The 72,089-nt window shown below is 39.8% G+C and overlaps 4 protein-coding genes across 6 annotated transcripts; all 4 read left to right on the top strand.

Annotated features, from left to right (window-relative positions):
* The first annotated feature begins 10,525 nt into the window (after positions 1 to 10,525).
* LOC118583702 (olfactory receptor 2W3-like) lies at positions 10,526 to 11,462 on the top strand. Its single transcript, XM_036187304.1, has one exon. The coding sequence runs from the start codon at positions 10,542 to 10,544 to the stop codon at positions 11,460 to 11,462; it is 921 nt and encodes a 306-aa protein (XP_036043197.1). The 5' UTR covers positions 10,526 to 10,541.
* A 14,414-nt stretch (positions 11,463 to 25,876) lies between these two features.
* On the top strand, positions 25,877 to 26,821 carry LOC118583693 (putative olfactory receptor 2B8). Its single transcript, XM_036187293.1, has one exon. It carries the CDS (start codon positions 25,877 to 25,879, stop codon positions 26,819 to 26,821), a length of 945 nt encoding a protein of 314 aa, XP_036043186.1.
* Positions 26,822 to 42,546: 15,725 nt separating this feature from the next.
* Positions 42,547 to 43,580, top strand: LOC118583697 (olfactory receptor 1F12). The gene has a single exon (XM_036187298.1). It carries the CDS (start codon positions 42,606 to 42,608, stop codon positions 43,545 to 43,547), a length of 942 nt encoding a protein of 313 aa, XP_036043191.1. The 5' UTR covers positions 42,547 to 42,605; the 3' UTR covers positions 43,548 to 43,580.
* Positions 43,581 to 49,654: 6,074 nt separating this feature from the next.
* Positions 49,655 to 63,791, top strand: Zkscan8 (zinc finger with KRAB and SCAN domains 8). Of its 3 annotated transcripts, none has more exons than XM_036187269.1 (6): positions 49,655 to 49,807; positions 54,546 to 55,043; positions 56,242 to 56,410; positions 59,288 to 59,379; positions 59,663 to 59,786; positions 60,659 to 63,791. In XM_036187269.1, exons 2-6 carry the CDS (start codon positions 54,624 to 54,626, stop codon positions 61,618 to 61,620), a joined length of 1,767 nt encoding a protein of 588 aa, XP_036043162.1. In that variant the 5' UTR covers positions 49,655 to 49,807; positions 54,546 to 54,623; the 3' UTR covers positions 61,621 to 63,791. The 3 variants fall into 3 exon arrangements, with proteins under 3 accessions (XP_036043162.1, XP_036043161.1, XP_036043163.1); XM_036187268.1 differs by having other exon boundaries at positions 54,543 to 55,043; XM_036187270.1 differs by lacking the exons at positions 59,288 to 59,379; positions 59,663 to 59,786 and having other exon boundaries at positions 54,543 to 55,043.
* Positions 63,792 to 72,089: the final 8,298 nt, after the last annotated feature.

Here is a 72,089-nt window from a genome sequence, read left to right as displayed (position 1 = left end):
AAAGCATAAAAGACAAATGTAATTCAAGAACAAAGTTATGATCTCTGGATGTTGGAAGACACATCAGGAATGCAAACTTTGAGTTCTGTGTTGACAGTATTGATCCCTCATCTGTTAATTGTGCCATTCAAACTTGTAACTTGCCTGTGTTTTTCTGACTCTGAGACACTATACTCATAAGTTAGTGTCAGACTTAACTTTTCAGGGTGCAGGGAAGTTTGAGTCCCCGGAACCTATGTTTAAAAAAAAAAAAAAAACTTCATAACAGGCAATGCCCAAGGGAGGCAGAGACTGGATGATCTCTGGGGCTTGCTGGACAGCCAATTGAATTAGGGAGTTCCAGGTTCAGTGAGAGACCTTGTCTCATAAAGTAAGGTGAAGAGCAACTGAAGAAGACACTCAACCTTGACCTCCAGTCCTTACACACAAATGAGCATGAGCATACACATACACAAGAAAGAATTTTTGTGTCTTTAAATTATATACCAAATTTTATATATATATATATAAAGTATGTATTATATATACAAAATTGTATACACACACACACACACAAAGAAAGTAAAGATAGAAGGTAAATATTTATATGGAGACTAGTTTTTATTAAGAAATATATGTCCTACAATTTTTCTTACTTTTAAGCTGTGAACACATTAAATTTTATTTTTAGATCTACTTTTTATTTATTTTTTTTTGAAGTCTCATGTGGTCCAGGCTGTCCTCAAACTCACTACACATAGTAAAGGATGACCTTGAACTTCTGATCTTCCTGTCTCTACCTCCTGAGTATTGGGGTTACAGGAGCACATCACCACATGCAGTATTACATAGTGCTGGGAATCAAATCCAGGGCTTTGTCAGTATTGGCAAGTATTCCACCAATTGAGCCACGTCCCCAATCCTGTACCTGTAGCTCTCTTTGCTTTGGGAATAAACTCATTCATAAAACTTGTACTTTTTTGCCCTATATGATCTTAGCCTGACAACGCTGTCAGGATGATTCATAGGAAACAGGATGTCTTGTTTCTTGTATGCTTTTCTTGTGTTCTTTTATAAAGCAATATATCATATCAACATGTCTGTCCAGTAAATAATACTCAACAACATAAGCATGCATATTTTAGATGCATATATTTTCTTCCTTCCTTCCTTCCTTCCTTCCTTCCTTCCTTCCTTTCTTTCTTTCTTTCTTTCTTTCTTTCTTTCTTTCTTTCTTTCTTTCTTGTATTTTGATGATTTGAAATTATCATGGAAATTAGTTGTTCTTTGAATATTTGATAAAATTATTCATAAAACTGTGTACATGCCCCCTAAGAGACAGACTTGAATATCCAATTGCTTTTGTATAATTACCTACTGAATTTTCATATAGGAATCCAACTTCGCTGTTTTTCGTAAAACAAAAAAGTTAACACAGATTTAAATCAAACTATGAATATGTACTGCTGTTTCCATCAAGTAAAAGTTTCCACTTGTCATGGTTATTGACTCTTGATAAGAATTCATTTTTGTCAATAAGATCAATAAAATACATATCATAATTTGAAATCATTACAAAAATTTGAAATGTAAAAGTACTTCTGGACTCTAAAGGAGCACAGAGTTTTCAGTCAGCCCCAGGCCTGGCTAGGTCTCTTCAACCTCATAAAGCTAAAACAGGCACATATCTTATTTCGAAGTAAGTTACCCACCAGGTATGCTCACAGTCTAAAGGAAACATGATGTTAAAAGTTTTCTTAGCTATGTCCCACTGGTCTTTCTTTCTGGACAGAACAGCAAACTTTTCTAATTGCCACAATGGAGCCGCATATTCCCAAAGGTCTCAGTGAAGAGAATAAGACATTTTTAGCTCTCCAATCTGTGTTTTATAAAAATTTTAGCTATAAATTGTCTTTCCTACTTCAGTGTCTTTCTTTAGGAGTCTTTAGGTCTCCTCGCAGACTCCTGGTATGGAGTGTGCTGAAGCCCACAAAGGCTTCAGGGCTACGTCACCCATGAAAAGGGGGCACTGATTTAGTGAGAATCCTGCCTCTCTGCCTGAGTTCAGCATCACTGAGAATCGAAGTATTCTGACGTCAGGATGTAGATGGAAACCATGCATTTCTTTGGTGAGTGGGTGCTCACTCATAATGACCATCTTGTAAGATCTGCTCATGCAAGTTGTAAAGTGAAGAAAGCACAGAAGGGAAAATATCCCCTAAGAACAGAGACCACTGGCAAGCTTCCTAAGACTAGAACTAATTATCAGGAGAAAAGGACCCAGAGCAGAGTAAAAAAAAAAAGAGGAAGAAGAAGAAGAAAGAAATGCTGACATATTGATTAGAGGAGGCAAATGGTATGCTAATCCCTTATTGCTTTATTTTTTTTTTAAAGTAACTAACAGTTTTTCTTCATCTGGTTTATTTATCTATCAACCATAAAAACAGAACAGCTGTTCTTAAGTGCACTGTTACAGAGGTCTGTTCCTCTGAAGTGGCTAGGGAAGAAAGTGAGTAGGTAGGGATCTACCAAGAACAACAATGCTAGAGTGGAGCATAATCTTAAACATAGCTAGTAATAGAGACAGGATAGATCAGTGGTTCGCAACCTGCCTAACGCTGCGACCCTTTAATACAGTTCTTCATGTTGTGGTGATCCAAACCATAAAATTATTTTATTGCTACTTCATAACTGTAATTTTACTATTATGAATCGTAATATAAATATCTGATATGCAGGATATCAAATAAATTGCCCAAAGGGTTGTGGACCACTTGGTTAGCTCATCATGAAAGTAGAATTTAGATAGACACATGAAGTAATTGACAAAATCATGTTTAGGAATTTCCAATCATTAGAGTTCAGATCCCAGGATACCTTACAGAAGGTCTTACAGCACACTTCATGAGTCTAATCCTTCGATGCATCTTTGTGAGTTCAAAGTCTGTCTGTCTACATTTTTAATTTTAAAAGACATAATTTTGCATATCAACCGGATATGGATGATGATACCATACTAAAATTCTCTAACGTTCATCTTTAAATATCATAAAAAATATATTAAATAATATCAATGATTTGAAAAGTTGGAAATGAACTGGGCATGGTAATCTTAGCATTTGGGAGGCTAAGGGAAAAGTTCTGTCATGAGTTCAAAGCCAACCGGGCTAAGTAGTTGAGTTCTAGGCTCGCCTGAGTTACAGTGTGAGACCCTGTCTCAAAGAAACAAAGGCTTGTCGAGATGGCTCAGTGGTTAAGCACTTTTGCTCCCCTTCCACAGGACCTGAGTTGTGTTCCCAGCACCCACATAGAGTAGTTCATAACTGCTTGTAAGTCCAGATCCACCCACGTAGAGTAGTTCATAACTGCTTGTAAGTCCAGATCCAGGAGATCGCGCGCGCGCGCGCACACACACACACACACACACACACACACACACACACACACATTTAAAAGTGGAAATAAATTTTAAAAAGAAAAGTCAGAAATGTTAGAGAAATCTAGAATCTTTAAGAAATTTTGTACTCTCTTGGCTCCCAAATTAACGCCATTGTTACCCAATCTGTGCGATGACCAGACAAATCTGCCGGCCCCACCAGCCCTTTCCTTCCTGCCTGAGAGGTGTTCCTGGCTGTGGGTTCTTTTTCTAGTATGACTTAGCCACCTGTTCCCCAGCCTTTCTGAGCTCTTTTTCCGCAGCAGATCGCCACAGTTTTGCTTAGGTTTCAGCAGGCATCTTGTATTTCCAGATCAATGAGGCACAGGCACAGGAAGTCCTAAATTCCAACTCTAACCGTATGCTGACCTTAAGTCACTCTGTGCCTGTCATTATTTTTCTTTAAAGACAAAACTTACAACGGGCTGCCAATGCACACACTTTCTTCTAGCGCCTTGTCAGCTTGGCTGGACCATCACTGGTCATCACACTCCACATTACAGAGCCTTCTCAACATCTCCCCATGATGTGCTTGCCTTTGCTCCTCTCTCGGTAAAGTTCTTTTCTGAGCCAGCTCGTCCTCCAAGAATGTATCCCCCATCCCCGGCCTTTCAATAATTTGTCTCCGTCTGTATACCTTGCACGTACTCCACGTGCACACTTTCCACCATACTTGTCTTGTCCTTCTTTCGATCCCACTCTGAGGAGGCTCAGAACCACACCCGTCCTGTTTGTCCTGTTTCCCCCCGGCGTGGCATCACGCCAGTTATCCGTTGTGGACACTCGTGTGCTGCTTTCTTCAGACGCTTCTGTCTCTCATACTGTACAAATAGGATACCTACAGTTGTTTAAACTGTTAGAAGCTGTTGAAAATGACGGCGATAGAAAAAACAAACAAATTATTTTGTTTAAATCAGAAGTTACTGGCAAAAAAAAAAAAGTAAAACTTGAGAAAGGAAAGCATTCTCACTTGTTGCTATGGGGCAGGAAAAGAGAAGAGATGGGATTGTAGGAGAGGATTAATGCTCAGGTGAAAGGAAGCTTGAAATACATTTTTCTCCACTTCTCTACTGTTAGTAATTATAGGCCAAAAACTTACTCGAGTTAGAAGCCCTGGGGACCTCACAGTCTGGTTTCAGTGAACTGCTTTGGTAACACAGATGTTTGGAGAGGACCACCACAAACATTACATGCAAAATGCTAGGGTAAGTCTCATTAAATCCCAGCAGATGGTCAAGAATAATACCAGAAATAGATCTACAGTAATTAAAATGACTCTGAGTAGTTGGTCTTACTAGGCAGATAATAAAGGCCAAAACTTTTTTAAATATATAATTTGCCTAGGATTATCTTTCAATACAGCTAGACTGAGTTAAAGTCGGTGGTTCTCAATCTGTGGGTCATGACCCCTATGAGGTTCACAGGGGCTGCACATCAGATATTCACATTACAACTCATAACAGTATCAAAATTACAGTTATAAAGAAGCAACGAAAATCATCTTATAGTGGGTGGGGGGTACCACAACTTGAGGAACTGTGTTAAAGGGTCACAGCATTAGGAAGGTTGAGAGCCACTGGCTCAAGTAGACTGGTCTGCTACTCTTTATTGTCTTCCCAGATTGGTAGGTGACATTTGCCAAGTCAATACATCCATAACACATCCCATCCCATGATCTTAGATATCAGGACAGATTTCATGCCCAAATTCTCATACTTCTTTTAAAATTGTTCAGTCTCCTGAACCTAGCAATTTCCTTTCACTTTAGTGATGAACCCTGGGTTAGTATAAAGGTGGGCACATCTAGATTCAAATTTGCCTAGAGCGTGGCAAAGTCCTAATAAATGAGTCAACAAATTGAGAGAATACATTTATTTTATTTGATGCGTGCCTTCTTAACCTAAATATTAGCATGACAAATATTAAATTGCTTAGTTCTCCAAAAGGTTCTCAAAATAAGAACTGTCAGTATGCCCATTTTACAGATAATACATTTGAGGCACAGAATATTTCAGTAACTTTTTCACAGTCTCTCGGCTATTCAGTATCATTTCTGGGATCCAAAATGATACCCCCTCAAGCTGGGGCAATTACCACTGACCCTTTCTTGACCATCTGTTTGTCTCTCAATAAAGGGGTGAATATCCATGTCTGCACTTCAGCATAAAACTTTAATTGTTGATTTGGTAATCAACAGCCTTGAAAGGTTCTTGAGTCTAGTGGAAAGGATGATATCACTTAAAATAATGTATGTTTTGTGTCCAAGTATGAAACCATGAAGATATGTGTCAGTCATGTGTTTTTTATTTGACTTATTGGAAGCAATTAATACTTTTCTATAGTTCAACCTTGAAATGTTTTATTTTATTTTGTTTTATTATATAATGGACTAGAATAGATTGGTAAATACAATAAAAATGGCAGAGAACAATTTAATGTGAGTAAAAGAAAAAATAATCCTTATTGTATGATTACTATATAGCTTACTGTTCCGAGCAACATGCTTTCCTATAAAATATCATCCTTACAATAATCCTGCAAGATATGCACTTCACCTTTCCTATTTCACAGGTAAGAAAATTGAGAATGTTGCAGTTAAGTAACTTCAGGGTCATTCAATTAGTGAGGAAAAAAACATGGTTAAAACCTGTCTGGATCTGAAAAACATTCACTTGCATTTTGTAAAGCTTGTCATATTATACTGCTCTGGACTATACATTTTATAGACATATATGCTTATCTAAGTTACTACATTAATTTTAAAATACATGTTTTGTCAAAGCAATACAGGTAAGAGTTAATGTAATAATAAGAATAGAAAATCTATCATTGAAAGGAAAAGTTTTATGTAGCACCTTCTGACACCAAAATGTAAACCCTGAGAACAAAAATTTTGTCATCATGTCTTGTTGGTGTTAATAGCTCTAAGTATGTATCTTGATTCCTTTAGTCTACCAACCTTAGTATCTGCTGCTGAGTCATAATTAGTAATAGGGGAAGTTTTACTATTAACACACTTTCTTTGATTGCATGACTTACATGATACGCTTAAATAGCTATACTTTGTTCAACACATCTGCAGCTGTTTCCTGCCTCTCTCACTTCCATTTTTGCTTCGCCTCCTATCATATCATACACTTGCTGGTAATTAACTCCTGCCTTGTCAAAAGTGATCTCAGTTCTTCAACATTTCCAAACCTATCACTGATAAAGACTCTGATTAGTAAATATTTTTAGAGAAAATTCTGAGCACATACTACTCACCTACTATCTAAAGATAACTAGTACTCAGTAAGTAAAGGGAAAGACCAATAGTGTGCACAACACCCACCATGCACCATCCTCTACTGCCTGTGATATGTATTTGACCTGGAAATATTGCTTGGAGTGTTTGCAGATTTCATCTACAAGGCTGGGAGGCTGGTCTACTGAACATGAAGCTCTGAACTCAATAACCAGAACCACACAAAAAAATTATACGTGAATTTTTTTTTAATTTTTTCTACATTCATTTATTGCATTGGTGTGAATGAATAGGTACATAAATGCCAAAGTGTGCATGCAGAGGTCAGATGTATAGTTACACACATGCCATGGTGTGCATTTGGAGGTCAGAGGACAACTTATGGCAGTCAGTTCTCTCATTCCAGCATGGGATTTTTTCCTTTAAATACGGCAATTTCAGAATTAATATTTATGTATCCTTTATTTGCCTTAGAAAACAAGTTTTAGAGACAATTCAAAGAAACCATCAAGTGAAGTACTCAGAGTGCTCTGCTCGCCTTAATGGAACCCATTAAGGGTTGAAGGACTAATTAATAATTAACCAATTGTAAATTAATTAAATAATCATTGATTAATGCTTCAGTTGTACTACTATTTAATACATTTTTTTCTGGTTTATCAAAATGTGGCTTTCAAGTCAAACAGGCCTGTGTTCAAATGTCACATCTATAACTTCCAGCTGTGCACACATTGGTGTAGCTTGAGAGCTTCTCTCCAGGTGCCACCAAGCCCCGGAGGTCCCACAACCCACGTATAAAATAATCACTCAGACACTTATACTACTTATAAACTGTATGGCCGTGGCAGGCTTCTTGTTATCTACTTCTTCTATCTTAAATTAACCCATTTCTATTAATCTATAGCTTGCCACATGGCTCGTGGCTTGCCTGTACCTTACATCTGGCTTGTCATGGCGGCAGCTGGCCAGTCTCTCTCCCCACCTTCCTGTTCCCAGAATTCTCTTCTCTGCTTGTCCCACCTATACTTCCTGCCTGGCTACTGGCCAATCAGCATTTTATTTACACAGAACGATATCCACAGCACAATGGTAAATCACTTAATACCTGTGTCCTAAAAATTCATGAATGAGGCTAAATACTGCAGTTCCAGAAAGATCACCACTCAGCACTTAATAAAGGCACAATGAAAATGACAGTCACCATACATTCTTTTTTGCAAGTTTTGATTAATTTCTTTCTCCCAGTAGTCTATAAATCAATGAGGTAAGTTACTATCTATTTTAATAATTATTGTATCTCTAACATGGATATATAACAGGAAACTGACAAATATTTGCTGAATATTTATATTTGTCAATATAAATCTGCTCCAAAGTTTGAACTGTATATTTTGAAGGATAATCTGGATTTCTCTGACCTAAAGCTGCATTAACACTTAACCAGCAGGGACCTTTTGAGATCATTTAGAATGTAACTTCCACACAAAATTTTCTTCTCTAACCACTTACAGTAGTTAATAATAACTATTATTATTATTATCATCATCATCATCATCATCATCATCATCATCATTATTGAGACAGGGTTTCTCTATGTAGCAGCTCCTGGAACTCACTCTGGAAACCAGGCTGGACTCTAACTCACTGAGATCCCCCTGCCTCTGTCTCCCAAATGCTGGAATCAAAGGCATGTGCCACCACCCCTAGCCAGTTGTAACTAATTTAAGCTGACCAAGATCAGCCAGTCTTTGCTGCTACCACTGTCCAGATTATGTCCTATACCGTGGGACAGGGCCTCCTATTGATGGATAATAAACAACACAGACCTGTCTTTCCTGTCTATCATAGTCACCACTGCTATCTGTAGCATGGTTTATTGTGTGCAAGACACTTTATAAATGTAAATGACTGTGTGGGAACAGCAGGATATGTGAGATTTTTTTTTTACTTACATGACTAGAAATTATGATTTATGTAGAAAGAACTAGTCATGGCTACTAGTTAGAGTAGTTATTAGTGGAACCATAAAGTTCTCTAACTGGAAGAGACCACACTGAACACTCTAACATCATGTAAACCTCACAAAGCAATGAACTTGTCATTTAATTTAATAGACTATTGAAAAAAATTTCTCTGGCTTCTGCACCACTTTCTCTGGTTAGGAGCTGGAAAGAACTTTCCTAATGCAAGGTGTTGAGTAATAACTCACTATATAGCAAGTCGTTGAATTGTCTTCCTGTGTCTTAATTTGGGTCATTTCTTTGATACTTCAGAGGAAGCTAAATGGATTTAAAGATTTATAAAATCTAGATCTGTGGCTTTGAATTTAATCAGTAGTTTGAAATACAAAAGAATGATTTCCCTGGATTTTTTATTTGACAAATAGCTCTCTCTTATTGGAAAAGGTCTGTTATTTTTCAAGATAACATGGTAGCAGTCTCTGGGAATGTATTAAAATCTCTAAGTCAAGCTTATTTGGAAACATCTGTCATTTTAAAATTCTAAGCATTGGCAGATTGTGGTGGCACATGCCTCCAAGCCTGGCTCTCCGGTGGCAGAGGCAGGTTGATATCTGTGAGTTAAAAGCCAGCCTGGTCTATAAGCTGAGTTCCAATCTAGCCAGGGCTACACAGTGAATTCCTGTCTCAAAAAAAGTGTCCATTAAAATTCAACCTATAAGAACTGTATGTTCATTCATAAAGCGAAGAAATGATTAACATATAATAGTGACTGAAAACTTTGCATCATTATGTTTCTATAAATTTGTAGGTTTATAATAATATAGGTGAATGTGTATTTATAAGAAGAGAGAATAAGAATGGCATAAAAAAGGTAAAGTAGAATCCATTTTCAGAAGAATTTGTATATTGCCGTGTATTTAACTAGTAAATCGAAAGGCTATTCCTTCAGTTCTAGCAAATAAAATGAAATCAGACACTATTCCTGGTTTCATTATGCCAAAAACAGCTTTTGAGCTCTGTTGATAAATTTGTATAGAACCTCTGGCATGCGAGTTCAGTGACAAAATAATGTTTTCTCAAATCCAGAAAGCTTGTAAGTATGAAGAATTTACCCACCTCTCCACAAATGATGTCACACTTGAACAATATATCTTTTTTGAATCAAGCATTTATCATATATTTAGGAGAAAGAGCACAATAAAATAGGCATATCCATAAACTATTTAGATCTTAAATATATATATGAAACATTCTTGGTGAACAACTACCAAGAAAAAGTAATGCAGTGATAGAATTACCAAATACTGGTTTTTTGTGGAATTTTAAAACTAAGGCAAATTCTCTGATACAGTATTAAATGAAGGAAAATTCAGACATGAGTCTGAAGAGATGATTCAGAAGTTTGGAGCCAGGTTTGGTTCCTACTATGCACATGGCAGATCACCTTCTTACCTGTGTGTAGGAAACTACACACAGGTAAGCACTTACATACATGTAGGCAAACATAAACACACACACAATAAATCTTTTCAAAAAGAAAATTAGACAATGAAATTTTAAACACACTATGAGTTTATGTATGTTATATGTGCACCTAAGAAAAGACTAAAAGGAAATGCATCAATAATGCAGCAGCAGTCTATTCAGGAGAATCAGTCATCTTTTCCTGTTCCTTCTATACATCTGTGTTGTTCAAATATTCTATAATGTGCCATATTTCTTTGGTATCCAAAAAAAAAAAGGAAAAAAAAAAGCCAATAAGAATATTATCTCTAGGAGATATTGTTTAGGTCTTCTCGGAATAGTGAAATGATGTGTGATTCTTTGGGATCCTGTCCCTCCACAGATGACTTTGCTTGTCTCTCATGACTTGATGTGTTTCCCATGGCTTTCCTGCAGGCATGTGCTAACCACTGATAACATGATCAACCAGAGCTGCCAGGAACAGTTCATCTTGCTGGGCTTCTCAGACAGACCCAGGCTAGAGTCCATTCTCTTCGTGTTTGTCCTCGTCTTCTACCTCGTGACTTTAGTGGGCAACATTGTCATTATCTTAGTTTCCCATCTGGACCCCTGCCTCCACACTCCCATGTACTTCTTCCTCACCAACTTATCCTTCCTGGATCTCTGCTTCACTACCAGTTCCATCCCTCAGCTGCTCTTCAACTTGGGAGGCCAGGACAAGACCATCAGTTACACTGGCTGTGCAGTCCAGCTGTTCATGTTTCTAGGCCTCGGAGGCACTGAGTGTGTTTTGCTGGCTGTCATGGCTTACGACCGATTCACGGCAATCTGCAAGCCTCTTCACTACTCAGTCATCATGCATTCTCAGCTCTGCTGGAAGTTGGTGTCTGTGGCCTGGAGTGTTGGACTCCTCAACTCCCTGGTCATGTCTCCTGTCACCATGAAGCTGCCACGATGTGGCAGATGTCAGGTGAGGCACTTCCTGTGTGAGATGCCAGCTCTGATAAAAATTGCCTGTGTGGATACTGTGGCTGTGGAAAGCACTGTTTTCTTTTTATCGGTGGTAATCGTGCTGGCGCCCCTGACTCTCATCCTGGTTTCCTATGGCTACATTGCTCTGGCAGTGATGAGGATCAAGTCTGCCTCAGGAAGGAGGAAGGCTTTCAATACGTGTGGGTCCCACCTCACTGTAGTCTCCTTGTTTTATGGGAATATCGTCTATATGTATATGCAGCCGGGACACAAAGCTTCTCAGGACCAAGGGAAATTTCTGACCCTCTTTTACAACTTGGTAACGCCCATGTTGAACCCCGTCATCTATACACTCAGAAACAAGGATGTAAAGGGAGCACTGAAAAGACTTGTGACTAGGAAATAAGGTGAAAGACCTTCCCCTAAAGTTGTTTCTTCCACTTAACACAAAGATGTAACAAGTAGAAAGCTTAAAATTCACCCAAATACCTTTGCTTGTCCAATAAACCCGCCATTGGTGAGACTTGGGAGTATGCATTGTACAACCTCAATTAGATGCTAATTATTCACTACATGATGGGTGAGACTTGGACCATAAAACATCTTGTGTTCTTTTCCCTTCTAAGTTGGTCTGGTCTGCTTAAAAGTCAGCCAAAATCATGAATCTATATATAGATTCTGTGTATATATATATATATACATTTCTTTTTTTGATACTTATTATATTTGTGTTTTAATTTTACACATCAGCCATGGGTTCCCCTGTCCTCCCCACTCCCATCCCCGCCCCCACCTTCCCTCCAGCCCCTCCCCTCCATTCCCATCTCCTCCAGGGCCAAGACTCCCCTGGGAATTCATTTAAACCTGGTGAATTCAGTACAGGCAGGTTCAGTACCCTCCTTCCAGGCTGAGCAAAGTGTCCCTGTGTAAGCCCCAGGTTCCAAACAGCCAGCTCATGCACTAAGGACAGGTCCCGGTCCCATAGCCTGGATGCCTCCCAAACAGTTCAAGCTATTCAATTGTCTCACTTATCCAGAGGGCCTGATCCAGCTGGGGGCTTCACAGCCTTTGGTTCATAATTCATGTGCTTCCATTTGTTTGGCTATTTGTCCCTGAGCTTTTCCAATCTTGGTCTCAACAATTCATGCTCTTGAAGTCCCTCCTCCTTCTCGACACTTGGACTCCTGGAGCTCCACCTGGGGCCTGGCTGAGGATCTCTGCATCCACTTCCATCAGTTATTGGATGAGAGTTCTAACACGACCGTCAGGGTGTTTGGCCATCTGATCACCAGATTAGGTCAGATCAGGCTTTCTTTCGACCATTGCCAGTAGTCTACAGAGGATGTATCATTGTGGATTTCTGGGGACCTCTCCAGCACTCTGCCTATTCCTGTTCTCATGTGGTCTTCATTTATCATGGCCTGTTATTCCTTGTTCTCCCTTTCTGTTCTTGATCCAGCTGGGATCTCCTGCTCCCCTAAGCTTTCTTTCCCTCAAACCTTGCCCTTCATTACTCCCACTGTCATCCAGGTTGTTCATGTAGATCTCATCCATTTCTCTGTCATTGGGTGATCCCTGTGTCTTTCTTAACTTAAAATTTTTAACTAAGCAGTGTGTGGTGGCATGTGACTATAATCCTAACAATTGTGAGGTAGATGAAAGAATCAGGAGTTCAGGGTAATCCTCAGCTGCATGGGGAGTTCAGAGTAAGCCTGAGCTACATAAGACCCTGCTTTATAAAAACAAAACAAAAAGTTAAATAGTGTGTCTTTGATCTGATGCATTAAGTTACCTATATATTTTTCCAACTTTGAAACACAGAAATTCTGAAGTTTAATGAGTATAGGAATTATTGTGTTATAAAAGCTCCATGTTTGATTTTGATATGGTCTTGTTTTAAAAAACCAATCATCCATTTTGCATCCTTTGGTTTTACAGATTAGGAAATGGCACCCCAAACACCACAAGTCACAAGACTAATTATTTATCACAAGTGACTTGATGTATCAGGAGTTCTCATTCTTTGAAAACCAGTTTTCATTAAGGAACTTTTGTTGGGGACTATTTCTTTACACTGTGTGAAGATGTGTTACTTTGATTGTTTATAAAGGAACTGAATGAACAATAGCTAGGCAGGAGAGAACAGGTGGGACTTGTAGGCAGAGAGAGGAACTTGGGATGAATCTAGGTGTATAAGAGATGCCAGTGGGGTGACACCGAAGAAGTTGGACATACAGAGCAGAGCAGAAGTAACCAAGCCACATGGCAAAATGTAGATTAATAGAAAGAGGTTAATTTAAGCTATAAAAGCTAGTTGGGGGAAAGCCTAAGCTAAGGCCAAGCTTTCATAATAAATAAGTCTCTGTGTCATTATCTGTGAGATGGAGGCTCAAAGAAAAGTCTGACAACTGCACCAGGCTTTTTCTTTTTGGGCCACCAACCAGCTCCCAAATCATGACACAGAGACTTCTCATTAATTATGAATGCTTGGCCTAGCTTTTATAAATTAACCTCTTTCTCTTTATCTGCCTTTTGCCTTGAGGCTTTTCACCTTTTCTTTCTTTCTGTTTGTCTTACTTTCACTGTTTCTCATGTCTGTCTGTCTGTCTGGCCGCTGCCTGGGTTCTTGCCCCAGGTGTGCCCCTCTCTGTTCTCCCTTGTTCTCCTTCTTCTCTTGTTCTTCCTCTCCTCTCGAGCACAGATTCTCCTCCTATTTATTCTCTCTGCTCATCAGCCCTGCCTATCCTTTCTCTGCCTGACTATTGGTCATTCAGTTTTTATTAGACCAATCGGGTGCCTTAAGCAGGCAAGGTGAAACAAACGCAACGCATCTTTACACAACTAAACAAATGCAACATAAACAAAAGTAACTCACCTTTACACAGTTAAGTAATATTCTGCAGCATAAAGAAGTGTAACACATCTTTGCCTAGTTAAAATAATACTCCACAACAGATTATACTTTTTTTATATGAAAGCCATGAAGTGAGTGTGAAAGTGCATGTGGGGTGTGTGCACTCCCTTATTCACACAGACCTTAAACTGCTTTGCAAAGAAACAAGTGATTAATTTCTGTAATACGGGGAAAAATCTTAAGCTCCTGTACTTCCCTAGGTATGGAACTATGTCTTGTCTGCATCTATCATCTCACTATTATATTCTTTCAGACAAGGGTTCTGGGGACAAATAAGCGGCTCTGCAGTTAAGAGCATCACTGCTCTCGCAGAGGACATCATTTGGTTCCCAGCACACACTGGACAGCTCACAACCGCCTATAATCAACTTTCAAATGATGTGGTGCTGCCTTCTGGCTTCCATGGGCACCTACATGCAAATTGTGCACATACAGTCATACTAGCACACACAAAGACACATAAAGATTAAATATTTTAAAGACATCTGCCCTACTGAGTCTTTAAAACAGATACTTTTCCATTAAAATTTTCAGTAGGTCAGTGAGTCCAAGGCTAGTCTGGTCTACAAAGCAAGTTCCAGGATAGCCAGGGCTACACAGATTAACCCTGTCTTGAAAAACCAAAATAAACAAATAAGTAAATAAATGAGTTTTCAGTAGATATTACTGAATATAGCTTCAACACAACTTAAAAATCAAATTGCTTTCTTTTTATTAGAGGTGTTGTTCTTCTTTAAAGTTTATTAGATTAATTATTATAAATTTGCATCCCAAGTAGAAAATAGCAAATTCCCCTTAAACTAGCAGGAAAAAAGTTTTTCTTGAGTAAAACTCAATAAACAAAGTTAATTTTTCAGTTCAAAGGGTATTTCTGGTTTTAAAGTGATTTAATTTCCTCTCCACAATCACTCACCCCTAAACACCAGTTCTTGTGGCTTCAAATTTTCCTCTTATGCAGAAAACCTCCAAATACAAGATGAACTCTAAAAACTCATTCCAAATACCATGAATTGCATCCCAGACATTTTCTGGTCTAGATTATGTTCATGATGGGAAATTTGACTTTTATAAATCAAACTAATTACTGAGTTCTGCATCTCATGCTCATCTCTCCTCACCTGTACCTAAAGCTCTACTTTGTTTGGTGGTCTTTGTAATTTCCCGCCTCTGTGGGCACAAGAAGAACTTAATGAGAAGAGATCATTTTCATAAGAAGAACTAGTAGCAGGGAGTCTTTTTGTGTCCACCAGTGGTCAGACTGACTCATCTGGAAGAGGCAGGAGCCAAAGTTTCTCTCTAAAAAAATAAATAATTAAACTTTTTTTGTTGTTGTGTTTTTGTTTTTGTTTTTCGAGACAGAGTTTCTCTGTGTAGCTTTGCGCCTTTCCTGGAACTCACTTGGTAGCCCAGGCTGGCCTCAAACTCACAGAGATCCACCTGGCTCTGCCTCCCGAGTGCTGGGACTAAAGGCGTGTGCACCACCAATGCCCAGCCTTAATTAAACATTTTATCTGAAGAAACATGGAACAGTTCATGAATTTATTTGTCATTTTTGTACTGGACTATGTTAATTGTTTTAATTTTTGTATATTTGCTGCTGAAGAGATACCAAAAGTATTTCTAATGTGAATTTTTCTAAATATCCCTTCTATTGGGGGACAAAGATAAATCAAGAAAAATATGTTGCTCTTTGTAAAATGAGAGAGAGAGAGAGATTTACTAGTTACTTAATCCTAGACCTTAGTTGAGACTGACAAACACTACCGCTAGATTGTATCCTTAGTTCTTTTTTAGCTTTTTATTTTGAAATATGTCTTTACTAAGTTTTCTAGGCTATCCTTGAACTTGCAGTTTCCTTGAGTAATGGAAATTATGGACCTGCTTCATCAGGCCAGACTGAGTTTGATTTATAAAAGTCAAATTTTTGCATAATGTACATAATTTAGACCAAAAATGTCTGGGATGCAATCCATGGTATTTGGAGTGAGTTTTTAGAATTCAGCTTGGAGTTGGTTGTTTCCTCATGAAGGGAAAATTTGCCTCTTGTGTGCTGTGTCCTGTACCACCATGCCAAGCTTGTCCAGGGAATTCTAACTTCAATACTGACAATGTTGGTGTTTGTGGTAAGATTCACACTATGAGGTTTGAAGAGTCTAAACAAAGTAAGTTCTAGGCCAGTATGGGCTGAAGTGTGAGACTCTGTCTCAAAGACAGACAGACAGACAGATGATAGACAGATGATGGAGAGAATGATAGATGGAAGGAAATTACAAGCATAACTAAAACTAAGGAAAGAATGGTAAGATTTATAGTCTATTTTTAACAACATGTACTAGATATCAAGAAGCTACAAAAAGCTAACGTAATTTTCTGTGTATGTATTTTGTTGTTGTTTTAACTAAAAATTTTTAATCACAATAGGCTTTCTAATAGATTATGCTTTATATGCATCAAAATTATTGAGTTTTGATTTCAGTCAACAATGACCCTGCTGAACATTATATTTTGGGAAATAAACTAAAACTTTGATTTTTAAGTGTATAATCATATTTTGAAAACATTATGTATTTTATTCCCTCGTTTTCACTACTTAGTCTTTTTATTCTTGTCTAATTATGTTGCCTAACACAAGCACAACAAGGTTCATTAATAGCAGTGTTTCCAGGTCTCTAAAATTTATGAGTTCATATCTGGTAAAACCAATGTGCTTATGTTTAAGTTGATTTTATAAGCAAGGAAAAGTTTCTATGTTTGGGAACACTAAGAACTTGCTTTAAGAATGTATCATGTAGGCTGCAGATATGGCTCAGTGGTAGAGACCATTCCTAGGATATTCAAAGTTCTGGTTTTGGTTCCCAATGTTAAAAGAAAATTACAGGGTTGGGGATTTAGCTCAGTGATAGAGCTCTTGCCTAGCAAGCGCAAGGCCCTTGGGTTCGATCCTCAGCTCAAAAAAAAAAAGAAAAAAGAAAAGAAAGAAAAGAAAATTACAGATGCACTTTTCCCCCACCTAAGTTTAATTAGGTCAACTAGCCAATAGTAATTAGTTGTGATTCCAAAAACAGTAAGTGATCACTGATCACCTGCAATGGAGAAACGAAGACAGGAGGTCCCACCACCGTTTGAACCCTGCAGTAATACGAAGTGACCTCTAGAAACGAGCTCTAATGAGTCCACGGTGGTAAAACAACAAAAAAGCGTTGTTTTCTTAGCTTTGATTTCTCAGCTTGAGGGAAGAACTCTTGGTTAGTGTCACCCATAGGCACACATTAATGAGCTGTAAGCTATCATAATGGGTTGATGGTTATATGGCACTGACCATAGAATGAGATTACATAGCAATTCAGTGAAAAGTTGTAGGTTTCAACATCTGTAAATTGAAGGGAAAGAAGTAGATTTTGAAGTTTTATTTACAGGGTTGATGGCTCAGTGGGTTAAGGTACTTGTGGAAATCACAACAACCTGAGTTTGGTCCCTGGAACACACATGAAGTTGGAAAGAGAGAATCCAATCTTACAGATTGTCCTCTGACTGCTACACTTGCTCCATAGTACACACACACACACACACACACACACAGGCACACACACACACACACACACACACACACACACACACACACACACAATAGATACAAAATCATATGTAAATATCTCTTTATTTATATAGGAAAACTTTATCTTTAGAAAGCCTTCAGAGCCTTATCAGTAACTTAGTTTAAAAGCCAGACTAGAGGACTGGCAAGATGGGTCAGTGGGAAAGGATATTTGCCTCCAAATCTGGCAACCTGAGTTTGAGCCCCATGATCAACATAATGGAGAAAGAGAGCTGACTTCTATAATTTGTCTTCTGGTCTCCACATGTGCCATGGCATGCACACAAACACAAATAAATAAATCTATTTTTTTTTAATGTTTAAAGCCAAAAACAGAATAATAGCCTGAACAAGAATTAATCCCAAAGTCCTTTTCACCAATTTGTCCTGCCATTTCTCTTTATTAATTCATTTTCTCTCTTTGGGTATTTTGTTCTGTCTGTTACAATGCTGGGAACTGAACCCAGAGCCTGTGCGCACTAGGCAAGCACAGTAACACGAGCCTCATCTGCTCAGTTTGTAGTTCGGCTTGTGTTGTTTTCAGGCAGCATCTCATTGAGTACCCCCAGGCTGCCATGGAATGCCAGGCAGGAGTTGGGTGTTTATATGACCTATTTTAGTTCTTGCTTAGCAATTGCTGGGTCCACTCCTTTGAGGGCCATGTTGGGGCACCGTTGACCCAACTTAGATGAAAAGATGCTTTGTGGAGTAGGCAGGGCTTTAACTGAATTCTAAAAGTTGAGAGCACCGTAGGTGAGGAAGGTTTAAAAGTGTGTGTGCTTCTTCACAAGGCCACTCAAAGAGAAACAACAGTCATTAGAGACAGAGAGAGCCCTCTGTATTCATTGTGATTGAATGGATCCAGCTAAGTGGGCAGGGTCCTCCAAGCCTCAGGCTTCAATATAGATAGCAGCTTGGCAGACCTGTCCATTGCCTGTCTCCTTCCAGTCTTCCTGTTCTGAGGTTCTCAAGTCAGGACACCACCATGGTTAAGAGTCTCCATTCTGAAATTAGTAATCATCTTTTTAAAAAATAATTTATTTAAGCCGGGCGGTGGTAGCGCATGCCTTTAATCCCAACACTCAGTAGGCAGAGCCAGGCGGATCTCTGTGAGTTCGAGGCCAGCCTGGTCTACAGAGCTAGTTCCAGGAAAGGTGCAAAGCTACACAGAGAAACCCTGTCTCGAAAAACCAAAATAATAATAATAATAAAATATTATTATTATTATTATTATTGTTGTTGTTATTATTATTATTTATTTTTATTTTCATTGATGTTTTGCCTACATATATGTCTGTAAGGGTTTCAGATTTTGGAATTACAGACAGTTAGTTGTTAGATGCCATGTGGGTGCTGAGAATTGAACCCAGGTCCTCTAGGAAGAGTGCTCTTAACCACTGAGACATCAGTGCGGCCCCTCAATTACAATCTTGAGATTCAGTTTAAGCAGGAATGGGAATTACTATTTTTATACAGTAAGAAGATTCTTCAACCTAAGGTGTCATCAATAGATAAATGGGTAAAGTGTTCAGTGTACACAATTAAATTATTTTCTGTGGTTTGAAGTTCTTGCTTGTTTGCATGTTTGTTTGTGAATCCTGGTCTTATCCAACTTACCCTCTACTGGAACTCTTGATCCCCCTTCCTCCACCTGCAAAATGGTGGGATCAGAGACCTGTGCCACCATGGTCAGTATATGGTTATTTTCCAGGCATTAAAAAAATGAAATTTTGTCATTTGAAATAACATGGATGGAACTGGAAATCATGAAGTGAAATGAGTCAGAAACAGAAAGTTGAGTACTCTAAGAGCTCAAGTGCAGAGTATGGAAATGCTGTCTTTATAGAAACAGAGGCAGGGTTCTGGGGAGGCTCTCAGGAATCCACAAGGATGACCCCCACCTTGATCTGCTGGCAGTGGTCCAGAGGGTGCCTGGACTGGTCTACTCTGGTGACCAGTCTAGCAAATAACCTAGCTGTCATCATAGAGCTTTTGTCCAGTGACTGATGGAGGCAGATGCAGAGATCTCTGGCCAGGCACCAGGCTGAGCTCCAGGAATCCAACTGATGAGGTTGCAGGTGAGGGACGTCAAGATCATGATGGGAGGATGTGCAGAGATGACTGGCCACACTAGTGGAAGCCCATGAACTGTGGACCTGGTGGCTGTGGAGCCTCTGGTTACAGAAGACAGTTGTTTGGCTCGAACTGTTTGGGGGGCAGGGGGATCAGGATCTGTCTCCCTGGTCTATGGGCAGACTTCTGGAATCCAGTCCCAGTGGTGTGACACCTTGCACAGTCTTGGTGCAGTGGGAAGGGGCTTGGACCTGCCTAGGTTCAGTATGCTGGGCTCTGCTGACTCCCCATGGGAGACCTCGATTTGGGGGATGTGGGGATGTGGGGTGGCTTGGAAAAGAGGTCTGGGGGTGGGGAGGGAGGAGGGGGATCTGTGGATGGTATGTGGAGTGAGTAGAAAATTTCTTAATAAAGAAAAAAATTCAAAATGAAAAAATTAAATACAATTAAAATTTTTTAAAAAAAGCAACAGAGAATAGAATGGAGTCCTTGCCAAAGACTTACCCAAAGCAGGTAGAGCAGAAATGGAGTGAGAGGATATTAGTCAGTGAATTCAAAGTTTTAATTAGAGGGAAAAGGTCCTGATTGATGCTCTGTTACAGAGAGGGGGTGATGATAGTTAAGTAATATTAGTTCATTGTATTAATAATGTAGTATGTATTTCAAGAAAGCTAGAGGAAGAGAATTCAGTTGATCCCATCACTATGACTAATCAAGATTTAAGGTGATACATAAGCTAATTATTATTGTTTGATCACTATATAATATGAATACATTGTAGCAATAAATAAATATGTATAATTATCTTGTCAATTAAATTTAGGGGCTGAGAAGATGGCTCAGTCAATAAATTGCTTGCTATGCAGGCATAAGGACCTGAGTTTAGATCTCCAGCATCTATACAAAAGTGCCAGCAATTCCAGAACCAAAGAGAGAGAGGAGAGAGAGAGAGAGAGAGAGAGAGAGAGAGAGAGAGAGCGAGCCTGGAGGATACCTGGGGCCTATTAGCCAGCCAGCTTAGCCAAATTATTGAGCTCCAGGTTCAATGTCTCAGAAAACTAGTGGGGGCGGGGCGGGGGGCGGACAAGTGAAGAAGACACTGGATGCAAACTTGTGTCCCACCCTGCAAACACATAATTCAGTCAGGCACTGTGGTGTCAGTCTCTAATCTCAGCTAGTCAGGAGACTGAGGCAGGTGAATCAAGAGTTCAAGGTCATCCTGGGCAACTAGTGAGACCATTTCCAAGCAGGAAAAAAAAAAATTAAAGTGCTCCAGTATTGCTTCATAGGAGAGCATTTCGCCAACATGCACAAAGCCTGGCCTCAACCCCCAGCACCAGAAAGAAAAAAAGAGAGACAGAGACAGAGAAGGAAGGAAGGAAGGAAGGGAGGGAGGAAGGGAGGGAGGGAGGGAGGGAGGGAGGGAGGGAGGAAGGAAGGAAGGGAGGAAGGAAGGAAGAAAAAAGCAGGCAGGCAAGCAGGTAATTCTGAGCCGAAGGAATAACAGAAATTGTTATTAAATGATGTGATTTCTTGAAGGGTGGGAAAGCACTGACATCAGAGTACACCAGGCTTCTGGTCCACATGACAGGAAGGGTGTTAGAAATGTCACTGAACATGCTATCGCCAGAATAATAAGCAAAGAAATCATGACACATAGAATTTTTGCTGGGAGGAGAAGAGTATGAATATATTGTTCCAAGTTAATAGATAAAAATAACTAAGACAGATTGAAATGAGCTGGATACAGTGGCTCAGACCTTTAATCTCAGTGCTCTGAGAGGGTGATGCAGGAGAATTTCCATAAGTTCAAAATTAGCCAATCACTATATAGTGAGAAACTGTCATAAAAAAGAAAAAAGAAAAGATGTCAGTGGCTTTGATTCTATTTTTCTTCTTGTCTGTTTTTTAATCCTGGGGCTTGAACTCAAGGCCTCAAACACATGTACTATCACAGAGCTACACATCCAAGCCCCTCTTTATATTTTTCTGATGGGAAACAATTGAACATATTTTAGACTATGGATATAGGGTTGATAACAATAGAGTAGACCAGGTCTGATTGACTAACAAGGTCTCAAAAACCCTGGAAGATAATACAGTTGATAGCACCATCAAAAAAACTTACTGGATCAATAGCACAAGCACAAAGTAATATGAGGGAAAGGCCCAGAATTTTGGAGGACCTCTTTCCTTGTAGATAGAAAAATAAAGTATTTCTGAAAGATGAAGAATTTAAAGATTGACCCCTGAAATGCCAACAATTCTACTAGGTATGTCAGATGGAAATGAAATAGAGACAATAGGACCTTGGCAGGAAAAGATGGAGTCTCTGTTGATATCACCTCTCCAGAGCCTTCCACTTCAGCTGCTCCCTGGAGGCAGTCAAACTCTGGATACCTGAACAAGGCCTAATGAGTTACATGGGGCAAGACACTCTTGGGGCCACTGAAAATAAGCATATCCTCAAGCATCTTGGTCCCCAAAGCAGATCCTGGATCTTGGTAGCTCATAAAAAGATTCCTCTGATTTAACATTAGCCCTTTCATTCATGGGCAGATTCAACAGAATTCAGTTTCAACATCTGTTTAGCTGTAAGACTCTAAAATGCATGGACAGGCTTCCTGGGAAAACCCTAGATGTGACATGGTTTGTGTCAACAGTAACCTTTGAAGAAATTGCTATCAAATTCAAAGGCCTGCATAGCATTCCATCATTATCCATTTTTAAAGACCATCCAAAGGACAACATATTTAAAGCTCACTTTCATGTGAAATTTCTATTTATTCTAAGAATTCTATTTTACCTACCCCATCACGTAGCCCTGCCCTGCAGTTCCTCAGCGAAACTCATAGACTGGTAATCACAGAATGTGCCATATTTGAAGACATGATTTTAATTTGCCTAATGTTAACGTTGCCACCAACACCAGTTTTTGGGGTTCAAAGACGACCTTGCTTCATCCAGAAGGCAGCTGTCTGTGATCTTTGTTACTCATCTACAGAGGATTCGTATTTTTGATCCAACACCAGTTGTTCCCCAAGCCAGCTAAGGTTGTTCATTTCACTTCTGATTCAGACCTATAGAATCCTGGGTGTTACCTGGAGAAATGATATCTATACATAAGTTTACTAATAAAATAAATTCTAGACCAGAGTAGGATCCAGAATTCCAGGTTAGATGAGCATCCTTGCATGCCAGAAGTAAAAGGATGTAAATATTATCTATCCCATTCAAATTGAACACCATGGGGAAACTCCACAAGTCTTAAAATGTGCAATCTGTATTGATTTCAATCTTTTCATTGCAGCAAAGATGTGTTATGGAAAGCTTTAGCTGGGTATTCCTGAAGAGTGACTTTCACTGTGTGTGCAGCAGAAAAACTAAATACTATCTAAATAATAGTGTCAACAATGGTCATGGTCAATTTATCTTATTTATGAATTTTAAATAGGCTAGAACTAATACCCTCATCTTTGGTCTTCCACTATTCAATGGGAATGAATTTATAATAAGACAGCATTACAATTTGACAAGCATAATTAAGACATTTTCATGAGTTGACACTCCACCCTCCAAAAAAAGCCCACCATAAGTCCTAAACTCTGGTACCTGCCTTTGCATACATAATCAAGTTAACATGACATAATAGTTAGTTCAGTGAGCTTCAATCCATGACCACTAGACTAATGCCATTTGACCTAAAGACAGAGACTGAAGCTCCACAGCTACACGCCACAGGATCCCAAGGAGTGCCAGCAACCCAGCAGAAGGACAAAATGACAAGAAAGGTTTCGGGTTTGTAGAGGTTTAAGAGGGATCCCAGCCCTGCTCATACCTTGATTTTGGACGTGTAGCCTTCAGAACTGTGAAAACAATAAATTTCTGCTATGTCCAGCCCTCGTATTCACCATGAGCAGCCCTGGAGAACTAATACAACCATATGGAAACATATCTTGAAATAACCTGTGCTAATTTGATTGCCTTGTGATTACAATGAATTACATATGTCTTATCAGAATGCATGCTTTTCTTGTTTCAGATTATCTTCCGTGGAACACTGAGAACCATTGAAAGAAGAACCAAAGGTAAGTGCCAAGCATTCGAAAAAAACCAATTCTTAGGTTGACACTATGCTTAGAATACTGGTGTCTTGAAACAAGCCCTGCTAATCTTAAAGAGGAAGAAGTTATAAAGTATATTGTCACTGGAGAACGTGCTTTTGCTGTTGAGTTCTCAGTTTAAACAAGGTGTCGGAGCTTTTGAGCCTGCCCAGGTTTCAGTGACATTATCTCTTTTATTTGGGAAGAGAAACAGCCGGGAAATGGGAGTGGAGAAGCAGACTTTAAAAATCTCAAGACTTGGTACTTGCAGATTTATACTCAGAATGCAGCTATTTTGCTCCCATTTTATTGGATTTTAGAACTTATTTCGAATTATCTTCCTTTTTGTCATGACAGTAACTGCCCCTAAAGCAATCACTGAAAAGACTATAAAGAATCTGGGACCCCAGAATCCAACAAAAAAGGCACCAGCAGACAGAGGTAAAGTGTCTCCTCAGCCAGTCAGAAACCTTGTGAATAGAGAAATTACGTTTATAAAGGATTAACAGAGTCCTGCAAGATTCCACACAAGACGACAATTAAAAAAAAAAAAAACTTAAAGTTTGGCTATGCATGACTGCTTATCAACATCTGCCTCCAGCGGATGGGAAGGAATTGAAATGGAACCGCTTCTCTGCAAACAGACTGGGGTTTGAAGCATGAACATTTCCTTGTGCAGGAGATAATGCGACTATGGCTCAGGCAACTGTTACATGGCTACTGTTGAAGGTTTTTCTCCAGGACAGCTAAAACCTGCAGTAGTCCAAAACTAATTACTAATGTCCTATGTCCAGTTTTAAAGACATGGTCTCATCTAGCCCCACCCAGTCTTGAACTTTCCATGTAAAAGGAGATAGCTTTGAAAAACTAATCCTTCTATGCTGAGATTACATGTCCAGCTAGCCTATAACCATCTTTAAGCTTATATTGTTATTTTATTTTATCTTATTTTGAGATTTTATTTTTATTTTCTCAAAAAGTTTGCCTAGATCAATTTATTTTTATTTTCATTCTATGTAATATTGAAAACATTTTTTAACATTTTAAGTTAGTATGCAAAGTAATTGGTTTCTTTATGGCATCTTCATACGTATGTCACTCTATTTTGTTCTAATTCATCCCTCTCCTCTGTTGCCCAGACCCGTTGTAGGCTATACTTACGCTGCTGTTAGGGATGGAGATGTAGCTCAGTTGTAGAATGTGTGGTCAGCATGCTGGGGACCCTGGTATTGTATAATACTAAATTTGAATCATGGGAATGTTTCAAATGAAAAGGAAAGGCATTAGAGACTTCAGGGCCAGTTATTTAAATAGGAAAGTGGATTATTTTGTGAAACTTATATTTTTTAAAGTTCAGAGTAAAAAGTTGGAAAACTTTTCTCTGTTACACTGAGATTTTTTATTTTTAATTATAAAGTGTGAGAAAAGAAAAGGCAACCATTGGGCAGACAGTCCCCAGATCTTTGTTGGATGCCACTGATGATGAGGAATCAAGGTTGGTACCCTGAAATATTTACAGTAGTGGCTTTCCAAGCATTAAAATGCTTTAAATGGGACCTGTCCATGTTCTATTTGCGTATATATCAAAATGCATTCCTCCACTATAGATTATCAAATGCTGAATTTTCTTTTTTGTGCATTTTCAAAAATAAATGTTTCCTCTGAGCAGAAGAGAACTAGGAAAACCATTCATGTTTCAATTATTTGATGAGACCCAAGATAGGAGATCAAGACAAAAGCAAATTTGTATCTTCTTGGGGAAATTTTGACTTAATTTTAAGACACTCAAGTCTTTAAAGTTCATCCAATCACAAAAGGGCAGTTGTGAGATCATATTGTAGATTCAGATTAAACCATCTGCCATTTGTTAGGTGACTCCAGCCAGAGAAAACTGAGCCTTTTCTCTTAAAGGCTATGTAAAGCTTAACACACTCACATTCTCAAGGAAGGTAAAATAACTCTGCTCTTGCAAGAAATCACATAGGAAATGCTGATGTTATGGAAAACTGCAACACAGTATCTGCTTGGCAGCAAAAATGTGACCAGTTTCCCAGTTAGGTTGCATTTACTCAGGAGAACACGGAACACACCTCCAAGTAAGTGTTAGCTCTCTTGCTTCCCACAGGTAGACTGCAATGGACAGAGCTAATGGCAGCCTCTTTTCGGGATTCATTCTCCTGGGCTTCTCCAATAGGCCTCACCTGGAAACAGCTCTCTTCGTGGTCATCCTGGTCATCTACTTCTTGAGCTTCCTAGGCAACAGCACCATCATAGTGCTGTCCATTGTAGACCTTCACCTCCATACCCCCATGTATTTCTTCCTTTCTAACCTCTCCTTTATGGATCTTTGCTTGACCACTTGTACCGTCCCTCAGACACTGTTCAACTTCAAGGGGAAGGACAAGACCATCACTTACGGTGGCTGTGTGACCCAGCTCTTTATTGCCCTGGGGCTTGGGGGAGTGGAGTGTGTACTCTTATCTGTGATGGCTTATGACCGTTATGCTGCTGTCTGCCGCCCACTCCACTACATGGTGATCATGCACCCACAGCTTTGCTTACAGCTGGTTATAACTGCCTGGCTCACAGGGTTTGGCAACTCTGTGGTACAAACAGCATTGACCATGACTCTTCCCCTCTGTGGCAAAAATCAACTGGACCATTTCTTCTGTGAAGTTCCAGTGATGCTGAAACTGGCCTGCACTAACACTTTCATTAACGAGGCTGAACTCTTTGCTGTCAGTGTCTTCTTCTTGGTGGTACCTCTCTCGCTCATATTAGTGTCCTATGGCCACATCACTAATGCAGTTCTAAAGATAAAGTCAGCCCAGGGGAGGAGGAAGGCCTTTGGAACCTGTGGCTCTCACCTTCTGGTAGTGGTTATCTTCTTCGGCACCCTCATCTCCATGTACCTCCAGCCTCCCTCCAGTTACTCACAGGATGTGAACAAAAGCATTGCACTTTTCTATACTCTGGTAACTCCTTTGTTGAACCCTCTTATTTACACTCTGAGGAACAAGGAAGTCAAAAGTGCACTAAGGAGGATAATGGGGAGAACCACGGATTCAAGAAAGAGTTAGTGCAAGGCTTGCAGAGCTAAACACGAAAGCTTTGTGAGACTTCTGTGTCTACAACCTAGCTTTAACTTAAGCTCATAAAATATCTGTGTACCAAGCACTGTTTTGGAGGCTCAATTGGGTTGACAGATAAATAGAGATAGATGATAGATAATCAGAGACCAAATCAGAGAGAAGTCTTGTTACCATGGAGTTAGACCTTAGAAAGAGGATATAAGTAAGATAACATAAATTAGATACAACATACATTAGACTGCCACATGGAGTAAACAAACTATATTTATATATAGTTTCTGTATAATCATGTGGATATTTTTTCACAAATGCAATCTACCATGTGTGATGGTACATGCTTGCAATCATTAAGTTCAAAGCCAGGCTTTGGCTATAGAGTATCAAGTCAGTCAGGGATACATAGTAGGAGTTAGGTCCTGTCTTTTAAAAAACACAATCCAGTGGGTAAATCTTGAAGCAAAATTTAAAGTGAAATACTATCATTTTTAAATTAAATTTTTACTATTTTAATTGGTATGAATTAACTATATAATGTCTTTAAACAATATTTAGTGTATGTGTTTGTATGTCTCTGTGTGAATGAATGTTTTCACAAAAATCAAAATTTAATAAAAGCCTAAAAATACATTAATTTACTGATGATTTTAAGGTATTTAAACATTTTATGTATATAAATATAGTAGCATATACTGAAACAGAATTATAAAAATAAAGCAAAAAACACAATCAAATTATCTGGAAAACTCAGTGTGTTTATAAACATTTTCTTGAATGTTTCTTACTTTGACAACAGCAAATTTGAAGGTTTGTTATTATTACATTAACAAAATGATGGAACAAAGATTTATTTGTATCAACTAAAATCAATTAGCAAAATCTTGAGTTCTGTAGTGATTTTGTCTCTGTACTGATAACTTCTAATGATTTCTGATTGTTTTTGGAGTACAATACAAAAGACATTTATTTTAATGACAATTTATTGGACTTTACATCCATAACAACTAGTCTCCTTGAAAATATACTGGTTTTATGATACAAAAATTTCACACAACAGTTTCTTTTTATTTATGGAGATGTATTGTAAGACCCTTGGTAAATGTCATATCATAGATATTTCTGAGGCTGAAGCAATGGCACTGTGTTTTGGGTATATATATAGATAAAACAATGAGTCATCTGATAGTTACAGGACTTTAAATTCCAAACCTCTCACCCCCACTGATTTTTTTCACACCTGGGATGAAGCTTTTCCATAATAAGATTGCTGCCCTCTACATTGTCTGATTATGTTGGCACAACACAGAGTTTTTATTTTCTTCCTTGTTTTCTGTTGTTATGGGGGATTGTTTGTCTGTTTGCTTCTTTGTTTTTTTGTGGGAGGGAGGGGGGCATTCGGGTCTCACTGTGTTGCTCTGGCTGGTCTGGAACTTGATGTATAGACCAGCCATAGAGATTCCACCTGCTCTGACCCCTGTGTGCAAGGATTAAAGGTTGCCACCACATCTGGCCAAAGATTTTATTTCTGAGAGTCTGTGTTCTGTTTGTGTGTCCTGAAGCATGTGACATCATCCAATGTGTGGCATAAACACACAATACCAGAGCAAACCTGTCCCTTCCTGTCCTTGTCCCCCCTTTGCACGGATGTGGTCTATTAAAATCATCTTTCCCAAAACTGTCCTGTGGTATGATGGCTGAAGATTTGTTGTGGGTGGTGCCCTTTCTCAATTTCTTCATCCTCTGAAATGGTCTCTCTAGTAACTTCTGTATTTTTCAGTCCAAACATATTCTTGACACTGTGTTGTCATCCCTTGCTTGTAGAGAGTAACTAAGAGCCACTTCATTTGAGGATCCTTTGCCATATCTTTACGTTGGTGCTTTGGAGTATTGCATTGCTGTAAACCGGACACTTCCTCTGTCTTGCCTTCTACCCACAGATCTCTTGTTTCTATCTCAACTCAGCACTTATCACACAGTTATAGCTCTATATTTTGCAGTAACCATAAAACCAGAACAAATCTGTTTTCTTCTTCACAATTCTGTGCATTGATGTTTTGCCTACATGTATGTCTGTATGAAGATGCAAGATCCTCTATAACTGAAATTACAGACAATTGTGAGATGCCATGTGGGTGCAGGGAATTGAATCTGGGTCCTCTGGAAGAGCAACCAGTGCTCTTAACTGCTAAGCCATCTCTCTAGCCTGGAAGATTGATTTTTATTGTAGAACCTCAGCATAATTCCTTCTTTTCTTGTTAAGACCATAACTATCATCTTCTCGCTTAAGGAATGTACCTTGTAACTTGTCTTTAGCAAGTTCCTTTTTCACATTGTCAGTTTGAATACTCCTGAACTTTGAGACAATTATTAAATAAAATAGGGGCAGCTTAAAGACAAGTACTACAATATTATGGCAGTCCATCCCATAACCAATGGAGCTATTAAGTGACCAATGGGTTGGTAAGACAGAGTGTGTATAGGCTAAGTAAAGGTTGGTCCTCGTGTCAAGCAGGACAGCATAAGACACAGAGAGATCTCATCACTACTCATAATAGCACCAAACTGAAAACCTATCACTTGTTTGCTTCTGCTTGTTTTCCATTAATACCTTCAGACTATAAAAACTTAAATGACAGAAAGCAACCTGAACTTGAGTTGAATATTGATAATCTGCACAGACAGCTTATCCTTGCCATGAGACTGGAAATAAGCACAGTATGATGTAAGTTTAGATTGACACATTGAAAACTTACGGAGTCATTAAACACATGGCCAATGTATATGGACATTTGCTGAGTTCTAGAGCTTCATGGAAAGCTCAGGTCTAGAGTAAAAGTTTTGCAGAGACGGAATGAAAACTGCAGTTCTATGGTCCACAGAACAGAATCTTGCTAAGGAAATGGGTCTCATCTCTCTATTACAGTTTCTCCTATTAAGATATTTGGAGTTGGGGAGATGGTTCACTGGGTAAAGTGCTTGCTGTAAAAGCTTAAGTTGGGTTTCCCAGCACCATGTAAAAGTTTCATATTAGCATGGTGGACAACTCCTATAATTCTGTATCTATAGGATGGAGGTGGAGAATCCTGGGGTCTTACTCACCAACCAGGCTAGCCAAAATGATGAGTTCCAGGTTAAGGGGGAAACCTTGTCTCAAAATAAATAAGTAAATAGATAAAGTGGAGAAACAACTGAAGAAGACATCCCAACTTCACCTCTGACCTCCTCACAAGTGATCACACATTCGCTCACAAACATACATTAAAAAAGACACTTGACCATTCGGGTGTTTGGCCATCTGATAACCAGACTAGGTGAGATCAGGCTTTCTCTCGACCATTGCCTGCTGTCTACAGAGGATGTATCATTGTGGATTTCTGGGGACCTCTCCAGCACTCTGCTGGAACTCTCATCCAATAACTGATGGAAGTGGATGCAGAGATCCTCAGCCAGGCCCCAGGTGGAGCTCCAGGACTCCAATTGTCGAGAAAGAGGAAGGACTGTAAGAGTGTGAATTTTTGAGACCAAGACTGGAGAAAGCACAGGGACAAATAGCCAAACGAATGGAAGCATATGAATTATGAACCAAAGGCTGTGGAGCCCCCAGCTGGATCAGACCCTCTGGATAAGTGAGCTAATTGAATAGCTTGAACTGTTTGGGAGGCATCCAGGCAGTGGGACCAGGACCTGTCCTTAGTGCATGAGCTGGCTGTTTGGAACCTTGGGCTGACACAGGGACACTTTGCTCAGCCTGGAAGGAGGGGACTGGACCTGCCTGTACTGAATCCACCAGGTTGAATTGAATCCCCAGGGGAGTCTTGGCCCTGGAGGAGATGGGAATGGAGGGGAGGGGATAGGGGAAAGGTGGGGGTGGGGGCGGGAGGGGGGAGGACAGGGGAACTCATGGCTAATGTGTAGAATTAAAACACAAAAATAAAAAATAAAAAGACACTTGACAGAATTTGAAGCAGTATGAATCAGAAGACTAGATAAATAAGGAGACATTGAGGAACAGCAGTAGATCCAGGAATGGCAGCACTCAGCAGACAAGGCAGGAACGGCACTACAAGATTGAGGCCAGACAGCACTACACAGTGAGTTCAAGACCAGCTAGCTCTACACAGTGAGTTCAAGACCAGCCAGCACTACACAGTGAGTTCAAGACAGTCTGGGTGACACAGTGCCATGTTGTCTCAAACAAAAACAAAAGAAAGGAAGGAAGGAAGGAAGGAAGGAAGGAAGGAAGGAAGGAAGGAAGGAAGGAAGGAAAGAAGAAAGGAAGGAAGGAAAGGGACATGGCAGCACACACCTGCAGTCTCATCATGAGTTCAAAAACAGCCTCAGCTACATGAAACCCTGCTGGAAAACAAAAGAGGAAGAGGAGAAGGAAAGAAGGAGAATAAAGAAGGAGAAAATGAAATGTTAAAGAAGTTTAAAGTGGAATTAGAATTTACATAGGAGAACTAAAGACACAATAGAAATTTAAATACATTTCTATCTGCAGGGATTCCACATGGTGACCACACAATGGATGTGAAAATTCTAACTGTGCTTTGGCAACATTGTTTTCCTGAGAAAACACACAAACCTTGAAATCATTGTCAGCAGGCCATGTGAGGATCCAAGCTTTTCTGTTACAATTAACAGTGAGCAGGATTGAAATTCTTTCTCCAACTTTGGAGATAGACAAATTTATAATGGGAAGGGAAATACAGAAAAATTACATGTATGGGAACTTTGGCATGAACAATTTAGAACTCAAAGGATAATAAAAAGCTCTCTTGAAGGAGCTGGCAAGATGGCTCAGCAGGTGAAGGTGCCTGTGGCCAAGATTGACAACCTGAGTTTGAGCCCTGGAACCCACGTGTTGGAAAAAAATAATGTCCACAGGTTGTTTACTAACTTCCACATGTGTGCCATAGCACATGGGTACATTCTCTCTCCCTGTCTCTCAACCCCTCCCCCTCTCTGTGTGTGTATGTGTGTCTGAATGAATGAATGCATGAATAAATGAATGTAAAAAAGTTCTCTTGCAACCCAAAAGCCCAAAGCAAGTTCCAGGTTTCTTAATGTAAACTGAATTTGAATGTGTGAGATTTTAGAGACAAAGAGAATTGAAGACTGAGATTCATCCTCATTACTGCAGGCTAGCACTTGCTTTCACAACACTATATTGTTGTGACTGGGATACATAGTATAGGACTGGGATGATTTTCTGGTGTATCAGTATTTAAGAAAAAAAAATTTTTTAAGAGATGCTAACCCCCTCTCCTGGGCTCCACATTAGGGTTCATAGCCCTGGCAGCTTTATCAGAGGCTACAGTGGTCCTAGGAACCCCAGGTAAGACACCACCCACCATCTGATAATACTCTTTAAAACATGCCCAACAAACACAGACTGCACTCTGTCCCTTTGGGTCTATATTCCAGTCTACAACTTCAGAAGAAGATTTCAGCTTTACCAGAAGCCAAGCCAGATCTAGGAGTCCCCAGTAAGATAGCAACCACCACCAGGTAATGCTCCTTAAAACCACCCAAAAACCCCAGACTGCACCTCTTCTCCTGGACTCCTCACTAGGCCCACAGACCTGGCAGCCTTATGACAGGTCATGCTGGAGCTTGGGATCCCAGGCAAGATACTGCCTACTAAACCCCTTTAAGCTTTCCCAACAACCCCAGACTGCACACACACACACACACACACACACACACACACACACACACACCCCTCAATCCATATCCTGGCCTACAACTTCAGAAGAAGACTTCTACTTTACCAGAGGTCAGACCAGACCTAGGGACCCCAGACTTCTGTTTCATCAGAGGCCAGGCTGTATCTAGGGACCCCAGGCCCCAAAAATCCCAGAGGGAGTACACTATTGGACCTGAAGATTCACTAGTTCCTAGAACCCTTGACCATTTAGGCCAGAAGACCAGAGAAGAAAGAGAAACCAAGGAACAAAACACCCATTCAACAAAGACAAACACAGAAATCAATACCTAGACCTATAATCATCCAAATCCAGATGCTTAAATGCCAGTGTAAGAACAAAATCAATAACAGAAAAGGGCAATATGGCACCACCAGAGACCAGCTATCCTATAACAGCAAGACAATCCAACACAGGTGAAACACAAGAAAATGATCTTAACAATGACTTTATGAAGATGGATAGAGGTCTTTAAAGAGGATATGAAGAAAATCCCTTAAAGAAATTGAGGGAAAGATAAGCAAAAAAGTTGAAAGAAATCAATAAATCCCTAACAGAAAGTCAAGAAAAAACAAACAGATGAAGGAAACTGTTTAAGAATGGAAATAAAAGCAATAAAGAAAACACAAATGGAAAGAATCCTAGAAATGGAAAACCTGGGTAAGTGAACAGGAACTACAGATGCAAGCATCACCAACAGAATACAAGAGATGGAAGAGAGAATCTCAGGCATTGAAGATACGATAGAGGAAATAGAATCATCAGTCAAAGAAAATATTAAACCTAAAAGTTTTCTAACACAAAACATCCAGGAAATCTGGGACATTATGAAAAGACCAACATAAGCATAACCAAAATAGAAGAAGGAGAGGAAATGCAGTTCAGAAGCCCAGAGAACATATTTAACAAAATCACAGAAGAAATTTTCCCAACCTGGAGAAGGATATGCCTATGTCTTTGTAAAGAAGGTACAAGTTTACAGAACACCAAATAGATTGGGTCAGAAAAGAAAATCTTCTCACCACATAATATTCAAAACACTAAACATACAGAACAAAGAAAGAACATTAAAAGGGGCAATGGAAAAAGGTCAAGTAACCTATAAAGTCAGACCTATTAGAATCACACCCTACTTCTCAAATAGAGACCCTAAAATCCAGAAGGGCCTAGACTGATGTCTTGCAGGCTCTAAGACACCACAGATGCCAGCCCAGACTGCTATACCCAGCAAAACTGTCAATCACCATAGACGAAGAAAACAAGATACTTCATGACAAAGTCAAATTGAAACAATATGTATCCACAAATCCATCCCTACAAAAGGTACCAGAAGGAAAACTCTAACCCCAGGAAGTTAAATACACCCACAAAAACAGGCAGTTGATAATCTCACACCAGCAAAACCCAAAGAAGCATACACACACACACACACACACACACACACACACATACACACACACTACCAACAACAACAACAAAATAACAAGAATTAACAATCACTGGTCATTAATGCCCCTCAATATCAGTGGACTCAATTCCCCAATAAAAAGACACAGGATAATGGAATGGATTTGAAAAGAAGATCCATCATTATGCTGCATACAAGAAACACACCTCAAAAGATAGACATTACCTCAGAGTAAAGGGTTGGAAAAAGATTTTCCAATCAAATGGCCCTAATAAAGAAGCTGGTGTAGCTATCCTAATATCTAACCAAATAAGCTTCCCACCAAAATTAATCAAAAGAGATGGAGAAGGGCATTTCTTACTCATCAAAGGAAAAATCCACCAAGATGATGTGTGCTCAACTGTGACATACTTAAGATGGTCAATGTTCCAATTGCACAACATTGCTTGATTAACTTCCTGCTGACTTTGTCCCATTGTGTGATAGCTTTCTGCTGATTGTCCAATTTCTCCCACTAAAGATAGTATAGAAGAAGATGCTGTACTTCTTAATAAACTTTTTGGCATGAGTCATCAACTCATCCATACCTCCTGACCCCAACTTTCTGTCTTCTTTCATTTCTCACACCTAAATCTCCTTCTCAACACCTCACCATTTGGAGTCCTTATTCCTGTAGGTTTAAGTCAGTTACCCTACAACAGGGAAATAATACTCCAATTAGATACTTCATGTTAGCAAATAAAAGTCCGGTGTCAAGAGTGAGTTTCCTCTTTTTCAGTTGTTGGTTAATGGAATCACATTGGCATTCCAGGCTATTAACGCTACTCTTGGCTACCCTCCAGAATTTGATGGTAAAACCCTATTGCTGAAGACACCACATAGTTGAATCACAGAATATGGAGAAATCAAGCTGGTAGTCACCTGGAAGCTTCCTCCATACTGACTACAGTTCTGGAAGACGCTATGAACACTAAAGGAACAGAAAATAAATCATCAGTCTCATCCAGATGAGAACCCAGAAGACTACAATGACTGATTTGACAAGATATGTACTAGTAGCACAATGGTTATGGGAGTAACTAATAACTAGTAACTAGTCACTTTCTGCTTGGATCTAAGAACTGCTCCATGAGGTGGAAGCCATGCCTAGCATTGTTAAAAGGGCCATGAATCTGTGACTAAGTATTGGTTATGGGCCCTAGGGGAGAACCCAATACTGTTACTCTGCTAAATGCACATAGTATTAAAATGACTCCTAATAACTTATTGGTATACCAAGCATCTCTCAACCCTCATCAGAGAAGCTTCTTCTTCAGTAGAGGCAATTAACACAAAGACTCTCAACTGGTCAGCATGCAAAGAAAAGAGACTAAGGAGTGGAGCTTCGGAGATGGCTCAATGGCTAAGAACACTGGCTGCTCTTCCAGAGGACCCGAGTTCAATTCCCAGCACCCACATAGCAGTTTATAACTATCTGTAATGCCAGTCCCAGAGGATCTAATGCTTTCCCCTGGTCTCTGCAGGCACAGCACAAATGGGATACATAAACATACATGAAGGCAAATCACCTACACACGTAAAATTAAAATTTTAACTATTTTTAGAAGAGACTATGGACTGTTCAGGCTTACACAGAACATACAAATAACACCTTTCTCTTAGGGAGTTGGAGTAAGATGGAGTGAAAAAACTGTAAGAGCCAGAGGTGGTAGATAAGATCATGGAAATAGTATTTCCCTAATACAAGGGAGATACTCTAAAGTTTGTATTATTCATCTACATATGATTTAAATGTCTTCAAAATACCACTTCACAGATATAGAAGTATCTTATAACAACAAAATATTCCTAACTCCTCCTTCTTGTCCCTTGTATCATTGCCATAATTTATTCCACATATACATAAACTTATATAATATGTAAGCTATGTGTACGTATACAGATATGCTGTGTATATAAAGAATGCATTGCTGCTGGGCATGTTGTTTGGTTGATAAAGTCTGTGCCTCGCATGCATGAAGCACTGTGTAAGCTAGGGAGAGGGGCACAGTCTGTAGTTCCACTGCTCAGAAGGTGGAAGCAAGAGGATTGGAAATGCAGAGTCATCCCAGCTACACAGTGAGTTCAGGGCCAGCCTGGGTTACATGAGATCTTATCTTTAAAAAAATGCATTGTTGATTCCCAAGGTTTAGATAAATATTCCCCAATGACCTGTATTGAAATCTTAGCCACTAGCTGTGATGCTAACAGGAGGTGCTAAAACTTTTAAAAGGCAAGGCCTCCTGGGAGAAATTTAAGTAACTGGGAAACTCTTTGCAGGAGATATTGGTTCTCTCTCTCTCTCCCCCCTTTCTCTCACCATATGAAGATGCTCAGGCTATTCTACTTAGAAGATGAGGGACAAATACCAAACAGACATGAGCCAATCACCCCAAGCTGACCCTGTACCTAAGTCATGTAAATATGTGAATCAAATGAAAAACAGAACTACTCAGCTTAGTATAGCTCAAATTTCTGATGCACCTAATTGTACAATATATAAAGGATTAGTATTAAGCCATTTAGAGTAGTTGAAAGATTTCCTCTGGCCCACAATCGGGACAAATATATTTCACCTGCAGTCCCAAAGCTGCTTATAAAATAATCACTCAGAAGCTTAATATTAATTACAAACTGTATGGCCTATGGCTAAGAATTCTTGCTAGCTAGCTAGCTCTTATATCTTAAATTAACCCATTTCTATTAATCTATGTATTGCCACGAGGCCATGACGTTACCGGTCTGCTGGCATGTTGCTCTTTGTATGGCAGACAGGCATCTCCTCCCCTCTCCTTTCTCCTTCCTGTCTCTCTCTTGGATTTCCTGCCTGGCTATAACCTGACTCACCAGAGGCCAGGACAGCTCCTTTATTAACCAATCATAACAACACGTACCCACAGCATACAGAAAGATGTCCCACAGCAATTTAGTTGTACAAAAATTTGTTATACAGAAAACCACTTGCTGCTGTAGACCTTTTGACACCTAGAGCTATGCATTGTAAGAACAGTAGCAGTAGGGATGCACCACACAAACTGGCCCTCTTTCTCATGTGTGTACAGCATCCTGGAACAGAACATTTCCAAAACCCTTGGTAAATTCGTCCCAGCAAAACCTATGCACTGCATCTTTAATGGCTCATTATATTGATACATTCGTGCCAGTACTGGGGAATAGAATCTATGAGAAAATACGTGAATCCTGGCCACATGTACATATTCCCACCTCCTCTGTCACAAAACAGGTCCTTGAATGTTAGGCACCATTGAAAGATCAGGCATTTGTAAGCTGGAGGAAGATATTGCTAACAGAATGTTTCAATCAGGGAACATAGAACCTACATTTAGGAAACTGGTCAACACTACTAAAGAAGAAATTCCTGAAGTAGTTGTGTTGTGATATTTGTTGTTTGTGTCCTGGGAGTGGGAAGGAAGACAAACTACAACCCTTTTGGAAGCATACAGGCAATCTCTAGATGTTTTCTCCGAGTCTCCCTCGGGAATCATCTTCCATAGTATTGTCCCTACAGTTACAACTGAGAAATCCACAAAGGAGATGAAGTAATTATTCATCTCCCTGCTGGAGTTCAGGGACCTTGTCAAGATTGGAGCCCCACAGGGCTCAAAGAAGCTCTGGGCTTTAATATAGAGAAACCCTTTGGCCTCTCTCATTCACACGGCACCATTTGTAACCTGCTTTAAAACTGTCCCTTCCCTCAGCTGTGCACATTCTAAGGAAAGGACAACAGTCTCACATTTTGTATCTTTTATTACCCCCAAGTAAGGCTTGAGGGCTAATTCACTGAAGGAAATCATATGAGCACCTGGTAAGTGAGTATTAGAAGTGAGCATGGGAAGTGAACGGGGGGAGGTGAGCAGATCTGGAAAATCAGGGAAAGAATGTGTTATTTCTTAGACAAGCAAGACAAGTTCAGACTTCAGGTGAGGCCTTGCCTATCCTATAGTAGGTAACTAATAGTTACCTGTAGAATTCATTAATCAAATGGAGGGGAGGAAGGGAAGGAGGGAGGGAGGGAGGGAGGGAGGGAGGGAGGGAGGAAGGGAGGGAGGAAGCGGGGGGGACAAAGACAATCTTGTTTCAGGTCCTGACTCTATTAAAACACATTGCCTGCATAACAAGAACACAATACACATGTGATGTACAAAATGAAGACATACAATTATAAGGTTGCTATGGTTATTAGCAAATGATGAAAATGTGTGGTGTGGCACAGAGTGCTGGATAGTGGTGACTATTGTGTTTTCCATCTTGGTGAACAATTTATGATTTCCTGAATAGCTGTAGAATTTATTTAGTTGACTTTGTGTTCTCTTCATTGCTTTATACTTCTAGTAAAACAAACAAACATTCTGTCTTAAGGAAAAATGAATAGGGTGGTGCCTTTAATGGACTGTGGTCACTGTACCACCCTTTATGTCTTAACATGGTCATATATGACTCTGCAGCAGATGTATCTACAGCATAGTTCTACCTCTTCATGTGTACCATAAATTATTGGGAAGCCCTTTTTGCTCCTTGCAGGATATTGTTGTAAAATAATCCTTTTTGCATTCTCTTAAGTAACTGATTTGACATTTAGATACATTCCTTAACAGAATCACACTAAGAGTTTAAGATAACCACTAATAATAGGCATAGATAAAAATAAGGGAGAAAGTACTAGAAAAAGATTAGCTGTTGTTGAAACTCCTAAGTAAACAACAAGGAGTATGTATTTGGCCTAAATGATAATCAAAATGAATAGTCTGTGTCTTCAGAACTAACTGGAATTTAATTCAGTATGGTATGAAGGTCAAAGGTGTGCAGAGAAATTAAGGCATGAGGCATGGATGATGAGCACACTGTAACTTTATCTTTCTCTGTAAATCTCTTTTTCCTCCCTCTCAGCAAGCGGGTATCCTGCACTGTGCAGTCCACACAGCATAAAGTGGCCATAGTTCAGATCCCAATAGTCATACTTCCTCTATCGAAGAACTAACCCCATTTTACCTGGCCAGTCCCTGCCTCCCACAAAGTCTGCTGGGCAATAGAATAGAGATTTGTAAAGAAAGGAGAAGACAGGAGCTGTGTTCTCTTGGAACTTTCTTTTTTAAGTTGCACTAGAGGATTCACACGCTGCAAGTAGTTACTCTCCAGGCAGAGAATGTCAAAACTGATATCTCAAACAGAAAAAAAAGAGGTGGTGCTGTGGACTCTAGAGAGCACAGGGCTGCCTGTCAGTGTAGGCGTGGAAGCAGTGTTGCCATGGCATTGAGTTTGCAGATGCAGGCCCTGGTTAAACAGTAGCAAGAGAAGACTAGACTAGAACAGGAACGATAACAGACTCAATCACCAAGAAGAGGGCAGGCAGCTCATAAGAAAACTCCCTGGGACCATAAATGAAATTACAGTAAGAGGTAAAAGCAGTCATTTCTGTTGGACAATGTGATGTGGGAATGGAGGAAGGTACAAAAGGAACTTTCCAGAAATTAATATTTTATTAATTCTGCTTCCTGCAAAGTGCCCAGTTTGTCTTTCCCCTCATCTATGGTCCTCTGATAGTCTATTGTGAAAATCATATCTCTTATGCTCTTGTCATATGCTGGAGAACATCTGTTCAGCAAAATTTTAAATGCTACATGGAAGAAACTGTCAAATGATATAGCACTATCAAACCTGTGTTTCCTGAAAATCATCTCTGTCTTTTAGACCTAGCATAAGAGCAATTATAAACAGTAGGTTGGTATTTTATTTATGATTCAGCCAGTTAAAAGTGATCTGGGAGAGTCCCTTCATTTTCCTTAGTTTCCACAAATAGACTCTTCAACCCTCTGCCTCAGACACAAGCCAGTGGACTAAGGTATCAATCAATATTCCAGCAATGGAGTTTCATATGGTTCATTCTACTAAAAAAAAAAATTAAAAAGGTTAGTCTGACTTGATAACAAATATAAATGACTTATGAAACTGAGTGTCTCTAGAAAGATGAGTAAGATTCAGGTTATATGCTTTCCAAAATCCACCAGAATGAACATAAAACAACTATATAGTACATGGCTAGAGAGAAAAGTCACTATGGATGCATACTGGGGAACATACCTCTATCTAATAACAACAGAAAAGTCTCCTGAGTCTTCAGTAAGATTTATTCATTTATTCAACATGCTGAAGATCTATGCCGGACACTGCTCTATGTATGTAGTAGTTTACACTTTTTCTGTGCATGTGAACTTTACATTTTACAGGAGCAGATTCAAGTAAAAAATAGAAAAACAAGATTATTCCAGATAATAGAGTTATATGAAGACAGCATCATAATTCAGGAAAGCTTTAGATAGGGTAGTCGGAGACTTCAAAATGGAGCCATAGAGAGATACAATTTCAGTGTGTGTCAGAAAATTCTGAGCAAAAAAAAAAAGATCATAGGAAGAAGTAAGGTTCAAGAGGTAAAGAAGGGCTCTGAAGGACACCGTGAGCCATGAAACAGAATTTGGAGTTTGGAATTTGAATTGAATGAAAATATCAGAAGTTTTTGTTGTTGTTCTTGTTCTTGTTGTTATTTGATCCTGTTTGTCAGTTCTTGGGTTTTTTCGTATATAAGACAGTGGATCTTGAAAAATGAAACTATGGTGTTCACAGGAAGATAGTTGAGCTGGTGGTCATCGTGTTAAACAAATTAAGCCAGACTCAATAAATACTGTGAGTTTTCTCCCAAGTAGAAATTGGACTCTGAGAGGAGAGGAGTGTTTAGGGGGAGGGAGACAAGAAAGAGTAATGCCATGAAAGCAGAGGGGACATTATTTGTGAGACCAGCAAGAAAGGGTGAAAAGGAATGGAGCAAGGAGGTGAGGAGGAAATAAGAACAAAGCATAATGACAATGTATGTCTGAAATGTCACAAAGAAACCCATTTCTTTATATACTAACCAAAATATTAATTGTAAAAAATCAGAATAGTAGGGCTGGAGAGACGGCTCAGAGCTTGAGAGCACCGACGGCTCTTCCAGAGGTCCAAAGGTCCTGAGTTCAATTCCCAGCACCTACATGGTGGCTCACATACATAATAAATAAATCTTTTTAAAAAAATCAGAATAGTTTAAGAAGAAAAGTAGAAAAATCTTTGTTTTAGATTGAAGGATAATCCTCCAGGAGGGATGGAAGTGGTACTCAGAGAGGGAGGACTATAGGAAGGAAGGCTGATCAGAAGTTGATTGTAGCTATCCAGGGCAGAGACAGTGAGTCTAATCAGGCCCAAAGGTGATAGGGTCCATGGGTGAATGGAGCCCACAGGTGATGAGGCCCACAGGTGATGGGGTCCACAGGTGACTGGAGCCCACAGGTGATGAGGTCTGGTTTCAATACTGACTAAACAAGCCCATGTTCTAGCATCTTTTCCTGCTCTTGCAAAGTCATCCATTCTGAGAGTATTTCATCTCCTGTGCAAATGCCTCCTTAATACAATTGTCTCTGGTGAAGAATTTTTGTGTTACTATGTTGTTTTCTACAACTCCAGGAAATATAGTAACTGAAGTAATACTATGATGATACTTGGTGTACATGAGCCCCTTGTTTGAAGTTATAGTTAAAATATCACAAAAACATTTAAAGTAAATCTTCACACCCGTGCCCTCCTCTAGCTTTATCTGTACCCATTGTTCAGCCGTATGTGTTATATGCTTTTGGACTTATTTGAACTTTTTATGTTTGTAGTTCAAGCTAACTGTCTTTGGAGGCTTAACTTCATACATTTGTTGAGAAAAGGAATTTATTTTTGTTTTGAATATTAGGAAATTAGCTACTTTAAACCTCATCTTACATATTCTAAATGATAGATATCTGGCTGTTTTTCATGATGGTGGACAATTGTCTGGGGAATAGAATCTCACGGGAATTTCAGTGTTGGGCAAGGAGCCACTAATCCTGTTTCAACACAGCAGGCAGGCCGGCAGCCACATACAGTGCTAAATATATAAGAGAAGTCACTGGGTGTTGGTGGCGCACACCTTTAATCCCAGCACTTGGGAGGCAGAGGCAGAAGGATCTCTGTGAGTTTAAGGCCAGCCTGGTCTACAAAGTGAGTTCCAGGAAAGGCGCAAAGCTACACAGAGGAACCCTGTCTTGAAAAATGGAAAAAAAAAATAGAGAAGTCTAAGGGAAGAAATGGTTATAAGAAGTAAAGGGGTACAATTTGATATTTACAGTGGTGGGGGGAAGAGAAGTAAGAGGATTATGCAGTGAATATAACTAAATCAGGTATGAGTAGAAATGTCACCATGAATCATCTTATTTTGTACAACTAATACAAGCTAATAAAAATATTAGCAGTAAAACAGTCTCTGCCTACTGAACAGAGAGAGATGAAGGCCCCATAGAGCTCTCTGATGATGTGAGCTTAAAGCAAAAGAAGCCAGGCATAAAGACAACAGATGAGGTGGCGAGACACACTCAGGGTTCACAGAAGTGTGGCAGAGAGCATCAGAGAAGAGACAGAGTGGCCTAAAAGAAGACCATTTGGTAAATGGGACTAAGACTGGGTAGATATTTAAAGAAAAAATACCAAGAGAAGTCATGTTTTACCAAACAAAACTTTCTCTCTACAGTTCTTCATACAGGTACATCCAATGGAAACAGAAAATCAAACCAGCGTCTCCGAGTTTCTCCTCCTGGGCTTCTCGAGTTGGCCAGGGAAGCGAGGGCTCCTCTTTGCGCTCTTCCTGTGTCTCTATTTAACAGGACTATTTGGAAACCTACTCATCTTGCTCGCCATTGGCTCAAACAATAATCTACACACACCCATGTATTTTTTCCTTGCCAATTTGTCCTTGGTAGACCTCTGCCTTCCTTCAGCTACAGTGCCCAAGATGCTACTGAACATCCAAACCAAGTCTCAATCCATCTCCTACCCTGGATGCCTGGCTCAGATGTATTTCTGTATGATGTTTGCTAACATGGACAATTTCCTTCTCACTGTGATGGCATATGACCGTTATGTGGCCATCTGCCATGCTTTGCACTATCCCACTATTATGACCCCACGTGTCTGCACCTCTCTGGTGGCTTTGTCTTGGGTCATTGCCACTTTGAATCCTCTCTTACATACCCTCATGATGGCCCGACTGCATTTCTGCTCTGAAAACATCATCCACCATTTCTTCTGTGACATCAACTCTCTCCTCCCTCTCTCCTGTTCTGATACCAGTCTCAACCAATTGATGGTTCTGCTTGTGGTGGGACTGATCTTTGTGGTACCGTCAGTGTGTATCTTAGCATCCTATGGTCGCATTGTCTCTGCTGTGATGAAAATAACTTCCATTCAAGGAAAACTCAAGGCATTCTCAACCTGTGGCTCTCACCTTGCCTTGGTTATTCTTTTCTATGGTGCTATCGCAGGGATCTATCTGGGCCCTTCCTCCAACCACTCAACTGAAAAGGACTCGGCTGCATCAGTCATCTTCATGGTTGTGGCGCCTGTGTTGAATCCCTTCATTTACAGCTTAAGGAACAATGAGCTGAAGGGGACTTTTAAAAAGGCTCTTGGCCAGAGCAAGATGCTTTCCCGGTGATTTACACTGCTCTGAGAGAAGTTCACCAGGCCAGAAGGCATGCTGACACCATTATTTTCATTGTCGGTTGAAAAGCTATCATTAAATGCTTAATGAAGCTTGTCATCAACCACAGTTTGTTACATATTCTAAAACTGACACAACCACAGATTTTATCTATTTGAGTGTCATAATATTTTATTGCTGTAGACTAATATTTAGATCTTCAATCCCTGAAAAATCACAATAGAATATGAAACCAACATTAGAGTGTCATTGAGACAGCCCAAACTGCCAGGTGTGGTGGTGCACACCTGTAAACCAGAACTCAGGAGACAGAGGCAGAAGAATCGTTAAGAGTTTGAAGCCAGCCTGGTCTATATGTCAAGTTCCAGGCCAGGCTATATAATGAAATTGTGTCTCAAAAAGAAAGAAAGAAAGAAAGAAAGAAAGAAAGAAAGAAAGAAAGAAAGAGAGAGAGAGAGAGGGAGGGAGGGAGGGAGGGAGGGAGGGAGGGAGGGAGGAAAGAGAGGAAGAAAGAAAGAAAACTTAACAGTCCAAATTAATAGGGGTATATTCCACAGGAAGTACAGAATGGCTCATTTTCCTAGGACTACATGCCTCTTATAATTGACAGAAGTATGTAACCAAATTGTCATGCATTAAAAAAAACTAAGATACTGTTATGAAAGGCTCATACTAGAAATATAATATGAGGCCAAAGGGTGAAGAGATTGGTGAGGCCAAAGAAATCAGGTGAAGTTGCAAGAGCCAGATAGCACTTAATCTGGATCATCAAGAAGGCAAAAAGGAAGTATTATTCATTGGCAGAAAGTGTCCTAAATGTATAAAACCAAAAAAAGTAGTATCTGTAAAGTGTAACTCGCGGTAGTCAACTTGAGAATGATGAGACTAGTCTAAGCATATAGGGAAGAAGTGTAGATAGGAGCATGGCATTTAAAAGTAAAGATGTTGAATAAATTAGCCTGTATAGAGTGAAAGGCCACCTAAGAAATTGGTAAAAATGGCGACTGGATAATCATTTAGGGTGTTTAATACTTACATTTTTGGATGATGTTGCATACATTTTCTATAACTGTTTCATTCTCTTGTATAAAATTGCAGGACTTGGACCAGGGTCTCATATAGCCCAACACTTAGGAGACAAAGGCAGGATGATCTCTGTGAGTTCAAGACCAACATGGTCTCTATATATGGTGACTCATGTCTGTAATCTCAGTACTAGAGAGGCTGAGGCAGAAGCATCAGGAGTTTAAAGCAAGCCTGGGGTACAGAACGAGTTTGTGGACAACCTGGGCTACAAGAGACCCTATGTCAAATGAATTAATGATTGAATTCATTGTGAAAAGTTTAAAGAGACATGAACAGTTATATCACAGTAAGGGAACTACATAGGAAGGAAAAATGTTTTGAGACAGGCTCTCACTACATAGCCCTCACTGGCCTGGATTTCACTATGTAGACCATGCTGGCCTCAAACTCATAGAGGTCTGCCTACTTCTGCCTTCTGAGTGCTGAGATCAAAGACATGCACACCACATCCAACTAGCAAGAATATTTTTAATATCTAGTTTCATTAGTAATCATAATACTATATCATACCTTTTTAATTGGAAAAATTAATAAATCTTTCAAACCAATCATTGAAGAGATATTAATAAATAGTGTTGCTTAAATCTGAGCAATGGGATCACAAATTATACAAACATTCTGTAAGAGTCTGATTTTATTTGGCAAGATTGACACTCATATGTCCTACCCAGTAGTTGTACTCCTTGGAGAAATGTTTCTGCATACATGACAAGAAGATTCATAGAAGCAGGTGTTCTGTACAGTGTGCACAATGATCTACGACAGACATTTTGATCTGAAGTGAGTGTATTTATTAATGATATAGTAAGCAAAAAGCAAAAGCATAAATAGAAAGTAGCAAATAGCAAATGATCTTTGAATCAGGAGTTTACAGCATCCAGCTGAGATGGAGAATCATGATTTAGAGAATAAATAAAAGTAACATTATTCAATCAAGAGCTTACAAACAACTAGCAGAAATAGAATAAGGACTTTAGGGCAGCCTACTAAAGTTCTCAAATTTATCTTTCTCTGTGGATAAGCTTCTATCTTCCTGTTTCCACAGCAGGTATTTTTATTCCATGGGATAAACTACTAGGTCCTGTGAATTATGGAGGGGTCCCTGGGGACCATGTACACTATGCTCAGATGCCCAAATGAGCTTATGTATTTTGGGCTTCATCCTGGGTTTATGTTCTGGGAGTCTTTTCTAAGACAACAGTGCCTCCGCATCTACCTAAGCATGTAATATGTCTCCATCCTTAACCCAGTGAGACTCAATGTATAGGCAACTCTTGGGACTCTCAAAAGCAAAAGGATTGTTGTTAGTGTTGACACTGGATTTCCTGGAAACCTTAAACCTCTCATCATTCAGTAAATAATATATCGTTTTGTGTAAGGACTAGGAGCAGTGAGCGAAGCAGATATGATTATTGCTTTCAGAGATCGTTGTGCCAGAGGCTACAAATAAATATACTGATAAGTTATATAATGGGGAGAAGGTAGTCAGAAAATGCCTTTGGGGGATTTGACATGTGTGATCCACCCTAAAAATGGAGTAGAAATTTAGTTATGAAATTAGTCTGAGGGGAAAGCATTCCAGGTCAAAAAGGGTTATGGAGCTCTGTCCTTTTGGTATGGCATGCCTGTTGCCACCTTGAAATTGGAGAAGCTATGGTATAAGCTATAATCCACACTGAGACATCACAAGATTAGGCCCAATAATTATCCCTTATATAAGGAGAATAGTTATAAAATAATTTCCTGTACACACACACACACACACACACACACACACACACACACACACATTATATTTCCATGAAAGTAAGCACACATTATTCTGCTCAAAACTAGTTCTACTTTTCAGAACAGTGTCTGGCATAGAAGGCATCAAATAATACTTGTAGCAGAAAATTGAAAGGGGAGAACAAAATTAGGACTTTTTGTTTCAACTATTGGATTGGCAAAGAAGAAATAAATATATAACACTGATTTGGCAAGCACAGGCAAACAAGACATTGCCATTGGATTCATGGTGAGTGACTTGGCACTAATAATAGTACAAATGGGTGAGTATGGTGAACCAAAACCTCCATACCATTAGATAGGCAAGGAGATCCTGAGTTGTGGGCCAGTATGAGCAACACAGAGTATGACACTGTTTCAAATCCCCTCAAAAGTACAAGTGTCTGTATTCAGGAAGATCATTACAACCCCAAAGACTTATGAACATGTAACAAGTGAGAATATAAAGTCAAACATCTAATGAATCCCATACAGTTCTGGCAGCATTTGCCTGTGTTGTGTGTAACACGTGACTTCACTGCAGATGTGCTTCTGAACACAGTCCATGAGCACTTCACACAGTGCATGCCATCAAGCCATGTAATGACAACAAACACGACCTTAAACATCTCAGCTCAAAAATAAGACTATTGTATCATACAGATCTCAGAATTTCTGCCATACATACAAAGTTTTCCACTTTTATAGAAACTTTACTATGGAAAACAATTTTTTCTTTTACATTTTCCTACTATCATTCCTCAGCATGTATCAAACAATAATACTAGTGTATCTTTGGTTATATCATGTTAGAATGTTTTATTTTTTATTTCTATTGAGTTGCTGACTTGAGTTTCATTTTTAAAAAAAGAAAGAAAGAAAAGAAAACTGTTATGCAGGCCAGGCATGGTGAAGTGCACCTGTAATCCCACTATTTAGGGGGTAGAGGCAGGAGGCTATAAGGAGCTCAAGATCATTCTCAAATGCATACTTTGAACTATCATGAAACTGTGTCCAAAAGAAAAACAAAATCATTAAATGAATTTTGGCTTGTGATTAAAAACAGAATTCCCAACAATTTTTGGAATGGCCCTAACCATACTTGTGCTATTTTGTACTATATGCTTTTGCAAAGTGGCATTCTTAGTGTTGTCAATTATAAAATCAAAATATTGGTCAATTCTGAAAAGCATTGGAGACACTCTATGTCTTTATCCTCTCTTCTACAGTTTCATAACCTTTGACCTTCGTGTCCCCATTATCCTCTGTCCAGCAGTTTCTCTGTCCCATTATCCTCTGTCCTTGCTCTCCCTCCATATCCCTGGCATATTTAGTCTCTCCATTTCCTACAGTGTAGTATAGCTAGATAATACCTTAATCCACATTTTTGTCTTCTCCTCTCAACAAATTCTCAAATAAATTATTCTGCTGCTATTTCCTTTTCAAGCTTCTTGGTATGTCTTTCCTATATTGAGACAATATGCTAAAATATTGCCAAAAATCAAAATAGTACCAAATATGTGATAGTATATGTTACTTTTATTATTTCATATTTATACATTATTTCTTCCATAGGCTTTTTTATTTCTCAAACCTAGAATATGATCTGTTTATGTACTCTTTGTTACTGGCGATAAAACCAAGACTGAGAATGAAGTCATCCCAAAAGGAAGACATGCCCAGAGATATAGAATTCCTTGGGATTATCAACAGACCTAGCAAAGACACCTCTCAGCACCCTGAATCCAAAGATGCTGTTGAAAATGGAAAGTGAATAAAATGGTGACAGAGGGAAAGAAGCCAATACAAATGTGAAGCTTGTGACAAAACTCTCAGTGGTAGCTCAGAGGAGAGAATTCACACTGGAGAGAAACCCTATAAATATAATAAAGGTGAGAGAACCTTCACTCAACTCTCAGATCTTGTTGGACATTATAGAGTACACACTGGAGTGAAGCGCTATAAATGTAGAATGTGGGAAAGATCTCAGTGAGCACACAGGGATTATTCAACATCAAAGAATCCACAGAGCTGAAAACCCTGTGGGTGCAGGGAGTGTGGAAGACCTGTGTTCAGCTCTTGTTAGACATCAGAGACTTCATATAGTAAATAAACTACTAAAAAGGGAAAAGTACTAAAAATTCTTTTAATACTCAGGCCTAATTAGTGGTCAGAATCTTCCTTAGAGTCCATGGGAGTTCTAAATGCAGGCAAAACTTCAGTCATTGTTTAAAAACTCTAACCAAAAAAAAAAAAAAAGAGTAAAATATTCTCTTATTTCTTAGTTCAACTTTGAAAGAAGAATCAACTGTTACTTCAGGAGGCTTTAATCTGGTGTGTTGACTTACGTTTATAATCCCAACACTTGGGAAGGTAAAGCAGGAGATTTTCCCTGAATACGAGGCCAGCTAGGGCTACAAAGAGACTATCTTTTTTTAAAGGCAACCTTTTCATTGTTCACTTGTGACCCAAACTTGACAATTCCTGCTTGACCATGACTTCTACCATCTGTTCTAGGTTTTCGCTTGGCCATTCAATATATGACACTAGGTAAGACATTCAAAATTCCTCCGCATCATTTTCCCCAGAAGAGAATTGAGACCCATCAGCTCTGTTCTGACAACTTAAAGTAGATAAAAAGTCACCTTTGAAATTAAAAAGTAAACAAATGTTCATTGTTTCCCACCATTACTAATAGTCTAGATATTCTTTTTAGACCTTAAGATAGGGGCTGTGGTTATTTTGTGGAACTTTTACTGTTTCCAATGATAAAGTATCAAGTACTGGGAGGCTGAACACATCACAGTCAAAGGGAAAGCAGTAGTCAGTAGGAGCTGTATAATGTAAGATCACTACTCTTCCCGGGTACTGTAAAGAGTTAAATTCCTCCGTCTGAAGTGTATGCTGGCAATTTGGAGTGATTTATGAAGCATCAACAGGAAAGCACAAGGTATCTAGGAGGGATAAAGAGAAACAGTAAGCACCCTCCTGAGCCCAGCCCAGATCTGCGATCGGCACCCAACCCTTCTCACCCTTGCCAGCTGAAGCCGGAGGCTGGCCAGGCAAAAGCTTGGGTGACATAAACGTATGACATTCCTCGGGATGTGCACAGTCCTCAGCAGCAGCTTAGCCATCCACCTGGAGCTGCTGACAGCCGGGAGGCGGGGTGCTCGATGCCTTTTGCGAGCCGACCATAGAGCTGTCAGACCTCCGGGCTTCCTAGAGAGCTTCCGGAAGTGGCTGTGGGGCAAGATGCGTGCTGGCCGGTTCTGCGGCTCCGAGGGTTTGGAAGTTAGCGGCTGGAGGGGTCCCCGCGGGTTCGGTGTCCGTCGCGTCTCCTCGCGCGCTTCCCGGTCCGCGCTGTGCCGCCTCCCGCCCTCGGGCAGCGTGCGGAGCTCTCGGTGAGTGCGCTCGGCCGAGCAGGGGCGCGCGGGCTGCGGAGCCCCGAGCGCGGGGAGCGGGTCGGCAGAGGGCCTGCGCCAGCTAAGCAGGCCGACACCCGGCCCCAACTTCCTGCGGGGTCCCTCTTTTCATCGCCAGTAGCCGAGTGTTATTTTGCAGTCGCTGTTGCTTGTAAAGCCGGCTCGTGTGTCAACTGTTTCTACTCAGCAATTTTGCCTTTCGGTCTCAAAAAAATTTTTAAGCTACCTCTTTCTTCTCAAGCCTCTGCTACACGTGGAAACCTTTGATTTATTTTTCTTTTATTTTGTTTTGTAATGTTGTTACTCCATTTTTCGCTCGGAAAATGGTTGATGTGATGGCTGGACAGTTGTGTGCCAAAGACATACTTTAATTCCAGGGTAACAAAATTAAACTGTATTCAGAATACTTTGCTTACTTAATTTATTAAAGCTAGTTGAAATAGATGCTTGAAGACGACGTGGGTTCCCATTTCCAAAACTCAAGTCCGTCATGAGTAATCTTTGTCAGACTTCTAAGATGTTGACCACCACTTGACAACAACATACTTCTTTCTGTTTGACAAATTCAACGAAGTATAGTTATGTGGCAGTTATTATTTTAGTGAATGTGCACCTTTTGAGTTCCTCTTGTGGTTAAATATAAGAATGTGATAAATCTTAAAAGCATTCATCAAAGTAATGCCCTTGAGGAGCTCATACCCACACTTGTGTGTCTGGCTCACTCCTGAATGCCATTTCTGTTAACTCCCATGCCTAAGTCTGTATTAAAATAACTTTAGAAATCTCCAAAAGAAAAATATTCAGTGAATGCAATTTGATACAACTACAAAGCAGAGTGTTTGTATCATTACTTTTCCTTGATCTCTAAAACCTGGGGATTGTCTTTCTTGATTTGCACTCAATACCAAGATAATTCTCAAGTTAAACTTAGTCTGAAGGGAAAATACATCTTCTACATCTATTGAAAAGTCACTTGAGGAGGGAGGAGAGGGGGAATCTGTTTTTGGTATGTAAAATGAATAGAAGATCTCTTAATAACTTTTTTAAAAAGAAAAAAAAGAAAAATCAGTATTGTTTAAGTTGACTTATGCCTTCCTTAGTTGTCAAGACTTTAACATAAGTCAGTAAATCTAACTGGATGTTCTTTAAGGATAATATGTAAGGATCAGTGTTTATAGGTGCTTACCAACACTGCAGTTTGTATGCACAAAATTATTAGAGGGGAGAATACCTAGAGGACTAATTTTTTATTCAGCTCTAGCTTTAATATTGAAGAAAATAAAAGCTTGTTGGAAAAGCAAGAGATTTTTTTTAAAGATTAATATTAGTCATTAAAAAGAATGAAAAGACCATGTATATTAATGCACGCCTGTAATTGCATGCAGTACTCATAAGACTGAGGTTGGGGAATCACCAGTTTGAAACCAGCCTGGATTATAGAGTCAGATAATTGTTTTGTTCTGTTTGGGGAGGGTGAATAAGGCCCACTCATGCCACAGTGCCCTGGTATTGATCAGAGGATAGCTTGCAGGGGTCAGGTCTCTCCCCCAAATATGTGGGTCCTGGGGATCTAAACTCAGGTTATCAGACCTGACAGCAGATGCCTTTAACCTCTGAACTGTCTTGCAGACCGCTGTGTCTCCTTAACAGTAGAGCAGTCACACTGAATTAAGGACCCATCTTATTCCAGTTGTAATTTCATGTTAGTTTGATTATATCTACCTACTATTTGCAAATAAGTTTACATTCATAGATACTACCTAGGGCATCTTTTTTGAAGATAGAGTTAGTAGCATCATGGAACATGAGTGAAAGAGAAGTATAGCCAAAGTCAAGGAGAAGTCACCGCTGCAGCCTTAGCAAGGGATGTATCTACACAAGAAAAGAAAACATTAAAGTACAAATAACACACAGAGAAACAGGGCCATCCAAGTGACCTCTTTGGACCTGGAGTTCTAGCTGTAACCATCACTCTTACAACAAATCCAGACAATTCTGTGTTGTGTTGTAAATATAGCCCTCTGACGTTCTTTAATTCTGTCAATGAGATAAAATTGTCATGAGGTGTTGGAGCCTGCCGACCAATTGACCTGGTAGCTGGATGGAGGTGTGCGGATTGTAGAGACAATGAAGAAGACAGAAAAGAGTCAAGAGGTCTGCTGGTCAATGCCAGACAGCCCCGAGTTCATTTCACAGCCTGCTTATATACAGTCTGGAAGGACAGCCGTAGAACAATGCACAGCACAGGCATTCAACCTCTGTCTATGCTGTCCGTGAGTCAAGGAGCAGACAGTTTGTTTTCTATTTCAATTCCTCCAGCTGGCATCAGCAGCCTGCGTCTAGCTAGCTAGTGTGTTCCTTCCCATGGGCTAATCAGGACTTTCTCACAGCCCTGGAGCAAGCAAGCCTGAACTCTATTGACTCAGAATAGGCTTCAGATTCAAACTGGGAAACTGAGTCAGTTGTGGACTCCCACAATGAGGATTATGAAATTAAGAGAAAAAAACTTTTTGCAGCCAGTAATGTACAGTTATGAGAAAAGTAGTTCATGTAGCTATAGGGAGAAAGGGAAATAGTTTGGTCAATAATGAAAGTAGTCCAAGACACTTAAATGAAAAGAGATACCAGTATTCATAGACTGGAACATGCTTGTTAATGTATCATCCCTAATGTGACAACAGTACTGTTAAGACAGTATCTCTAAACGGAGCTATAGATTCAATACAAGTTCAGTTCCAGCATTATTGGAAATCAGTAAGCTTATTCTAATATGTGTTTCAAAAAGGAGACAGCCAGCAAAGCCAAATCAGCTTCAAAAACAGAAAAGATGCAGGACTGGAACTACTTGATTTTAACATTTAGAAATCCATCTTCAGGCAGCTTTGTATCAAGGAAGGTAGATTTCTAGGTTAAGGTAACAGAATAGAGACCCCAGAAACAGTATTCATGGTCAGTCAGCTTCCCTCCCCCTCCCCCAGGTTGTCATCTTTATGCAAAGAAGGGGGACCTCTAGGCATACCCTCACCTCCTCAAAGATTAATTCAAAACAGACCATAGACTTAACAGTAAAACCATAAACAGTAAAACTACAAACTTTTAGAAGAAAATGTTTGTGATTTGGGGCTAAGCAGACATTTCTTAAATATGATATCAAAAGTACAATTTTTAAAAAATTTGGTAACTTATGCTTCAAAAAAATCACAAATATCTCCTTCAAAGGGAGCCTAGCAGTAGTGGCACATGCCTTTAATCTCAGCACTCGGAAGGCAGAGCCAGGCAGATCTCTGTGAGTTCAAGGCCAGCCTGGTCTACAGAGCAAGATCCAGGACAGGCACCAAAACAACACAGAGAAACCCTGTGTGTGTGTGGGGGGGGGGGGGGGGGGAAGGGTGTCAATATTTGTAAATCATGTATTTCTTGTATCCAAAATATACACTAAGGAGTTCTCAAATCTTAAACAGACAAACAATATAAAACCTGGGCAAAGCATGATGACACATGCGTGTACTCCCAATGCTTGAGAAATGGAGGCAAGAAGATCCCAAGTTAAAGATCAGCCTGGGCTACACACTGGGTTCCAGACTAGACTGGGCTACATGATAAGACCCTGTCTCAACAGTCTAAACAAATTAAATAAGTGTATAAATAAAGCTGAGCATGGTGGTACACGCTCATAGTCCCAGCACTTGGGAAGCTGAGGTGGGAAAATCACAAGTTTGACTCTCTGGTTATAGAATGAGACTAAAAAAAAAAATGTGCCAAAAATTTTAAATCAATATTTGACCAAAATATGTGTATGTGTTCAACGTTGTTAGTAAGAAAACAAGTGACAACCATGACACAGTACTATATACCTATTGTAATATTTAAATTTTTAAAATACAATGTCAAGCCCTAGTGGAATGCAAAATATTACAGCCATATTGAAAAGCAGTTCAACAATTTTTTTAGATACTACACTTAAGACTCGGTAATTTACTTCTAGGTTTTACCCCACTGAATTAAAAACTGTTCACACAAGAATATGTATGCACATAATCATAGTGTTTTATTCATAATCAGGAGCGGGAAACAACTCACCTGGTTATTTGTATAAGACTAAACAGACACAGCATTGATTAATACCAGGTGTCTTCCGCTAAGTGGAAGTTGTCAAACTCTAACACTGCTACATTATATTTCTATAACATTCTAGAAGGTCACTGGTGTGTGGGCTGAGATTTGGGCGTTGTGGATGTTAAGCCACCGGGTTCTTTGCAGATGCTCCAACAGATTTTCAGGAGTAAGGAGTCCAAGAGTCAGCCCTGAGACGAAAGGGAGATGGGTGGGAGCATTAGTAGGACGCCGAGTCTGGGGTAGTGGAGAGGGAAGGGTTGCAAAGGTTCTTGGAGTAGAGGATAGAGAAATTAACCTCATCTGTTGAGAATAAGAACAAGGTTGGGCGCTGAAGTACAAGAACAGTTGAGTGGGAGGTGTATAAGGTGCTACAAGGAGTTCAGTGAGCAGTACTGAGAACCGCCTGATAATAAATACAGAAGTTCGGTTAGGCCGAGTCTCCCTCCTCCACAGCCCTAAACAGGAAATCAAAAGGAAGGGTTTGCACCCTGGATAGGTTTGGTGTGCAGAATGTTTAGGGGAGCTTGTTGAGGTATGCTGGTAAGTTACTATGACTTTTGCCTTATCTTAACATATTTATCATTTTCTGTTTGGGAAGAAGTACCCTGGAGGTCCTTGGAAGACTTAAGAAGATACAGAAGGTAGAGGAAACTGGGCTTTTAAGCTTTTCTGGCCCTAAATGGCTACAGAATCAAGAAAGCCTTCTTCGGCCCCATCTCCACCAGACCAGGCTCCTGAAGAGGACCTTGTCATTGTCAAGATAGAGGAAGATCATGGTTGGGATGAGGAGTCTAGTGTGCATGAAAATAATACTTCTGGCCAAGAATTGTTTCGCCTACGCTTCAGGCAGCTATGCTACCAGGAGACATTAGGACCCCGGGAAGCTCTGATCCAGCTCCGTGCACTTTGCCATCAGTGGCTGCGGCCAGACTTGAACAGCAAGGAGCAGATCCTGGAGCTGCTGGTGCTGGAGCAGTTCCTGACCATCCTGCCTGAGGAGCTGCAGACTCTGGTTAAGGAACACCAGTTAGAAAATGGAGAGGAAGTGGTGAGCCTGTTGGAGGACTTGGAAAGGCAGATTAATATCCTAGGACGACCAGTAAGTAGCCCTGCATGCCGTGACTGAATTCCTGGATGCTGGGTAGAAAGACATTGGCTTCACTTTGAGGAATAAATTCTATGCATTGGTTTCTATTGAATGCAGATGAAAATTATTTAATGCACTATGTATTGCACTTGTAGTTTTGTAAAGGAGAGAACCCATTTTTTATCCTCTTAAGATCCCTACAGTTGAGTTATTGCCCTTGCTTGCTAAGTGGGACCATGAGACACAAGGAGCTTAAATTACTTTTCTTCTGAGGTACCCATGGTACCTGTGGTCAGGATTTGGGTCAAGTGTTTCCACACTTTTGGCCTCTTATTCAAGAAATTAAAATAAAGACCCACACAAATTGTACAAGGAGCAAGGAAACTTTATTCAATGGCAAAACAATAGTACAAAGGAGGAAGTACAGTCAAGAGTGACAGGCCACTTGAGTGAGAGTACTTAAGGGCCCCAATTATTTGGGGCTTCTTTTTATGAAGTTTGAGGGGAAAAAGAGTTTGTTTGCTAACAGGCATGATAGGGATGGTTCTTTGTTTTCTCAAAGGACACAGTTTGCCTTATTACTCATGTACCCAACATCAACCTAGGTCTGCTTGGCCCCCTACCTTCCTTACCAGATATAACTGGAGTATGTCTGGGTACAAGCTGATTGTTAAGCAGAGGAGAAATTTATTCCATTGTTCAGAGTAGGATACGGATGAGTACAGCTTAATTTGGGTGTGAGTCCTAGATAGCTAACAGGTGCTAGGTGTGTTTGGGAGTGGGAGGGGGAGTAAACAAGTAAAGCCCAGCTTGCTGGACTATTTCCTGTGTCTGCTCGCCTTGCCTGGATAGTTAAAGATGACTGCTTACTAGAATATAGGCTTCCAAGTTCCTTGTCAAGAGAGTATTTTGGTATTGTATGGCCCTGTTTTAGTTTTCTGATACTCGTTCTCTGTCCTAGAGTTGGAGCACAAATATTGGTGTTTGATGCAGTAGAGAAACATCAACAGAAGTCTTTTCTTTAGTACTGAGCAGAACAAACACCTTCTTTTCGTTCTAATGTAGTGTTTCTTGTTGCCCTTGGAAGGAAATGAGGTTATACTGCTTGCTTTCCCAATCTGAACACCCATCGAAGGCCTGTTGGCTCTGCTGCTGCCATCACTTCATTTCTCAAGGAATTCTTGGTAACTCACTGTCCCCTTGTTTCTAGGTCTCAGCTCATACACATGGGCACAGAGTACTCTGGGAGGAAGTTGTATCTTCAGAATCTGCACCAGAACCTGCAAGTACTCAGCTGCAAGCCATGGCAACCAAGCATAACTCTTCAGTGCCCCAGAAGCCACAGGACAGAGGAGAGAGGCCAGATTTCACTTGTAAGGGTGAGGAACGTAGACAGGAAAGGGACTTACATTTGGGGAACCTGTCTCATTCAAGAACTAGCATCAGTGTTTGAGTAGTGCTGATCTTCTGGTTTTGAATGTTTATAGAAGTAGTGTGTGAACTCTTCCTGTGGGGATAAACATCCATGCACCCCAGGTGGGCACGGATGACACACCCATGAAACAGTTTTATTGAAGACTAACCAACGAGTTTAGTTAGGGGTAGGATGAAGGATTTTTATAGGAACATGAGTAGCTTAGCAGCAGCCACCCCACTAAAGAAATCTCTTAGCACCAGTGAATTGCCTGCATGGGAGTGGGGGAGGCTGATGTGATGCTTCTCCACTCTATGGCAAAAGTTAATGGGCCCAAGCTTGCAGATTGTATACATGCAGTCAGGAGGGCAATGGCCATGTCATACCCAGAGGACACTAGACCATCAGTTCTAGTGTAAACTTTTAAACCAAGAACTTTGTTACCCCAGGACATTTACAGCAGACTTTTTTTAGATTTTTCTAGTATTATAACATTTTATTTACAAGCACTTCAATATGGCTTTCTTCTAATGAGAGCATTTTTGATAACCACAATCAGATGACAGTTAGGAACTGTGCTCGTGTGGTACTGATCCAATCCACATCTCATACTCATATTTTGCCAGTTGTCTCTGTTTTTTCTGGTTCAGAGCCCGCCCACCCTATGACCTTAGTGCATTTAGTCATAAGTCTCTTCAGTCTCCTTTGATTTGGCATTTTTGGCATTATTTCTTAGTCTTTCTTTTCTTGACCCTAACAGTTTTAAAGAGCTGGATTAGAATTAGAATGATTGCAGATTAGGTTTATTTGGTATTTTTTCATATTTAGGTTCAAGTTGTGTGTGTTTGGCAAGAACACTTCAGAAATTTGACCTATTGTGATGTTATCTTTGAAGACTTAAGATTAACCTTCCTAGCTGACCACTGTAAAGTTACTCTTCTTCCCTTTATAATTAAGGAGTAATTTAGGAGGAAATTCCCATGAAGGTGTGTAAATATCTTAATCCTTACCATACTTGTTGCTAAAACAGGAGTTTTAATATTTATTAATGTTTCTTTTTTACTTTATTTCATTGATGCTTCTCAACTGAGTCAGTGATTATTACTAAACCAGTTACAAATGGTAATTTCTCAGTCATTCCTTCTATGTTGTTCCATTGTTAATCTTAAGAGAAAACATTTACTTCCTTCCCTTTTAGTTTACCATGGGTACTCCTGTGGAGACTGGAAGTCATGTTGGTGTCCTGTTTTCTCCCTACCTTACTTCTTCTTATTATTATTATTGTTATTATTAGTGTGTGCCCAGGCATGTACTTGGGGGTCAGAGAACAACTTTAATCTTCAAGAGTTGCTTCTGCCCTCCACCATGGGTTCCAGGAATTGAACTCGAGCCACCAGGCTTACATGGAAAGCACTTTTATCTCCCCTTCCCCCCAGCTCTCTCTGGCCTCTCTACTTTACTTTTTGAGATGAAGTCTTTCCCTAAACATGTAGTCCACCATTTCAGCTAGACTACCTGACCTGCAGGCCCTAAGGATTTGCCTGTCTCTATTCTCTTCTAACCTCTAACACTGGGACTCCAGACATAGGGCTTTTATGTGAGTGATGGGATTCTGAACTTAGGTCCTCTTACTTCTGTAGCAAGCACTTTACCACTGAGCCGTCATTCCAGCCCCGAGTGTGTGTGTGGAGTTTTGGGTGGGTTTGGGTGGGTGTGTCTGTTGTTTTGTGCAGTGCTAAGAACTAACTCAGGGCCTTATTCATCCAAGGCAAGCACTCTTCTAATTGAGCTATGTCCTCAACGCTTCCATTTTATTGCTATTGTTTACCCATGGACATATATATTCTTTGTTCCAGAAACATTGTGTTAACTATGTTTAAATCATATTTGGCCAGATGAAGCCCCTTAAATCTGGTTTCCCTAGTTGGTTTGGCTAGGTTTTTTGTTTGTTTGGTTGGTTGGTTGGTTGGGTTTATTTGTTGTTGTTGTTGTTGTTGTTATAGCCTTTTTTTTTCCTATTACTTTTTGAGAATTGCCTTATTTTTATACAAAACAGCCTATTCTAGGCTATTTGTCTTTGTTGGTTTTTTGTTTTGTTTTGGTTTCCCATTTATGGCATTTATAATGCTTTGTTTTCTATAAATGAATATTTTTTGAAACAGGTTCTCTATATAGTCTTGCCTGGCCTAGAACTCACTATGTTGACCAGCCTGGCCTCAAACTTGTGATAGTCCTCCTACCATAAGTGCTGTGGCTATTTGCCACCCCACCAACATATAAGTGAATTTTTAATATTCCTACACTTAATCTTAGTCACAAGGCTAAGAATTTTTAATGTTTCTAAAGAAATAGCATAGAAACATTTTATTTAGTTAATTATATAATTCTTGTCTGAAGTCCTAAATCTTGTTGCCCAAGATATATGTTGCTTAACTATGAGGTTGATTTTGATGATAAGATGCTCACTCACCATGAAAGCGGACACCAGCAGCAATGACAGATATCAAAAATGTAACATTCTCATACTTAGTTTTCTAGGAACTTCAGGATCTAGATGAATGCTACACAGAGATAGTACTTTTGGTAGAGAAGAAATTGGAAAGCAGCTCCTGTTAGGAAATCAGTATGCTTTGTTTATTTGACTGTGTAAGTTCAGGTACATTAAAGTACAGGTGCTCTCTGGGCATCCATGGATATGGGCCAGAGTCCAAAATGTCAGCACTTTATGTGCAAAATCCTTGGCATAGATATATGTGGAAATAAAAGTAATTTTGGATAAGTGAATGCTGGCTCCCACAACCATACAATAAGACTAGTCAATTCATAGCTCCTTTCTCCTCAGCCATGTCTACTTCTCAGAGCCCTACTCCTTCCCAGAAAGGAAGTTCTGGAGATCAGGAGGTGACAGCTAGACTTCTCACTGCAGGGTTCCAGGTGAGTTGCACTCCTTCTCACTAAAAGCCCATGTCTCTGACAGTATTGTGGCAGATGCCCATATCTGTTATAGTGGTGCCTGTCTAAGAACTTTCCCTGAATCCTCTTTGCTTAGTAACAAAGCATTCTTTAATTCCCCAGTAAATCTAGTGCACGTCCCTCTTCCTCCCAGCTACTCACACTCCTGCTTCTTCACCTCTCCTGACACTGTAGTTAGCTCGAACACTGGTTTTGAGCTATGGAACCTTTCTAGGCCCCAAATGAGGGTCTTCTTTTGTTTCAGACTTTGGAAAAGATTGAAGACATGGCTGTGTCTCTTATTCGAGAGGAGTGGCTTCTTGATCCATCACAGAAGGATCTGAATAGAGATAACAGGCCCGAGAAATACAGAAACATGTTCTCCCTGGGTAAGGAGAGCTGTTGTTTTTATAAGTTAAGACTTTTCTCTTTGTTTTTTTTTCTGGTAGCTTTATAAGGTTTCTGGAGGACTTAGTTGGACTCAGGATTCAGGGCTGTAAAGATGGCTTAGTGGTTAAGAGTGCTTCCTGCTCTTCCACAGGACTGGAGTTCTTTTCCCAGCATCCACATCGGGTACCTGAGAACCACCAATAACTCCAACTCGAGGGGCTATGATGCCTTCTTCTGGCCTCAGCAGACACCTTGTACATGTGACACACATGGATATAAATTTGCTTTAAAATTGTTTAAATCTTAAAGCAAAGAAACTCAGAATTCAAGAAATGGATATTAGATTGAGATTTCTGAGGTCTGAAATGAAGCATTTTGTTCTCCAACCCAGAATTCCTTCCAGTTTGTATCTGTATAGTAAAGACTGTTCTTCTTGCCAGTTAGAAATTGACATCTCTGTGGTACTCCTGGCGTTGACACCTTTCTTCCAGTTCCCCTTGGACCATCATATTGGAGTGTTTCTGTTGTATGAGCCAGTTGTAATCCCACCCCTTTCAGAACTGTTTGGTGCATTCTGTCCTACTCAGTAGATCTCGTAGGAGTTCTTTAATCTTCCTACTCCCCAACTTAACACTTCTCAGTCAATCCTTTTCCAGCTTTACCTATCAGGAAACCCTTTTTTCCTGGCATCTCTTTCCCAGTTGGCATTTGGTACTTCTGCTTGATCAACCTGCATATAGCTCTCCCTATTTTGGATAGAGAAGCTTGTATTTGCTTGTAGCTTCCATGAGAACTTCATTTCTCTCTTTCTTCTAGTGTGGAAAATAGAAAGTGACTTTGAGAGTGATTGTTTACTACATGTTTATTTCAGATGGTGAGACCAGGAGTGAAAACAAGGAATTCTTTTCAAAACAGGTAATATCTACTGGAATCCAGCCACATGGACAGACAGCTGCCAGCTGCAATGGGGATGTTATCCTGGGTCTTGCGCATGGAAAAACCCAAGACCTTCTGGGCAGATTAGAGAGGCAGCAGGGAAACCCCACACAAGAGAGACGGCACAAATGTGATGAATGTGGAAAAAGCTTTGCTCAGAACTCAGGCCTTGTTCGACACTGGAGAATCCACACTGGAGAGAAACCCTACCAGTGTAATGTGTGTAGTAAAGCCTTTAGTTACAGGTCAGCCCTTCTTTCCCATCAAGATATCCACAACAAAGTGAAGCGCTACCACTGCAAGGAATGTGGGAAGGCCTTCAGTCAGAACACAGGCCTGATCCTGCACCAGAGAATCCACACTGGCGAGAAGCCATATCAGTGTAATCAGTGTGGGAAGGCCTTTAGTCAGAGTGCAGGCCTTATTTTGCACCAGAGAATCCACAGTGGGGAGAGACCATATGAATGTAATGAATGTGGAAAAGCTTTCAGTCATAGTTCACACCTCATTGGACACCAGAGAATTCACACTGGGGAGAAACCCTATGAGTGTGATGAGTGTGGGAAAACCTTCAGACGCAGCTCCCATCTTATTGGCCATCAAAGAAGCCACACTGGGGAGAAACCCTACAAATGCAATGAGTGTGGGAGGGCCTTCAGTCAGAAATCCGGCCTTATTGAACACCAGAGAATCCACACTGGAGAAAGACCCTATAAGTGTAAAGAATGTGGGAAAGCTTTCAATGGGAACACTGGTCTCATTCAGCATCTGAGAATACATACAGGGGAGAAGCCCTATCAATGCAATGAGTGTGGGAAAGCCTTTATTCAGAGATCCAGCCTCATTCGACATCAGAGAATCCACACTGGAGAAAAGCCTGAAACCACAGGAGTTTAGGGCAAGGTCTGGTTGCACTGGAGCATTATTCAGCATTAGAGAGACCATGTAGTAGTGGAAAAGTCTAGTGAAAAGGCAGGATCTGTAGTGGTGGCAAAGTTAGGAATAGCACTTCAGTTGTTGGAGCCCAATCCCTGGTACAAATTGATTAGTTTGACTGCGTTTGGAGGAATCTGGTGAAGCAGAGAGCCCCAGCAGCTTAATAGATTCTACAGAACTTGAAAATAACAGCGAATTGCTTATTGGAACTTAAAACACTATATTTTGTCTTTCCCAAGAGTAGCTGTAAGTTTGAGAGGGGCCACTCCTAAGCTTCTCTTCTCCCCATTTACTGTGGTCCCTTTCTGTCATCCCTCTGAAGGTGGCCTTGCAAATCCTACTCTAAGAAAGAAGCTGCTTGACTCCAAGGCAACCTCAATGAGACTATGATTTGTATTTAGCTTTCTAATACCGTAGTTAGAGGGAAATTGTTAGACATTTAACATATTCTAGTACTCTTAGATGATGGAAATCCATAGTCCTCTACAAATTCAATGCTATATTTTTAGCAGCACTGTAGCATCTTTCCTTATTTAGCACCTTTATTGACTCCATTGAGTCCCTGAGCTCACATCCTCCATATCCTCCACCCCCCGTCTCAGTACATGTGTCAACAAAGGAAGTGGATCATTAGTGATGCTGCTGGGAGTGATGCAAAGGAAGAGGTGAGTGGAGACTCAGCCTGGCTGTTGAGCAAGGACAGCTGAACCTCAAGGTGACTCCTGACTCTCCTTTACCTTACCACTGTACACTGTGGTTTGAAAAATATTTGCACTATCAAAGCTTTGGCACCACATAGACAGAGGTGCTAGAAAAAGACATTAAAAATCCTTACAAAGAATGTACACCATCCCTTTGGCCCGTTACAGTACTGCTCTCAGGTTCCTATCTATATAAACTCCCTGAGTACATGGTCAGCCTGGACTGACCTTCTCAGATGGCCTCTGCAGCTCCATCATCTTCCATCTGTTTCCTTCCATTGCATATCTGCAGTATCCACAATGGCAATATATCAAATACCTCACCTCCAATTCCTCATTCTGAATTCTGGTACATTCCATCAGTCATCTAACAACAAAGAGAGACTATTATACTCATTGTCACCAGGCCCTATATTTCACCTCTAAGGTTTTCAGCATAACATAGAATATTGTATAAAATAATGAGACTTGTTTTAAAATAACAAACTAGATCTTGTGCATCTAAAATTTAGTGTCCTTTCAGAGAAGTAATTATACTTATTATTTATTCTAGTAGTGCTACTAGTCCTCCAATATTGGGAACATTCTTAGAATTCTCATTTAATGAGGAGCAAGAAAACCATGTTTACTAATAATTATATTTCATGTTTGACCATTTGATTAGACAATGGGCTTGGAGTTGAATAACATTTGCTTTGCAACATTAATCCTCACACTTAAAATTCCATTAGTCTTACTCAGAAGACACATAAGTAGGTTCCGATGAGATCTCCAAGAAAACAATTTCACACTGTGACTATTGTGAAAAGGTTCATCTTAGCTTCTTTGGTTAACTCTCTGAGACCAGTCCTTTTCATGATTATTTATTTTCTTGTCCTTTCTGTTTGCTTCTTTCCTGTTTAGATTGCCATCCCTAACTCAGCTCTAACACACTAAACCACTGAGCCATCTCTCCAGCTCCAACTGGCTTGAGTTGTGCCTTATGCTGTCTAGATAACAGGATTTCTGTGTAGGTCAGTGCTACCTTGTGTTCGAAAGTTGCATAAGATGGGTACATTGTCAGAGAAGCTAGATGTCTGCATGTGTGCATATATGCATGCCCATTCCTCATACACTTTTGTGGAGCACCTGCCTTCATCTCCAATAAATTGCTCTTTTAGCATTTGTATCTAGAGTAATGTGTACCAGATTACTCTTCAGTCTCAGAACTACTAAGCATGTGGAAGAAGTCCAAAGAAAAGAAAATAATATAATTGGGAAGATTAATGTTACACTGGGTGAATTATGAAAAAAGATTGTCATTTAAAAATGAATTATTGGAGCCATTATTGGTGATGCATACCTTTAATCATAGCACTCATGAGCCAACCTAGTCTGTATAGAAAGTTCAAAGCCAGCCTTGAATATAGTGAGACCAGTCTCAAAAAATCCAAAAAGGTAACTGGAGCTGGAAAAATGGCTTAGAGGTTAAGAGTATGGACTGTTCTTGCAGAGAACCATTGAGTTCAGTTCCCGTGTTGGGTAGCTTCCAACTTCCTGTAATTCTAGCTCCAGGAGGATTCAACATATCTGGCTGCCACAGGCACCCACACACAGGTACACATGGACATACACATATGCACATAATTACAAATAATAAAAAAATCAAAAAGGCTGTGGAGTCTGAAGAAGTACATAGAAGTCATTTTTAGTCTTGAATTCACTAAGCATTCATCTGTGTTACATCATTTAGAGCTCTTAGCTGTCAGTGGCATTCATTAAGCTTTTGTCCCATAGAGCCAGTTTTTTCTTTCAATCTGAAATGAATTGTTCGCCAGTATTTTTTCTACCATCCTCAGCTGCTCATCTTAGGATCTGGCATGGTAAAGTGGTTCTTCCATGACTCAATTGCCATCAATATACCACTGGGAGGAACCTGTACGGTTTCAAAAAATTTCTCATGAGACCAGATAGGGATTCAAGAATGTGGTGATTGATTCCAGTGCGGACCACTGTACCTTTGCTCTTGTTTCTACGTCTCCACAATGATAGCCGACTTTTTTTTTTTTTTTTGAGCAGTTGTGAGGCAAACCCTAAGTTAAACATTTATGCTACTTAAAAGCTAGTATCACTACATGCCCCATTTATAGATGATAAAAAACAGAAGCTTAGAGAACTAACCAACATCATACAGCCTAGTGCTAGATCCTGTGCTGACCACTATGCTGTACTACCAATACTGACTAAACTCTGGCCTGCCAGTTAATCCATGTACCAGTCCTGAAAGATACAAGGTGAAATAGCATACAGTAGTGTAGTGCAGATCCATTGCAATTACTGGAAAATTGGTTTAAAATTCTGTTGGAGTGAGAACATCTTTAGACACTGATGTTCTTGATTTTAGTACAGGAAAGGTAAATTTTGTCAGTAAAATATGCTTAAAGGAGTAACTAGGAGGGTAAAGCAGTATAAACTTACTGATTCAAATACATTGCTCTGTAGACTGCCTAAGGGAAAGAGAAGTGAGTAGATGCCAGGTTGGCAGATGGCCAGTTAGCATGGCAGTAGTAAGTTCATCCACAGTCTGTAGTAAGAAGCCCTTCAAGCTTCTTGCCCATTGCCAATCACTGTTCTGTGAGTGTTGTGTTTTTCTTGATTTTTCAAATGTTATTCATTTAACCCATTTCTGCCTTAGCTCTTAAAACATTTCCTTACTTGCTGTCATAGTCAACATTCCACTAAAATGTATGTAGAATGTCCAGTATATAGTTAAGGCTTTTTATTGTTGTCCTTCTTCATCTCTTTTATATTTTGTAATGTTGGATTTTCCCATATGTGTGGCTGTTCTTGCTTGTCATTTTGAGTATTACTGGATTTTTTGGTCCTTCATTGGTAAACAGCTATTGTTGGACTAGCTAGACCACAGCAGGTAAGCCCTTCTAATAAATCCTATCGTTCTATAAGTTCTAGTCTTCTAGAGAACCGTGACTAATACAGATTTTTGTAGCAGAAGTAGTTCTAGAGCAATAGAAGAAGGATGAAATTTTTTAAGTATCTGGAATAGGCTTTCCAATTTACCAGCATCTGCTGAAGCCTCTCAGAAACTCAGTGTATTGAAAGCCCATGGTGTGAACTATTTTACAAACTTAAGGAGACAAATGCATTTGGTTATCCTGATTGACCAGTTGTGGGAGGCAAGAGATTTGGTGACTCTGTATATAAAACTTTTGACAATTTGTAGAAAAATGGGGAAAAAGGATGATGGTGGTTGGTTGCTCCCAGCATCTCTGCATAAATTGACAAACGAAAAGAATGTACTCGATAAAATTAACGAACCTCTAGCGTCTCAGAATACAGTGAAGAACAACAATGTACTCATTAATAAAATTTGCCAACTCTAGATGTACATAAACAATCTAATGGGTTCTAAGTAAGTGTGCCCTAGAAGAGAATCTTCTGTTCAGCAGCCACAGCTGAAATTGTAGAAAATCAAACCAAAGCCCTCATTATAAGGTTGGCTGCATTAAAAAAAAAAAAAAAAAAAAAGAGCAAGATCCAGGAAAGGCACAAAGCTACACAGAGAAACCCTGTCTCAAAAAAACCAAAAGAAAAAAAAAAAAAAAATCAAGTCTTAGCCTCAGAGGGTATCAGTGGTTCAAGTAAGAGCATTAAATTGATAAAGAATCTAATCGAATCCTGTAACTTGGGATGGAGATGTGTGGGAGGACCCTGTTGACTCAACCCTCAGATTCTCCAGGGTTTATCTCACCTAAGGGAATAGTCTCTCTACCCTCATCAGAAGATGTACTCTCACCCCTCAAATATTGCCTTTTCTGTTTTGAGGAAATAACAGAATAGTAAAGGAAGGTAGTTATAAATACCAGCTACAGTCATGTAACCAGTTGTAGAAGTGAGGATTATAATTGACATAACTGTTTCTGTCATATTTTGTTAAGAATGTGTTTATACAGACATTTGTGTTTCTTTCCTCAATTTCTTTATCATGTAATGTAACATCAATTAAGAGAATATCTGTGGTTACAATATTTAAGTTTTGAGATACCAAAAGAATGTCCTTCAAGGGACATTGCCATATATTCTAAAATTTATTATGGGTTTGCGATTGTACAAGGGACAGTTATATCATGTTAGATGTAATTATGACCTGGTTAAATATATAATGCATTTGCAATTGTACGTGAGATAGTCATATGTTAGGTGGAATTATGACCTGATTATTACTTTCACTTGAAAATTAAGCATGGCATAAGGAGATATGATTGTGTGTCAAGTTGACAATGGGTGGGTTTGTGATGGCTATTCTCATTTGTCAACTTGACTACATCTGGAATTAACTGAAACTAGACTGCTGGATACACCTGTGAGTGATTTGTTTTTAAATCATTTTAAGTGGAAAGACCCACTTTAATCTGGATCTTTTGAGGTGGGAAGATCCATCCACCTTTAATCTGGGCCACACCTTCTGATGGCAGCCTATAGAAGGATATGAAAGAAGGAAGCTCTTGCTCTTGCTTGCAAGTACATTCCTTCACTGGAATTAGAGCCTACTTCTTCAGGATTCTGGCCTATAATGAAGACCAGCTGAGACATCCAGCCTGGTGGAATAAACAGCTGGTGGATTCTTGGACTTCCCATGGTAGACAGCCATTGCTGGACTAACTGGACCACAGTCTGTAAGCCACACTAATAAATTCCCAATCTCTACATATACAGAGATTCATTCTATAAGCTCTGTTCTCTAGAGAACCTTGACTAATACACCATACTTCAAGAATTCTTTCTTTGTCTTATGGAATCGTTTTAGGTCAATTGTCTTCAATATCTGGCTTTTCTTTTTTAGTCTTTTTTCTCCTCCATACTACAAATAATCCCTGTGTCCTACTTTTACTCACTTTTTGTGTCTCTTTCCCTGTTTTTCTGTCTTGGTACTTCATATATTTGAGTGACTTCATATTTCCCACTTTGTATGTCATCTCACTGGGGAATTTTCCTCAGGTACCTATACAACCTGATATTTGAAACCAAAATTCACCATTTTTCTCCTTCTGTTTGTATTTTCTATTAAAATAGACATCAGTGCTTAACTGCTGTACCCTAAATAGATCACTGCCCTTCATATTTCTCATCCTAGCCTTAAAGTTACCATTCCATCTTTTTCTGCCCTCCACTCTCCAAGTTTAGAATCTTGATCTTGGTTGTATTCTTCTTGAGGCTTGTTTTCATTGTTGCTTAGGTTTGTTGGTTTGTTGTTTGTTTTGTTTTATATTTCTGACATACCCGTATAGTCTTCCATACACATCCACATCATGTAGGCTCAGGTTACTGGAATGCCTTTCAGAATATCCAACTTACATAAAAAAGATCCTCATTTTTACTGATCTCCCAGCAGATAATTCCACCAGAGTGGTAGTGGCACATGACTTTGCTCTCCATTCTTCCTCAGCCTCAGCATTCCTCACTCCCTAACATGGTCACCTTGACACATCACATTCAAACCTCCTACAGCTTTCTACTGTTGTCTTAACAAGCCTTTGCCTCTGTGCCTTTCTCTTGTTTTCTTTTTCTTCCTTAGATTACTCTTTGGCCATAACTCCTGTTCACTCTTCAAAACTTGCTACTTTTGTGTCTCTTGAGTGAGCACCTCCTGATTGAGTTCACCTCACATCAAGATCTTCCTGTATTCTGTGCTGCGGGAGCAGTTAACTTTCAAGCTTGTACTGTGATCCATGCTCTTACTAATACCTTGCTCTGTAATTATTTTCTAGGAGTCTGTATAGTAGTTTCACATTTGTAATTATTTCCAAAATTAAATTGTAAGCTCCTTGAGGGCAGGGATAATAACTGTAACATTTGTATCATTGCACCCTCTTAGTGCCTAGTACAGTGCTGAGCACACAGTAGGTGTTTAATAAATGCTTGTTGAATTATATGTGTGGATTTTTTTTGTGATATTGAAACCTTTAAGGCTTTTCAGTAACAAGTCCTATTTAGTACACTCAAAAAGTACAAAACTGGTTGGGCGGTGGTGGTGTACACCTTTAATTCCAGCACTCAGAAGATAGAGGCAGGCCAATCTCTGAGTTGGAGGCCAGCTAGGTCTACAGAGTGAGCTCCAGGGTGGCCAAGGCTACACAGAGAAACCCTATCTAAAAAAAAAAAGAAGAAAAAGAAAACCCACTGGATTTGCCTGTATCAAGGAGTAAAGCCTTAAAGAAATTCTACGAGGGTCTATGTTTGAAAAAAAAAGAAAAGAAAAGAGAAAAGAAACCACAAAGTTTTCAACTGTTTTCTTGGCCAAAGTTATTGATGAGTTCTAAAAACAGGAAACAAGCCATGTGTAGTGCCCCAAGTCTAGAATCCCGGCAAGTGGGAAGTGAAGGCAGGAAGATCAGAAGTTCAAGGCCAACTTTGCTACATAAGGAGTTTCACACCAACATAGACTACCTGAGATCTTATTTCTAAAATCAAAGAAAATAAGAAACATGCACACACTAATCTATTCTGATAAAAGTACAGCTGTAAAAGGAGCTGTAAAACAGCATCGGCTGTTTGCGTAGTAGTTTGAAAGTTAAGCTATGTCTGGAGATATTTGGAATTATACAATTGGTGAGTGAGCAGCTGGGCTATTTCTGGCATCTAGTGAATAGAATTCAAAGGTGCTACTAAGCATCCTTGAAGGTATTCTTCATAATGGAATCCTATTCCTGTGTATTCTATTGTGTGGTGTGATTAAAGAAAGCCTTGGTATTTGGGATTCACAGTAACATTAAAATTCTGGTTAATTATTTTTTTAGTTATTTCTTTTTAATGGACACAGTAATTCATGGGGGAAAGCATTGGAATATGGACAATGCCTAACTGTCAAATTAGGGTGGCTGGTGTATCTGTTGACGTGTGTGTGTGTGTGTGTGTGTGTGTGTGTGTGTGTGTGTGTGTGTAGTATTTCAGAGTTCTGTCTACTAGCTATTTTTAAACATTTAGTGAATTTTTGTCAACTAGTTATCTTCCAAACTACAGAACACAAGTTTTGAGGCTGAAGGTATAGCCCAGTAGTAGAGCAGTTGCCTTGCCTCACTAGGTAGCACTAATTTGGTGACCAACATGTCAAAAACACTATATAATACACTTGTGCCTATTACAATGTTTCAAGATTTTCAACATGAGATCTGCCACCAGCCTCTGCTGAGAAGCAGATGAGAGTACAAGTCTAGCTTTCACAGGTTGACTGGTTACTATATTATACCACCAAAGATAAAATACTGGGGGCTAGAAAGAAGACTGCAATCTATCAAAGCTTTAGCTTTGGGTACAACATGGCTACAAACACAGTCTTCATTGGCCACTAGACAGATTTACTATTTGTCCAAGAAAACCATAAACCTGAATGTTCTGTTTGCAAGCAGAATTCAGTCCTAAAGTTTTCATACTCTATATTAGTCCTACTTAGGAGAAAGGTGTCTAAGGAAATGTGGAGCCCTAAAGCAAGTAGCTAAACCAGCATTTGAAAACACTAGTCTTCATTTGCAGTTCAGTGATGCATCCTTCAACAAAGTACAAAAGGATCAACTCCAGAGTTAGCAAATCAGCTGATGTATAACTCACAAAAGAGAGGTATTTCTCTGTTGTGTTGAAGTAGTCAGCTTCTAAAGAATGGTGCTGTATCATTTAGCTTGTCAACCCATTCTGATACTGTAGAGCCACAGAAGCTAACTGACTTGCACTGAGTCACCCAGTAAGTGTACTCTATGTTTTTAATGCACACTCTGCCACAGGATGAATGACTCCACCTAAGACTCCACCTAAGTATTTTATTTTAAGAATTATTCTTTTTACCAGCTTATATGTTCAAACCAGCATTTTGGCTATAATGCCTTAAGCTTTTTTTTTTTTTTTTTTTTGAGACAAGGTTTCTGTGTAACAGCCCTGGCTGTTCTGGAACTGCTTTGTAGACCAGGCCGGCCTGAAACTCTCAGGGATCCACCTGCTTCTGCCTCCCAAGGACTCTGTGTGCCACCATGCCTGGCTTAAGCGAATTTCTTAAATAAGTAGCCTGAGAAATTTTGCAGTAAGACCAAACTTGTGTCTGGTCTCTAGTCGAGTACACAGGATCACTACTAAGACCAGAACTCCTGTGGCCATAGTGAGGCCCCACTAGAGATGTTTCACAGCTGTAATGACTTTAAATCCCAAGATTTGATAGTTTTCATACCTTGGTAAAGGGAATCAAAACCCACTTCTTGGAAGGTAAAATAGGAAATCAGAGTCTTGATGGCCAGGAACAAAACGGTTATGAAACAGAACCAAATCTAGACAGCAACCATGGAGCAAGGGAAAAGAAACTACAGTCTGAGCTAATCCAGGGCAAAGTCAGGCCTTACCCAGGGCTTTGGAGGCACCTGGCCGCTCCTAGAAAGAACAGATTTTAGCCTTTCCAGAGACCAGGGAGCTGTCAGATGCTTCTCTGCAGAACTGGGAGGGAGTTCCCTATATGTCACCTCCAATGACATATAGGTCACAAGCAGGAGCCCAAGAAAGCAAGAGATACAGATACTGCCCCCAAATGCATCCTAAGGAAAAGGGTTTTCTCAATATTCATTGTGTCTGTGAGTTGGAGTTGCTTTCCTCTTGGGACCACAACAGGAATTTTTCTTGCCACCATTAGTGGGTCTTAACTGCAAGGGTACTCCTGACACAGGCGTAGTTATCACACTGTCCATAAAATGCTTTCTCAAGCCCAAGTGCACAGGGGGTGTGGGAGAGCAGGCAGGGGTGCAAATAACTCAGAAATAGTATCAGGTGCACTAAAGTCAGGAGATGCTTGCTTGGGCCTCCACCTATGCTTACAGTGACCATGCTGTTTCCTTTTGAATGGAGAATAGACGGGTTGGTTTCAGCTTGCTTGTAGTAGGTCACCATTTACTGCAATGGTTGCCTGCATTCACACCAAGCCCGCCTTCCAGCAACTGATGCAGATCTATTGATGCTTCTCCACCTTCTGCAGCAGCATTGGAGGCAAAGGCATGATAAGGAGTTCCCAGTTCCCACCTAGGCTCCCCCAGAGTGTTACTCATTGCCCTTAGCAAACTTGCCCTGTATTTGTCGTGAATTTTCCCCCATGACACCTTGTAGTTAAGGTAACAATTCTGGCAGCCTGTATTTTAATAAAATAATTCTTTTTTAAAAAACTGAGCTCTTAAAGATCCCTAAAAAGGAATCAGTGAATTACTGTCCAATGATAGACACTATGTGATAGCATGTTACAGGAAAAACTGGTTTCAATGGTTCCAGTGATTCCATTTAATAAATAACTTGAGGCCAACACTGAGCTGCCTTCAACAGCCTGAAGAGCACCAATAATGGGAAAGAAAGCAGGGAGGTGGGGGAGGGGGCATGGAGAGCCTGGTTGCCTTTGGGAAGTGGTAAACTGTATGGACTTTGAGGAGTTGGATGAATCCAGACAGTAGCCAGGAAGGAATGTGTACTTACTATCTTAAAATTTGTGTCACTGCTGGGCATTGTGGTGTAGTTAGAGTTTTCCTGCCTGGCCCAGTCAGGACAAATCTCTCTCACCGGCCAGTCCCACAGTCGCTCAGACCCAACCAATAAAGCACACAGAAACTTACATTGTTTAGAAACTGTATGGCCGTGGCAGGCTTCTTGTTATCTGCTTCTTCTATCTTAAATTAACCCATTTCTGTTAGTCTATACTTTGCCACATGGCTTGTGGCT

This window comes from Onychomys torridus, chromosome 5 (assembly GCF_903995425.1).
Source record: "Onychomys torridus chromosome 5, mOncTor1.1, whole genome shotgun sequence".
NCBI lineage: Eukaryota > Metazoa > Chordata > Mammalia > Rodentia > Cricetidae > Onychomys > Onychomys torridus.
Note: the sequence above shows the minus strand (reverse complement) of the source record. Positions and strands in the feature narration are given on the sequence as shown.

Excerpts from the sequence above, each read along its gene's own strand:
- LOC118583702 (XM_036187304.1), top strand. The coding sequence starts at position 10,542 with ATGATCAACCAGAGCTGCCAGGAACAGTTCATCTTGCTGGGCTTCTCA.
- LOC118583693 (XM_036187293.1), top strand. The coding sequence starts at position 25,877 with ATGGACAGAGCTAATGGCAGCCTCTTTTCGGGATTCATTCTCCTGGGC.
- LOC118583697 (XM_036187298.1), top strand. The coding sequence starts at position 42,606 with ATGGAAACAGAAAATCAAACCAGCGTCTCCGAGTTTCTCCTCCTGGGC.
- Zkscan8 (XM_036187269.1), top strand. The coding sequence starts at position 54,624 with ATGGCTACAGAATCAAGAAAGCCTTCTTCGGCCCCATCTCCACCAGAC. Across the intron at positions 56,411-59,287 it reads GCCAGATTTCACTTGTAAGG|CCATGTCTACTTCTCAGAGC; the intron begins GTGAGGAACGTA and ends CTTTCTCCTCAG. Across the intron at positions 59,787-60,658 it reads CAGAAACATGTTCTCCCTGG|ATGGTGAGACCAGGAGTGAA; the intron begins GTAAGGAGAGCT and ends TGTTTATTTCAG.